Source organism: Amphiura filiformis, chromosome 13, assembly GCF_039555335.1.
Source record: "Amphiura filiformis chromosome 13, Afil_fr2py, whole genome shotgun sequence".
Classification (NCBI taxonomy): domain Eukaryota; kingdom Metazoa; phylum Echinodermata; class Ophiuroidea; order Amphilepidida; family Amphiuridae; genus Amphiura; species Amphiura filiformis.
Window position 1 is genome coordinate 44904240 of NC_092640.1, and position 60948 is coordinate 44965187.

The 60948-nt window shown below is 37.7% G+C and overlaps 3 protein-coding genes across 3 annotated transcripts; all 3 read right to left on the reverse strand.

Annotated features, from left to right (window-relative positions):
• Positions 1–3603: 3603 nt before the first annotated feature.
• Positions 3604–7584, reverse strand: LOC140167701 (uncharacterized). Its single transcript, XM_072190998.1, has 6 exons — positions 7554–7584; positions 7186–7305; positions 6500–6745; positions 5374–5517; positions 4494–4729; positions 3604–3712 (listed from the first exon to the last, which is right to left on the reverse strand). Exons 1-5 carry the CDS (start codon positions 7582–7584, stop codon positions 4599–4601), a joined length of 672 nt encoding a protein of 223 aa, XP_072047099.1. The 3' UTR covers positions 3604–3712; positions 4494–4598.
• A 2333-nt stretch (positions 7585–9917) lies between these two features.
• Positions 9918–60622, reverse strand: LOC140167703 (mucin-like protein). Its single transcript, XM_072190999.1, has 27 exons — positions 60454–60622; positions 49982–50050; positions 49510–49551; positions 46910–47218; positions 45772–46092; positions 44237–44338; positions 43252–43418; positions 42271–42438; positions 41368–41562; positions 40559–40775; positions 39649–39861; positions 38392–38655; positions 37770–37880; positions 35593–35798; positions 33075–33162; positions 32490–32714; positions 31311–31421; positions 30471–30734; positions 29542–29727; positions 20366–20467; positions 19853–20019; positions 18733–18913; positions 17072–17197; positions 15134–15256; positions 14174–14296; positions 10760–10975; positions 9918–10069 (listed from the first exon to the last, which is right to left on the reverse strand). Exons 2-27 carry the CDS (start codon positions 50046–50048, stop codon positions 9918–9920), a joined length of 4446 nt encoding a protein of 1481 aa, XP_072047100.1. The 5' UTR covers positions 50049–50050; positions 60454–60622.
• Positions 52643–53482, reverse strand: LOC140167704 (uncharacterized). Its single transcript, XM_072191000.1, has one exon. It carries the CDS (start codon positions 53480–53482, stop codon positions 52643–52645), a length of 840 nt encoding a protein of 279 aa, XP_072047101.1.
• Positions 60623–60948: the final 326 nt, after the last annotated feature.

Here is a 60948-nt window from a genome sequence, read left to right on the forward strand (position 1 = left end):
ATAGCATACTTGACTCTAAAGTTATAAAGTTTTTTGATGCCTATTTTCTTATGTATTTTATTGTTTTTTACTCCATATTTTTACCTTTATCTCAGTTTCAAATTTGCCGCCTTTGGCCCCCATGGACCAATCGTGTCACATTTGATATTATTTCAATATCATTTTAAATGAAGACATGGGCTCAAGCTAACTATAATTATAAACATTTTTGCGTACAGTTATAGAGATATACACACAATGGCCTGGTAATTGTGATAATTACAAGTGTCATTATTTTAAACACATAATGCCTTGACAAGTTTGACTGCTTCCCTGTCTATAGTAGTTTGTCTGACAGGTACATCTATATTCACCAATCCGGTTCTCACATTTCTCATAGCTTGATGTGGAACATGGAATACTTGTGTGATAACTAACCTTGACAAGTTTGACTGCTTCCCTGTCTATAGGAGTTTGTCTGACAGGTACATCTATATTCACCAATCCGGTTCTCACACTTCTCATAGCTTGCTATGGAACATGGAATACTTGTGTGATAACTAACCTTGACAAGTTTGACTGCTTCCCTGTCTATAGTAGTTTGTCTGACAGGTACATCTATATTCACCAATCCGGTTCTCACACTTCTCATAGCTTGATGTTGAACATGGAATACTTGTGTGATAACCTTGACAAGTTTGACTGCTTCCCTGTCTATAGTAGTTTGTCTGACAGGTACATCTATATTCACCAATCCGGTTCTCACACTTCTCATAGCTTGATGTGGAACATGGAATACTTGTGTGATAACCTTGACAAGTTTGTCTGCTTCCCTGTCTATAGTAGTTTGTCTGACAGGTACATCTATATTCACCAATCCGGTTCTCACACTTCTCATAGCTTGATGTTGAACATGGAATACTTGTGTGATAACCTTGACAAGTTTGACTGCTTCCCTGTCTATAGTAGTTTGTCTGACAGGTACATCTATATTCACCAATCCGGTTCTCACACTTCTCATAGCTTGATGTTGAACATGGAATACTTGTGTGATAACTAACCTTGACAAGTTTGACTGCTTACCTGTCTATAGTAGTTTGTCTGACAGGTACATCTATATTCACCAATCCGGTTCTCACACTTCTCATAGCTTGATGTGGAACATGGAATACTTGTGTGATAACTAACTTTGACAAGTTTGTCTGCTTCCCTGTCTATAGTAGTTTGTCTGACATGTACATCTATATTCACCAATCCGGTTCTCACACTTCTCATAGTTTGATGTGGAACATGGAATACTTGTGTGATAACTAACCTTGACAACTTTGACTGCTTCCCTGTCTATAGTAGTTTGTCTGACAGGTACATCTATATTCACCAATCCGGTTCTCACACTTCTCATAGCTTGCTGTGGAACATGGAATACTTGTGTGATAACTAACCTTGACAAGTTTGACTGCTTCCCTGTCTATAGGAGTTTGTCTGACAGGTACATCTATATTCACCAATCCGGTCCTCACACTTCTCATAGCTTGATGTGGAACATGGAATACTTGTGTGATAACTAACCTTGACAACTTTGACTGCTTCCCTGTCTATAGTAGTTTGTCTGACAGGTACATCTATATTCACCAATCCGGTTCTCACACTTCTCATAGCTTGATGTGGAACATGGAATACTTGTGTGATAACTAACCTTGACAAGTTTGACTGCTTCCCTGTCTATAGTAGTTTGTCTGACAGGTACATCTATATTCACCAATCCGGTTCTCACACTTCTCATAGCTTGCTGTGGAACATGGAATACTTGTGTGATAACTAACCTTGACAAGTTTGACTGCTTCCCTGTCTATAGTAGTTTGTCTGACAGGTACATCTATATTCACCAATCCGGTTCTCACACTTCTCATAGCTTGCTGTGGAACATGGAATACTTGTGTGATAACTAACCTTGACAAGTTTGTCTGCTTCCCTGTCTATAGTAGTTTGTCTGACAGGTACATCTATATTCACCAATCCGGTTCTCACACTTCTCATAGCTTGCTGTGGAACATGGAATACCTGTGTGATAACTAACCTTGACAAGTTTGACTGCTTCCCTGTCTATAGTAGTTTGTCTGACAGGTACATCTATATTCACCAATCCGGTTCTCACACTTCTCATAGTTTGATGTGGAACATGGCATACTTGTGTGCTAACTAACCTTGACAAGTTTGACTGCTTCCCTGTCTATAGTAGTTTGTCTGACAGGTACATCTATATTCACCAATATGGTCCTCACACTTCTCATAGCTTGCTGTGGAACATGGAATACTTGTGTGATAACTAACCTTGACAAGTTTGACTGCTTCCCTGTCTATAGGAGTTTGTCTGACAGGTACATCTATATTCACCAATCTGGTTCTCACACTTCTCATAGCTTGATGTGGAACATGGAATACTTGTGTGATAACTAACCTTGACAAGTTTGACTGCTTCCCTGTCTATAGTAGTTTGTCTGACAGGTACATCTATATTCACCAATCCGGTTCTCACACTTCTCATAGCTTGATGTGGAACATGGAATACTTGTGTGATAACTAACCTTGACAAGTTTGACTGCTTCCCTGTCTATAGTAGTTTGTCTGACAGGTACATCTATATTCACCAATCCGGTTCTCACACTTCTCATAGTTTGATGTGGAACATGGAATACTTGTGTGCTAACTAACCTTGACAAGTTTGACTGCTTCCCTGTCTATAGTAGTTTGTCTGACAGGTACATCTATATTCACCAACCTGGTTCTCACACTTCTCATAGCTTGCTGTGGAACATGGAATACTTGTGTGATAACTAACCTTGACAAGTTTGACTGCTTCCCTGTCTATAGTAGTTTGTCTGACAGGTACATCTATATTCACCAATATGGTCCTCACACTTCTCATAGCTTGCTGTGGAACATGGAATACTTGTGTGATAACTAACCTTGACAAGTTTGACTGCTTCCCTGTCTATAGTAGTTTGTCTGACAGGTACATCTATATTCACCAATCCGGTTCTCACACTTCTCATAGCTTGATGTGGAACATGGAATACTTGTGTGATAACTAACCTTGACAAGTTTGTCTGCTTCCCTGTCTATAGGAGTTTGTCTGACAGGTACATCTATATTCACCAATCCGGTTCTCACACTTCTCATAGCTTGCTGTGGAACATGGAATACTTGTGTGATAACTAACCTTGACAAGTTTGTCTGCTTCCCTGTCTATAGTAGTTTGTCTGACAGGTACATCTATATTCACCAATTCGGTTCTCACACTTCTCATAGCTTGATGTGGAACATGGAATACTTGTGTGATAACTAACCTTGACAACTTTGACTGCTTCCCTGTCTATAGTAGTTTGTCTGACATGTACATCTATATTCACCAATCCGGTTCTCACACTTCTCATAGCTTGATGTGGAACATGGAATACTTGTGTGATAACTAACCTTGACAAGTTTGTCTGCTTCCCTGTCTATAGGAGTTTGTCTGACAGGTACATCTATATTCACCAATCCGGTTCTCACACTTCTCATAGCTTGATGTGGAACATGGAATACTTGTGTGATAACTAACCTTGACAACTTTGACTGCTTCCCCGTCTATAGTAGTTTGTCTGACAGGTACATCTATATTCACCAATCCGGTCCTCACACTTCTCATAGCTTGATGTGGAACATGGAATACTTGTTGCACATTCGTTGATATCTGAAAGATAAAGGGAATCAGCGAGTTAATGGAAAATCACTTGTCAAAATTGGGCTATTCCAATTTACACTCCATACAAAAAACATGACCCTAATCTTCCACACAGGGGGTGTAGATTTGAAATGGAGTCACATATTAAGGTAACACTCCCTGTGTGGAAGATTAAGGTCATGTCTTCCACAGGGGGTATGGATTTCAACTGGAATATCCCAATGTTGATAACATGAATACCTCTAAGTGATTTTAACACAGACGTTGTTATAGATGTAGCTATTACAATGATATCAACACCACAATTTAGACACCAAATCTGGCCACTTTTGAAGACATTTGCAAATTTCAGGCCGCAGGAGTAATCTCTGGCTTTTACTATATGCTGACATGAACCTTCATGCAGTTTTTTACCTATTACAAAATTTACATACCTGCACAGATGACCCCATCCCCTTCCAAACCACTGTTACATTCATAGGTGAACACTCCATCAGTGTTAGTACATGTACCCGGGTACATGTAGCATCCACATGGCAGTTATCAAACTCTATTACATACATGATAGACGACCCCATCCCCTTCAAAACCTCTGTTGCATTCACCTGTGAACCCTCCATCAGTGTTTATTAGCACATGCCACATTCACATGGCAGTTATCAAACTCTATTACATACCTGTACAGGCAACACCATCCCCTTCAAAACCACTGTTGCATTCACATGTGAACCCTCCATCAGTGTTAGTACATGCAGCATTCATATGGCAGTTATCAAACTCTATTACATACCTGTACAGGTGACTCCATCCCCTTCAAAACCACTGTTGCATTCACATGTGAACCCTCCATCAGTGTTAGTACATACAGCATTCACATGACAGTTATCAAACTCTATTACATACCTGTACAGGTGACTCCATCCCCTTCAAAACCACTGTTGCATTCACATGTGAACCCTCCATCAGTGTTAGTACATGCAGCATTCACATGACAGTTATCATACTCTTCCTTGCATTCATCAACATCTGAAGCACAAATAGATTGCATTGAATTGTAAAGGAATCCTAATAAAATACGGACCATATTTAATTCCCATTCCACTTGAGCGGGAGTATGCAATAGAAGTTACACACAAAAAAATGTGCCTCCTGGGGTGGACCAAAATGTAAAAACAACAAAATTGAAAATTTCACAAATTGTCAAATTTTAGGCAATTTTCAAATTATTTTCCCCCTAAAATTCAATATCCCTACAACCTAAAAAGAAATTCTAGTTTCGCCAGTGGTAACAAAAATGTTGAGGCAGTTACTAAATTAATTGACAAAACAAACCTTTTCACATCTGGCCTTCCTAAATTCAACACCATAAATAATGCAGACTACACAGAAGTCTAAGACAACAACCTATACAGAGCCGGCCTAACATTTGCATACAAACATAGCATACTATATTTTTAGAACCTCTTTATCTGGGTACTTGAAAAAGGGAAATAATTCTAAGTGAACATTAATTTACATTTGTCTAAAATCTAGTTTCTGACACTATTAATTTCTCAAAAAGTTAACTTAAAATGAAATTTTTACATATATGTACCAACCCCATTTCAGTCCTACTAATAGACAATATAACTGAATACTTATACAAGTTTGAAACTTTCTATACCACTTACCAAGACATGTGAATTCCTCATTGACAACCAGTGACTGCTCAAAGCCTATGTCACAAGCACATCTGTATGACCCAGCAATGTTGATACAGCGCGAGTTTGCTGGACAGTCATCAGGGTTGTTGAAGCTTGTACATTCATTGATATCTGGATACAGAGAAAAACAGCATTTGTATTACATCTTTCTTTGAGACTTACCAGAAGTTGCTTGCAGGGCAAAACAAACTTGCTTGCAAGGAAACAAACTTGCTTGCAGGGAAAAACAACCTTTGTTTACATTTTTAGCACATACACAGCTTAAACACAGAAGTGGGGTTCCAATTGGCTGACAGAGTCACATTGTCACTGGTAGCTACTGGTCATGAAAAGCTATAAAACATCAAGACCTCATAAGCTAACCAATTCTCATAGCATCACACTAGCATGACACAAGTTCTTTTACATGCTAAACAGGGCATGCATTAATCAGAGCAAGAGAGTACAGTTCTCCTCTGGAAGCTAGCATTTGGGAAAATCAGATTGATTTTAAAAAGTTCTGTTTGAATTACAAGCTGATCCAGATTGCTACCTTTTTATATTCATTATGTTGACTGTTGAGAATTATACACACATTTAATGGTTTGTTTGTTTGTTTTATTTCTTCTTTTGCCTGTGTTACTCATTCAGTGGATGTTTCAAGGTATCCTCTGTTCTTCAATGAGGCCCATGGTACTCTGCGTTAGGCTACGCTGGCTGTATTTTCACTTTATACTATTTTGCTGACATTTCCAGTATTTTCCACCTGAAAATACAGATATACCGTAAACGTTCGCCTAATGGCCCTATGGACTCCCTTGACATAACTGGAATTGGAGACACAAACTAAAAGTGCCCTCCCATAAAAATCCCACCAGCCAATAAGGGCACATACCCTTAGTTCTTGTTGGGATTTTTAGAGGAGGGAGGTCTCTATTTGTACATGAAATTGACTCCAAGGCAAAGGAGCCCAGGTGCGCCATTAGGCGAACGTTTACGGTATCCTAGTAATTGCCAAGGATTGAATAGCAACTGTAATATAGTAACAATATTCTACAATCTCTGAATAAGCTACTGTAAGTTTCATGAAGATCATTCATTTGTTCTCAACTACCTTCACACGTTGCACCATCTCCAACATAGCCCTGGTTACATTCACACAGATAGGATCCATATGTATCAATACATGTAGCTTGTTGCTCATCACAGCCAGCATTATAGCATTCATCGATGTCAACACAGATGTTGTACCCATCTCCTTGGTAACCAGTATTACAGACACATTGATATGATCCAGGGAAGTCAGTACATTCTGCATTTTCTGCACATGGATTCGGATTGGTAGTACACTCATTAATATCTGAGGATAGTGTGAAACAAAACGATTTACAATTTTGATAACTGCAGCTACAGGTATTATTTTAACTAAAGCAATGTTGTTCTCACCTTACATATCATATCGCAAGTTGTTTGATACAGAACAGGTAAAGACACCCCCAAATGAGCTAATCCATTTAAAATCCACACTACCTCTGTGGAAGAGTTTGGAAATATTTTCCACAGGAGGAGTATTTTTCAAATGTAATTAGTCAGGGTTAATCATTTTGAAACCCATACTCCCCCCGTAGTATGGCTTTACCTATATCTTCCAAAACCGGTTTATGCTGTGGTATATCTATCAACACTATCCAGAAACTGTGGATGTCCATGGTTTCTGTGCATCGCCTGTTACACACAATTTTCTTATGTATGTGTTCAAACACCCACACAAACACCCCCATACACTATTTGATTTCTTACTTGTACAGATGGTCCCATCTCCTGTGTAGCCTGTATCACAATTACATGTATATGATCCATCTGTGTTGGTACATGACGCTGCTGTATGGCAATCATTTGACAGGCTGCATTCATCAATATCTGATGGTTAAAAAAAGCAACCAACATTTGTATTATTATTTCTTATTACAAGTTTTCTGATTATTACCTACAATCCCAGTCAAAAGTAGTTGGAACCCTTGTGTAAAGTAGAACTGTTTAAAATAAAAAAGATTGCTGTCTCTGATGTGTAGCTTGAACCCTTACCTACAACTACAACCCTCCCCCTTAAACATCAGTCAAACATCAGAATGGGACTTGATGTACCCATGATATCAAAGTGTTCCAACAATTTTGTCCGGGATTGTAGTTCATAGCCATCCTCACAGCTACAGCTATATCCTAGTTCCTCATTGGTGCACGTCTGTCTGTCTGGGTGTCTAAACACCCATATACTCACCTATACAAGTTCTCTCATCATTATCTAGTTCATAGCCTTCTTCACAGCTACAGATATACCCAGGTTCATCATTGGTGCATGTCCCATCGCAAACATTGTTATCATCAGCTGCACACTCATCAATATCTTAAAAACAAAAAGATTTTCTTGGTATTATGACCACCACTTAATATTAATGGTAAATGCAAGGTGAAAACACAACACACCCATAATAAAACCAAAACTATGCATTCACTTGAAAAGTAAACATATCGTAAAATATGGGTGATCGAAAGGGCTCTGTTATCTGTTAAGTTTTTTGCTATTTGTACCAAAACATGTAAGGCTACCTGAATTAAATGTTTGTCACAAAACTGCCTCAAACATTTACATGTGCATTACATTTGTTGGATTGCAGGAAGTTTGATTTTTATTCTCTTTTTTTAAAAATTTAACAAGAAAATACACCAACATCGCCAAGTAAAAAAAACTTAACTTGCAAGTTTCGGCATTTTGTGTAACTCAGTGTGACCATAGTAAAACATCCATGTGTAATTTAATGTAAAGACAAAGATAGTCTAAACTCCTTAACTCTTTGCTATATGTATCATGGTAACCAAACAGACCAATACAGTGATACTCAAAGTAAATATTGTTAGTGATGATGCAGACAGTGGGGAGAAAGGGTGGTTTCTTCACAAATATTTTGGGACAAAACCCACGTCTAAACATGAACTAAGTCTATGACAATACTGCTGAATTTGACATGTTTCTGAATCTCATTATAGTGAAATTGAACATTGACAATGATTTGAAAAAAATGGGGGAAAAGTGCATGAAGTTTTGAATTTTGATAATCTCCGAGACAACCTAATCAATTTAAGTCGCTTGCTTAAGGTGTAGGTGGAAGTGTGTGTGTGTTTTGAAAATAACAGGCATGCTACAAATCACACTTCTGGAAATGTTAATGCAGGCTACCAAATGTGCTATTAAATTGCACTCGGTATTAGATGTATAGGAATTGAGGTGTGGTATATATAAATCGCACTCAGACAGCTGATTTAAGGTCTGCGATGGAGTGTTATCACACTCACACACCTTAAAACTCAATCCCTGATCCCCAAATAAGAATGTTAATGTTTTATTTTTAACTGTGGCACACACTTGCAAATATGCTAAGTTACCTTATGTTGTGTGTCATAATGTGCAGGATGAGAATTGTGATTTTTTTTTCCTAAGTGTTCGGATACTTTCTGGGCTCAGTATATATGAAGTGTATGTCAATGGTTTGGCGATTGATTTTGGGAATGTGTATCTACGTTACACAATTGAGTAACACAATACAGGTTCAACTTTAATGCTGTTTGACATTGATAATATGTGTACAAGAGAGTTGGGGTGTGCTAGTCTGTGTATTCATGAGTGCTGGGGTGCATGCATGTGTGCATCTTACCATTATATGATGTTCCATCATCATTGAGTTGTGCTCCTTGATTGCATACACACTCTGAGTTCTGCTCCTTGATTGCATACACACACATCAGCAGTATGTGGGGGGGGTGTGGGGTGTGTGTGTGGAGGGGGGCATGTATGCATCTTACCATTACATGATGTTCCATCATCACTGAGTTCTGCTCCTTGATTGCATACACACTCATCAGTAGTATATGGGGGGTGTGAAGGGGGGCACGTATGCATCTTACCATTACATGATGTTCCATCATCACTGAGTTCTGCTCCTTGATTGCATACACACTCATCAGCAGTAGGTGGGGTGTGTGTGGAGGGGGCATGTATGCATCTTACCATTACATGATGTTCCATCATCACTGAGTTCTGCTCCTTGATTGCATACACACACATCAGTAGTACCATCACTACTGCGTACACATTGGCCATATGGTCCACAGATAATGGTATCATCAACACAATCTCTACCTGCTTGAACTGCATAAGAAATAAAATAGAAGTCCTTGTTATCATCTTTGTCATCATCTTTTAGAAACATGCACTTATTCCATATGCAGATAAGTTATTTTGAAGGCCTTGAACAAAATAAAGTAGTTGCTGTAAGGGGCTGTACAATAATATTGAGCCATGTGGAGAGTAATTATCATCATCAGCCTCATTATTATCATTCTTATACACATAATGACATATTGAAAGAGTTACTCACCCAATTCACCCAGCGATTGAATATTTTTTGGCAAAAAAATTCAAATTGGCTAATTTCTCTGACACAAATGCCACTACAAAACAAACCTAAGCCTAAGGTTCATTTGCTGCCTGATATATGGCACTTACCATCACATGTTAAACTATCATCGTTTAGTTCAAATCCATCATTGCAGCCACACTCATATCCATACTCTGTATTCATACAAACTTGTTCACAGTCATCAGTTTGAATTTCACATTCATTGATATCTGAAACAAAAAACCACAGATAAAAGTCACAACTTATACTAAGTATATAGCCTGGGTTTTTGGTGATATTAATTTGTTTCAAGTTGATTTACTGGATGTATATATGGTTGTAGTTTTAAAATGAGCTGTTGGGAACTGCGTATCCACAACAAAAGGTTGTGTAGCTTTTAATCCTAGACGGATCTTTATCAAAGGCAATGTATTCTGCGAATTTCCTGAATATTTGACTTCTCTTCTGTTCCCTCCTTTCCGTTATTTCCCTGCAAACTATAACCTGCACAAGTTGCTCCATTTCCCATAAACCCATCTTGACAACTACACTTATAGCTGCCCTCTGTATTAGTACAGTCATCTACAAAATGTCACTTTAATCCCTTTCCTCTTATTTCATTTTAATACTAACCTGTACATGTTGCTCCATCACCAATAAACAAATCTTGACAACTACACTTATAGCTGCCCTCTGTATTGGTACAATCATCTGCAAAATGTCACTTTCATCCCTTTCCTCTTAATTCATTTTCATACTAACCTGTACATGTTTCTCCATCCCCCATAAACCCATCTTGACAACTACACTTGTAGCTGCCCTCTGTATTAGTACAGTCAGCTACAAAATGGCATTTTCATCCCTTCACTCTTATTTCATTTTAATACTAACCTATGCAACTTTTTCCATTTCCCATCCACCCTTCTTGACAACTACACTTATATAGCTGCCCTCTGTATTGGTACAATCAGCATAATAGTCACATCCTGCTGCTCCTGAATCACACTCATTGACATCATAGCAATCAGTTCCATCCCCTTCCCAGCCTGCATTGCAGTTACAATCATAGGAGGCATATAGATTCTCACAAGTAGCCATTTTATGACAGTCATTTGCTCCTAGACATTCATCGATATCTGTGTGCAGGAACAATTTATCTGATACATTACTACCAATTTCGACAAAAAAATACATTTTAAAAGGGGCACTCAGAGATTGGTAGTTTTTATGTTAAAATAACAGATCCCAGAGCATGGTAAATTTTGTCCCCATGGACAATAAATGGCTGAAGGCAGATGAATTCAGGGACCATGCATAACAAGTAACGTAACTGCAATAACCTCTATTGAATTCAAATTTTCTTTTAAGGTTCATTTATTAATTCTGATTATTGTGTTTTTAGAAATGATCGTAGTTGTAAGCGTGGGGGTGGTGTTTGCCTTATTATTCACAAGTCGCTAGACCCATCTCCTTGCCCTCAACTTAGCACTACCTCTTGTGAGATCCTATGGGTGAAATGCAGATCTAAAAATTCAAACCTTATGGTTGGTATTTATTACCGCCCTCCTTATCGCCATACAAATACTCTTCCCCAACTGAGTATCAGTCTATCCATGTGTAACCAACTGTGTCCTCCAGGAACCAAAATGGTTCTTATGGGGATTTCAATGTTAATTTATTGGACAAATCCCATTATTTGTTTGACGAGCTTGCCGACTTGAAGGCTAGTTACAACCTTGATCAACTTGTCTGTCAACCAACATGGCTTGGACATGGTAAACCTTCCATTCTTGATCATATTTATTGTAATGATGATACTCAAATTAGTGAGCTTCAATATCTGCCTCCTATTGGGTCCTGCCACCATGTCATATTACATTTTAGTGCTAACTTCAAGCCAAACAGCTCCAAACCTATTCCCCGGTCAGTATGGAAATATTCTGATGCGGACTGGGAGAAAGCTAACTCATTGTTGTCTTCATTTCAGTTAGACCATAACTTAGACATTGAAGTGCCTGGATATGTTTTCATGACTTTTTTATGCAAACTATGACTGAGTGTATCCCCAGAAAACTATTCGCTGTAAAGCCAAAATCCACCTTGGCTAACTGGTGACCTCCGTAGTTAATTAGAAAGAAACATCAATTGTTCAAGAAATGGAAATCCACAAAGCGGAAGATATCTATTTAAAGTACAAGTACCTTAGAAATAGAGTGTCTAACCTGCTTAAGCGAGCTAAACATTCCTATCTTGCTTCCCTTGCTGATGGCGATTCTCCCAGTAAGCGCTTTTGGGGATATGTGAAGTCCTTATCTGGTCGCCCATCCATTCCTGATACCATGCAATACAATGACGTTATTGCTGATAATCCCCAAGACATTACCAATCTTTTCAGTCAATTTTTTGCTGAATGTTTTAATCCCGACGACGTCGATATTTCTCAAACTCCATCCAGTATTTACCATCCTCCTGGGAATCTTTCCAGTGTAGTTTGTACAGTTGAGGACGTGTTTGATCTCATCCTTCTCCGAAATCGCCCTCTGCTGCTGGTATTGATGGTATTTCGGTGCCATGCTTAAAGGTACCGCCATCACCGACTCCCCAATTCTGACCTATATTTTCAATCTTTCCTTGTCTTCTGGCAGGGTCCCCTCTGCTTGGAAAATTTGCCGTGTCATTCCTATTTTCAAATCTGGGGACAAAAAGTCCATTACAAACTACCGTCCCATCTCTCTCCAGCCCATCATTTCCAAGATTTTAGAGAAAGTTATTCATAAACATATTCTCTCCCACCTTCAAGAATTCAATCTGCTCACTGAGAGGCAATTTGGATTCCTTCCAAATTCATCTACCACAGATGCCCTTCTTACAGCCATCTGAGACTGGCACAATGCCATTGAAGCCCGCAAAGATGTCGTGGTTGCACTTTTCGATCTGGCGAAAGCCTTCGATAAAGTGCCACACAGACTTTTGCTTCAAAAACTTAGTGCTTTTGGCATATCTGGTCAACTGCTGTCATGGGTTAATTCTTACCTTACAGACAGGTACCAGTGTGTTGCCGCCCATGGGTGTTCCTCTCGTCTTGTTCCCGTTGTTTCTGGGGTTCCCCAGGGTCTGTCCTGGGGCCCCTTCTTTTCTTGCTTTTTATCAACAACATATCTCTCATCCCATTTTCTGCAGGTAGCAAATTAGTTCTATATGCGGATGACACAACTTTGTACAAGCCAATCAACAACCACCAGGACTTAGCCGACTTTCAAGAGGACATCACCAAAATCTCCGCTTTGGTTTTCTTGCAATCTACTTCAAGCCAATGCTAAGAAAACCAAAACCATGATTATCTCCACCAAAATCAACCCCTACCCGGACCTTCTTTTAAAACTTAACAACCAACCCATTGATAGAGTGACAGACATCACCTTCCTTGGCATTCACATTTCTAGTAAATTAAATTGGAACACTCACATTGATGTCCTTTGTAAGAAGGCTCGTCGGATGATTGGCATGATACATAGGAACTTCCACCTTGCTCCTCAACATCTTCGTCGCACCTTGTACATTTCTCTGGTCCGTCCAGCTCTTGAGTACAGCAGCTCAACCTGGCACCCACTCACCAAAACCCAAACCAACCGCCTGGAATCTGTTCAGAGGTTTGCCTGCCGGGTCATATTACATTCTTGGGACCTGGATCATGACAGCCTTCTTTCCCAAACTAACCTCCCCTCTCTTGAGGCCCGTCGCGACTCCTTTACGGTGCGCCATGTGTTCAAAATTCTTGCTGGCCTTTCATCTGCTCCTAATGTATTCACTCCTCATTCGCGTTCCAACTCAAGATGTAACCATTCCCGAGCTCTTTACCCACCTTTCAGCCGCCTCACACTTTGTCAAAGAAGTTTCTTCCACCTTGGTCCTATGTTATGGAATGCGCTGCCAGAAAATGTTGTCTGTTGTCCCACCTTGTCCGCTTTCAGGGCTGCAGTTAAAACCCTCCAATAGTTGTCTTTTTTATCTTGTTTTTGCTTTTCAGTTTATTTTTGTTCGCTTTGTATGTAGGGCTTCCCTTTAATTTAGTGCTCTTTGAGCACTATTGGGTATTGCCTGTGCTTTTTGCCAAATGTTATAAATAAATTTAAAAGAATTGATGTCATGATTTTGGGGTTTATTAATGATTGATTTAGGTAGACCTTTTTTGGATGCATTATTAGATCTTTCTTTCACACACAAATGGAAAGCATGATAATAGTTGAATCATGTGCTTTGTCCAAAGCATATACATGCATATCAATATGTACCTGCAAGATGATAAATGGAGGAATAATTGAATTGAACCCTACCTTCACAGTCAACATCGATGTCATAGGTACCACTAGGACACTGACAATAGTAGGACCCAGGAATGTTTACACATTCTGTTGTTATGTATGCACAATTTTCTTGGTCTAAACACTCGTTAATGTCTGAAAAACAAAAGCAACATTTCATTAGTTGCATCAGTGGAAGCCCCATTTTTCTGTAAGGTTGAGGTGAATTATAGGGAAGGACAAGTGAACATGGAGGGAAAAAATATGAAAATTTACCTAAAATTGTCCCTCAAAGCATTTATTTTTTGTGAAATGGTTTATGAACAACTCAGTATAGTATGCAGAGGCTGCATGTTTAGCATACACATTAAGGCTGTTGTCGACAAGGTGGTTGTTGACAATTTTGTCAACAAAGCAATTTTCCCAATTGTCGACAAGCATATATTATTTATCAACAAGGACTAGTCATTAAAAATATTAGAAATAAGCTTCAGATCAGCATTATTTACCATGAAATAACTTCTATATAAATATAAAAAAGTAATAATTGAGCATACGATGAGAATGATATGGTGGATTAATAGGCTTCATTTTGTAGTGTTACCGATTTGAATATGTGTAATTGATGGTAATATTTTGATATAAATAAACAACGCATAAGTCTCTGAACTTAATATTTGGACTTTATCGATGTATTGCTTTGTCGACAACTTGCCGACGTTGGATCTTAATCTTGAGTTCCACTCAACAATAGCCCTAATACACATATTGTTTCATGTTTGTAGCATGTTTTCTTCTTGAGATATGATGATCTTAGGCAATATATTATGGGAATTTCCAGAAATTCCTGGATATTTTGAAAAAGTTAACTATTTCTAAACCAAAACAAAAATGCAATTGTTAAAAATAATTAGTTAATTTACTCTTCATATACTTATGCTTATTTCATTTAAATATTGGTGACCAATATTTTCACTATTTTCCATGACTTACCCACACAAAAACCATCCAGTATTTCATATCCATCATTACATGGGCATTCATAGGATCCCTCTGTATTGATACAGACAGCGTTGTCATCATCACTGCAGGCTCCGTCAAGACACTCATCAATATCTAAAGAAATATGAAACAAATCTGAATTAATTCTATGTGGGGTGAACATGTTCCTATATGCACATGGGAAGAAACTGTTATTGGAAAGGGTTGGTTCCTTGGAGGAGGGTGTGAGAAAGATCTGTCTGCAAATGACATACTATGGGTTCTTACATGTAGTTCAATAAACTGAGGAGATGATGTTGATGACCGTAGTTGTCGACGTACCGGTTGTGGCTGAAGCAAATCAGATGTAACAAGGAGGCAGTTTGTGGTGAGCTTTGTAGGTCAGAAGGAGGACTTTGGAAATAATGCATTGTATAGTTTGTTCAGCTAATAATCGACGGGCCTTATAACATCGCGGATTAATATCAATATATTTTATTTCAGAGAAATGTCATGTGACAACTCGCCAGAAGTATCACAAATTATTATTTAGGTCCTATACTTTGTCTTTACTTGATTTAACACACACATTATAGACCAGGCAGGTCAACAATATCACTCTTAATGTGAGTCTACTTTTGGGCGTAGTGGTAAAAGCCTAACAATTCCTGGCAATTACGAGCTGATCAAACTATAGTGGTTGTAGCATCTCCTCTCATTGTTATGACCCACGCACAATTCCCCTGCAGTGCCCATAGTGATCAAGGTTGTCTATCCATGGCCATCAAGCTCACAGGGTTCTCTATGGGTACTGCATTTCCCCCCCCCCCTGCATTCTGATAGGATATTCAAGTTGAAATCCATCCACCCCCTATGGAAGACATGACCTGAATCTCCCACACAGGGGTGTACATTTCAAATAGAGTCACCCATTCATAACTTGAAATTTGCACTGCCTGTGTGGTACGATTAAGGCCATGTCTGTATGGATTGCAACTGGAACAGCCCAATTAGACCTTATCCCATAATCCTGTCATAAAGCGTGTATCTAAAAAATGGCTCAATGTATAGAACTTGGACCAGGTGACTTTCGTCATGCCCTATCTAGTATGGTTACTGTCACTTTAAAACAAAGGCTCTAAATCATACAGAAAAACACCCTGACTTGGCCGACATCATGCTACACACCACCAATGAAAAAAATAATTTCAATGTTCCTTTTCTTCTAGTCAAATGTTTTTTTTGAGATACACCCTGTATTCAGTGGCATAGCCAAGGGGGATAGCGGCCCCCTGTGAGAAGTGTTGCTTCCTCTTGCCCCCTCCCTCCCTGTGGGATGATGGATGCCCTGATATTTAAGATTCTTCAGTCTTTTTTGTACTGCTTAGCCAATTTGTGACCATTTTTATCACAGTTTGCACCCTCTGCCAAAGTCCTGACTACACCACTGCCTGTATTTTATAAGGTTCTCTCCTCCATGTGTTGTAGCTGCATTCATTTGCACTCCACAACAGTGCCTTGCTTGAGATCAATTTGGTGGATGGTAAGTTATGCATTATCAATCTCAATATTTTATTTATCTATCAAGACCATTTTAAGTTTCCCTTGAAACACTTAACCTTCTATCCCAGTCAAAATAAAATAAAACAAACTTCAAGAGTTTTAACCTAAAAATTACACATATGTGACATGATCTGGTCCATGGGGGCCAAAGGCGGCAAATTTGAAATTGAGATATAGGTAAAAATATGGACTAAAAAACAATAAAATACATAGGAAAATACACATCACAAAACCTCATAACTTAAGAACCAAGCATGCTAGACCTTTGCTGTTTTCAGTATATGATAGCCTAATGTTTGTAGAAGGTAATAATTAATATAGTAACTCAATTTTCAAAAATGCCTCCTTTGGCCCCCGTGGAGCAGATCGTATCACTATGATACATACCAAAACAAGCCTTGTTGTCAATATGCAGCTGATATCCTTCACTGCATGAGCACTCATAGCTGCCTAGTGTATTAGTACATATTTGGTCACAGTCATTGGCAATCTCATCAGCACACTCGTTAAAATCTATTCAAAATAACAAACATACAAATTGATGATTATTATAGACTTAATTTGACAACATGCATGATTTTTTTGGGAGGGAAAACACTCAAAACTTAACTCGAGAATTGCAAGACCTATGAAAATATAAATGTGATTATTGGCTTCCTTAAGGGCTGGGGTATGAACGTATGAGCGTTTATTGCGTTTCGACAGTATTTTTTGTAGGACATGAGAGCACCTCAGACCTGTCGAATTGCATTCTGAATACTGAAGCATGTCTTTCTGATATCAAATAATTTTCATTTTTGAAAATCACAATATAATACAAATTTTATGACAAATTATAAAAATTTGATATTTTTCACATTTTGATATATAACAGTCCTCGGTAAATTATATAAATCTAATGATATATTCTTAAAGTGTATGTAGCAGGGAGGAAAAGCCGACGGTCAATTGAAAATTTTGACCTTTCATATTGAAGATATGGATTTTTTCCCCAAAAAGACCTATTTTTTTTGGTGTTTTGGGAAAAAAAATCCATATCTTCAATACGAAAGGTCAACATTTTCAATTGATCATCGGCTTTTCATCCCACCTACATACACTTTAAGTGTAAATCATCAGATTTATAAAGTTTACTTCAAGTACTGTTAAATATCAAAAATATCAATTTTAATGATTTGCCATAAAATGTGTATTAAATTGCGAATTTCAAAAATGAAAATTATTTGATATCAGAATGCAATTCTTCGTATTCAGAATGCAATTCGATATGTCTGATGTGTTCTGATGTCCCAAAATAAATACTGTCCAAACGTCCATACCCCAGCCCTTAACTCATACTTATAAGATAAATGCATTAATAATAAAAAGTAAAGTGCAGTTTTCTAGTTAAATGGCCAAACAGAAAAAAAATGGTCCCAGTCATCTGACTTGCTTTGAAGGTATGAGTGAAATTTCATAGCCGTGGAGTGGCTGCTTCCTGGCTTGATTTGCAATCACCGTTTTTTAAGGATGTGTACAGATGGAGCAAGTTGTTGTTTGCTGTATCAAGCCCAAGTAGACATATTATAAATCCTTTTCCATCAATCTAACATTCTGCTGCACTGCTCCTGACTTGGGACGGGCGGTGGTGGGTTGAGCGCTTTGTCCCCGGGAACCCTCCCTCTCCAGTGCAGCAACTGTTGACATCAGGGAATCACATTACAGTAGTGCCTACTCCCTTCTTGCAGACCAGGAACTGTTGGTATAAGGTGTTGAAACCAACATGCCAAGACATCACCCCTTAGTATACCAAGCAAACCCTTTGTCATGGATCTGCAGGGCAGGACTTGCACTGCTGGAACATCTTGATGTGTGCAAGTTCCATTAGAGGTTAGGCTGGTCACAGGATCCTGGTCCTATGTAGGGAAGTAAAGCTTGATCATTTATTCAACCTCAGGTAAGTTGAGTGGTAGCTTTGGATGATGTTATCTTTCTCGGTTCTTGTTACTTGTTACTGCCCTTCTTTCCCATACCAAGTTAACACCACAGTCAAAGAAGTTTCTACTTACCAAAACACTTAAATCCATCACCCATAAGACCGGAAGGACAACCTCCACATTTTGGCTTCACTTCAGGAGGTGGTAGGTCTATACATTGGACTCCTGGATAACAAGGGTTTTCTGTACAGCTGTCTAACTCAACAGAGCAATCATTGCCAAACCAACCAGGGGTGCAGATACAAGACACCACCTGAAAATAAATTGTTTTTAAAGTAGAAAGGAAATTGTATAACTATCAAGATCAATGATAAGTGTAAGTCACCCATAGCAACACAAAACGCATTCAAACGGAGTTCATTATTTTGTTCACGCCCACTAACATTAGATATAGCAATGTTTGCATATTCAAATCCTTTTGTTAGTTTGTATGTATCTTGTATGTGATGTGGCATTCCATTCACATTGTCCACCATTCATAAATGACCACAGCTTCCACTTGTGTTTGTATGTATGTTGTATATTTGTTTGTTTGTTTGTTTGTTTGAGGTTATTTGTTTCACTTACAAAGAATGCAGCATTATCTGATGTGAAATTCCATTCACATTCTCCATCAGTCTCACATGAACACAGCTTCAATATGTTTGTTTGTATGTATATTGTATATTTGATTTTACTTAACTATGATTACAAACAAGGGAAGAGGCTTACGCATCATACACTGGGACATAGAAACAGTCACAAATTGCAAACTAGTGCACAAGATCAAATTAATGATACTTAATTGTTATTCTTAATATATCAATATACAGAGGAAAGAAGAATCACACATCGCACACTACCACAATTAAACATGAAATTACAAATGGAAACATAACATGCATAGGTAGATAAACCAGAGAAAAAACTCTGGACATACCTGCCTGTGCGGGGAATTGAACCTTAGACCTCTCGCTTATGTGGCAAGCGCTGTAACCAATGAGCTACACAGACTGTCCCTGATAAACAGGACTCAAGTCTGGTACTTATAGATATGAACAATCAGGGTAAACAGTACAAACAACACATTACATACCAGTGTATGCGAGATCAATTAATGATGCTTACCCGCCAGCCTAATATAATCATACAAACAAGGGAAGATGCTTACGCATTATACACTTTGACATATAACTGTTTGTTGTTAACTTACTGAGAATGCAGCATTATCTGATGTGGAATTCCACTCACATTCTCCACCATTCACACATGAACACAGCTTCAATTTGAACGTGATGGATGTTTTAGATCTGCCATCGCTAACTAGGATCTTAAGCTTGACTTTGTCTGTAGATGTTGGAGTCAGTGCAAGTTCACCAGCTGAAATTTGGAAGAGAAAAAAGTTGTTAAAATTCTGGATATTTGACACTTGACCTGTTTAGGGGCTGCTTCAAAACTCGACCACTGATTCTAAAATGTGAATATTGGCATCATGGCATAGCCAATTGGCTCCCAAGATTAGGAATGGCAACGACGTGTGTGGCAATTCTCTAAAGATTTGGAGTATCAGAATGTGATGTGTGTGCAAATCCTCTGGCAGTGATTAGTAATGACCTAATCTCCCAGGCCTAATCTTCAAGCTTGTTGTTGAGTGATCAATATAATAAGCAAAATATTTTCTACAAAAAATCTATGTCTTTTTAAGCTAAGGGAGTAAAAAACTTACTGTCACTAATAGTAGCTCCTAGACCATCATAAGGAAGAGAGTACATAATCTCATCTCCATTAGGATCACTAGCATCTATCTGGTATGTATAGCTGGTATCCACTACTTGAGAAAACAGACTTACTGTCACTAATAGTAGCTCCTAGACCATCATAAGGAAGAGAGTACATAATCTCATCTCCATTAGGATCACCAGCATCTATCTGATATGTATAGCTGGTATCCACTACTTGAGAAAACATACTTACTGTCACTAATAGTAGCTCCTAGACCATCATAAGGAAGAGAGTACATAATCTCATCTCCATTAGGATCACCAGCATCTATCTGATATGTATAGCTGGTATCCACTACTTGAGAAAACAGACTTACTGTCACTAATAGTAGATCCTAGACCATCATAAGGAAGAGAGTACATAATCTCATCTCCATTAGAATCACCAGCATCTATCTGATATGTATAGCTGGTATCCACTACTTGAGAAAACAGACTTACTATCACTAATAGTAGCTCCTAGGCCATCATAAGGAAGAGAGTACATAATGTCATCTCCATTAGGAACACCAGCATCTATCTGATATGTATAGCTGGTATCCACGACTTGAAAAAACATACTTACTATCACTAATAGTAGCTCCTAGACCATCATAAGGAAGAGAGTACATAATCTCATCTCCATTAGAATCACCAGCATCTATCTGATATGTATAGCTGGTATCCACTACTTGAGAAAACAGACTTACTATCACTAATAGTAGCTCCTAGGCCATCATAAGGAAGAGAGTACATAATGTCATCTCCATTAGGAACACCAGCATCTATCTGATATGTATAGCTGGTATCCACGACTTGAAAAAACATACTTACTATCACTAATAGTAGCTCCTAGACCATCATAAGGAAGAGAGTACATAATCTCATCTCCATTAGGATCACCAGCATCTATCTGATATGTATAGCTGGTATCCACTACTTGAGAAAACAGACTTACTGTCACTAATAGTAGATCCTAGACCATCATAAGGAAGAGAGTACATAATCTCATCTCCATTAGAATCACCAGCATCTATCTGATATGTATAGCTGGTATCCACTACTTGAGAAAACAGACTTACTATCACTAATAGTAGCTCCTAGGCCATCATAAGGAAGAGAGTACATAATCTCATCTCCATTAGGATCACCAGCATCTATCTGGTATGTATAGCTGGTATCCACTACTTGAGAAAACAGACTTACTATCACTAATAGTAGCTCCTAGGCCATCATAAGGAAGAGAGTACATAATCTCATCTCCATTAGGATCACCAGCATCTATCTGATATGTATAGCTGGTATCCACTACTTGAGAAAACAGACTTACTATCACTAATAGTAGCTCCTAGGCCATCATAAGGAAGAGAGTACATAATCACATCTCCATTAGGATCATCAGCATCTATCTGATATGTATAGCTGGTATCCACTACTTGAGAAAACAGACTTACTATCACTAATAGTAGCTCCTAGACCATCATAAGGAAGAGAGTACATAATCTCATCTCCATTAGAATCACCAGCATCTATCTGATATGTATAGCTGGCATCCACTACTTGAGAAAACAGACTTACTGTCACTAATAGTAGCTCCTAGCCCATCATAAGGAAGAGAGTACATAATCTCATCTCCATTAGGATCACCAGCATCTATCTGATATGTATAGCTGGTATCCACTACTTGAGAAAACATACTTACTGTCACTAATAGTAGCTCCTAGACCATCATAAGGAAGAGAGTACATAATCTCATCTCCATTAGGATCACCAGCATCTATCTGATATGTATAGCTGGTATCCACTACTTGAGAAAACAGACTTACTGTCACTAATAGTAGATCCTAGACCATCATAAGGAAGAGAGTACATAATCTCATCTCCATTAGAATCACCAGCATCTATCTGATATGTATAGCTGGTATCCACTACTTGAGAAAACAGACTTACTATCACTAATAGTAGCTCCTAGGCCATCATAAGGAAGAGAGTACATAATGTCATCTCCATTAGGAACACCAGCATCTATCTGATATGTATAGCTGGTATCCACGACTTGAAAAAACATACTTACTATCACTAATAGTAGCTCCTAGACCATCATAAGGAAGAGAGTACATAATCTCATCTCCATTAGAATCACCAGCATCTATCTGATATGTATAGCTGGTATCCACTACTTGAGAAAACAGACTTACTATCACTAATAGTAGCTCCTAGGCCATCATAAGGAAGAGAGTACATAATGTCATCTCCATTAGGAACACCAGCATCTATCTGATATGTATAGCTGGTATCCACGACTTGAAAAAACATACTTACTATCACTAATAGTAGCTCCTAGACCATCATAAGGAAGAGAGTACATAATCTCATCTCCATTAGGATCACCAGCATCTATCTGATATGTATAGCTGGTATCCACTACTTGAGAAAACAGACTTACTGTCACTAATAGTAGATCCTAGACCATCATAAGGAAGAGAGTACATAATCTCATCTCCATTAGAATCACCAGCATCTATCTGATATGTATAGCTGGTATCCACTACTTGAGAAAACAGACTTACTATCACTAATAGTAGCTCCTAGGCCATCATAAGGAAGAGAGTACATAATCTCATCTCCATTAGGATCACCAGCATCTATCTGGTATGTATAGCTGGTATCCACTACTTGAGAAAACAGACTTACTATCACTAATAGTAGCTCCTAGGCCATCATAAGGAAGAGAGTACATAATCTCATCTCCATTAGGATCACCAGCATCTATCTGATATGTATAGCTGGTATCCACTACTTGAGAAAACAGACTTACTATCACTAATAGTAGCTCCTAGGCCATCATAAGGAAGAGAGTACATAATCACATCTCCATTAGGATCATCAGCATCTATCTGATATGTATAGCTGGTATCCACTACTTGAGAAAACAGACTTACTATCACTAATAGTAGCTCCTAGACCATCATAAGGAAGAGAGTACATAATCTCATCTCCATTAGAATCACCAGCATCTATCTGATATGTATAGCTGGCATCCACTACTTGAGAAAACAGACTTACTGTCACTAATAGTAGCTCCTAGCCCATCATAAGGAAGAGAGTACATAATCTCATCTCCATTAGGATCACCAGCATCTATCTGATATGTATAGCTGGCATCCACTACTTGAGAAAACAGACTTACTGTCACTAATAGTAGCTCCTAGACCATCATAAGGAAGAGAGTACATAATGTCATCTCCATTAGGATCACCAGCATCTATCTGATATGTATAGCTGGTATCCACTACTTGAGAAAACAGACTTACTGTCACTAATAGTAGCTCCTAGCCCATCATAAGGAAGAGAGTACATAATATCATCTCCATTAGGATCACCAGCATCTATCTGGTATGTATAGCTGGTATCCACTACTTGAGAAAACAGACTTACTGTCACTAATAGTAGCTCCTAGCCCATCATAAGGAAGAGAGTACATAATATCATCTCCATTAGGATCACCAGCATCTATCTGGTATGTATAGCTGGTATCCACTACTTGAGAAAACAGACTTACTGTCACTAATAGTAGCTCCTAGCCCATCATAAGGAAGAGAGTACATAATCTCATCTCCATTAGAATCACCAGCATCTATCTGATATGTATAGCTGGTATCCACTACTTGAGAAAACAGACTTACTGTCACTAATAGTAGCTCCTAGCCCATCATAAGGAAGAGAGTACATAATCTCATCTCCATTAGAATCACCAGCATCTATCTGATATGTATAGCTGGTATCCACTACTTGAGAAAACAGACTTACTGTCACTAATAGTAGCTCCTAGCCCATCATAAGGAAGAGAGTACATAATATCATCTCCATTAGGATCATCAGCATCTATCTGATATGTATAGCTGGTATCCACTACTTGAGAAAACAGACTTACTGTCACTAATAGTAGCTCCTAGCCCATCATAAGGAAGAGAGTACATAATCTCATCTCCATTAGAATCACCAGCATCTATCTGATATGTATAGCTGGTATCCACTACTTGAGAAAACAGACTTACTGTCACTAATAGTAGCTCCTAGCCCATCATAAGGAAGAGAGTACATAATCTCATCTCCATTAGAATCACCAGCATCTATCTGATATGTATAGCTGGTATCCACTACTTGAGAAAACAGACTTACTGTCACTAATAGTAGCTCCTAGCCCATCATAAGGAAGAGAGTACATAATATCATCTCCATTAGGATCATCAGCATCTATCTGATATGTATAGCTGGTATCCACTACTTGAGAAAACAGACTTACTGTCACTAATAGTAGCTCCTAGCCCATCATAAGGAAGAGAGTACATAATATCATCTCCATTAGGATCATCAGCATCTATCTGATATGTATAGCTGGTATCCACTACTTGAGAAAACAGACTTACTGTCACTAATAGTAGCTCCTAGCCCATCATAAGGAAGAGAGTACATAATATCATCTCCATTAGGATCATCAGCATCTATCTGATATGTATAGCTGGTATCCACGACTTGAAAAAACAGACTTACTGTCACTAATAGTAGCTCCTAGCCCATCATAAGGAAGAGAGTACATAATATCATCTCCATTAGGATCACCAGCATCTATCTGGTATGTATAGCTGGTATCCACTACTTGAGAAAACAGACTTACTGTCACTAATAGTAGCTCCTAGCCCATCATAAGGAAGAGAGTACATAATCTCATCTCCATTAGAATCATCAGCATCTATCTGATATGTATAGCTGGTATCCACTACTTGAGAAAACAGACTTACTGTCACTAATAGTAGCTCCTAGCCCATCATAAGGAAGAGAGTACATAATCTCATCTCCATTAGAATCATCAGCATCTATCTGATATGTATAGCTGGTATCCACTACTTGAGAAAACAGACTTACTGTCACTAATAGTAGCTCCTAGCCCATCATAAGGAAGAGAGTACATAATCTCATCTCCATTAGGATCATCAGCATCTATCTGATATGTATAGCTAGTATCCACTACTTGAGAAAACAGACTTACTGTCACTAATAGTAGCTCCTAGACCATCATAAGGAAGAGAGTACATAATCTCATCTCCATTAGGATCATCAGCATCTATCTGATATGTATAGCTAGTATCCACTACTTGAGAAAACAGACTTACTGTCACTAATAGTAGCTCCTAGACCATCATAAGGAAGAGAGTACATAATCTCATCTCCATTAGGATCACCAGCATCTATCTGATATGTATAGCTGGTATCCACTACTTGAGAAAACAGACTTACTGTCACTAATAGTAGCTCCTAGACCATCATAAGGAAGAGAGTACATAATCTCATCTCCATTAGAATCATCAGCATCTATCTGATATGTATAGCTGGTATCCACTACTTGAGAAAACAGACTTACTGTCACTAATAGTAGCTCCTAGCCCATCATAAGGAAGAGAGTACATAATCTCATCTCCATTAGAATCATCAGCATCTATCTGATATGTATAGCTGGTATCCACTACTTGAGAAAACAGACTTACTGTCACTAATAGTAGCTCCTAGCCCATCATAAGGAAGAGAGTACATAATCTCATCTCCATTAGGATCATCAGCATCTATCTGATATGTATAGCTAGTATCCACTACTTGAGAAAACAGACTTACTGTCACTAATAGTAGCTCCTAGACCATCATAAGGAAGAGAGTACATAATCTCATCTCCATTAGGATCATCAGCATCTATCTGATATGTATAGCTAGTATCCACTACTTGAGAAAACAGACTTACTGTCACTAATAGTAGCTCTTAGACCATCATAAGGAAGAGAGTACATAATATCATCTCCATTAGGATCACCAGCATCTATCTGGTATGTATAGCTGGTATCCACTACTTGAGAAAACAGACTTACTGTCACTAATAGTAGCTCCTAGACCATCATAAGGAAGAGAGTACATAATCTCATCTCCATTAGGATCATCAGCATCTATCTGGTATGTATAGCTGGTATCCACTACTTGAGAAAACAGACTTACTGTCACTAATAGTAGCTCCTAGACCATCATAAGGAAGAGAGTACATAATATCATCTCCATTAGAATCACCAGCATCTATCTGATATGTATAGCTGGTATCCACTACTTGAGAAAACAGACTTACTGTCACTAATAGTAGCTCCTAGACCATCATAAGGAAGAGAGTACATAATATCATCTCCATTAGAATCACCAGCATCTATCTGATATGTATAGCTGGTATCCACTACTTGAGAAAACAGACTTACTATCACTAATAGTAGCTCCTAGACCATCATAAGGAAGAGAGTACATAATATCATCTCCATTAGGATCACCAGCATCTATCTGATATGTATAGCTGGTATCCACTACTTGAGAAAACAGACTTACTATCACTAATAGTAGCTCCTAGACCATCATAAGGAAGAGAGTACATAATATCATCTCCATTAGGATCACCAGCATCTATCTGATATGTATAGCTGGTATCCACTACTTGAGAAAACAGACTTACTATCACTAATAGTAGCTCCTAGACCATCATAAGGAAGAGAGTACATAATCTCATCTCCATTAGGATCATCAGCATCTATCTGGTATGTATAGCTGGTATCCACTACTTGAGAAAACAGACTTACTGTCACTAATAGTAGCTCCTAGACCATCATAAGGAAGAGAGTACATAAACTCATCTCCATTAGAATCACCAGCATCTATCTGATATGTATAGCTGGTATCCACTACTTGAGAAAACAGACTTACTGTCACTAATAGTAGCTCCTAGACCATCATAAGGAAGAGAGTACATAATATCATCTCCATTAGAATCACCAGCATCTATCTGATATGTATAGCTGGTATCCACTACTTGAGAAAACAGACTTACTGTCACTAATAGTAGCTCCTAGACCATCATAAGGAAGAGAGTACATAATCTCATCTCCATTAGGATCATCAGCATCTATCTGATATGTATAGCTAGTATCCACTACTTGAGAAAACAGACTTACTGTCACTAATAGTAGCTCCTAGACCATCATAAGGAAGAGAGTACATAATATCATCTCCATTAGAATCACCAGCATCTATCTGATATGTATAGCTGGTATCCACTACTTGAGAAAACAGACTTACTGTCACTAATAGTAGCTCCTAGACCATCATAAGGAAGAGAGTACATAATATCATCTCCATTAGAATCACCAGCATCTATCTGATATGTATAGCTGGTATCCACTACTTGAGAAAACAGACTTACTATCACTAATAGTAGCTCCTAGACCATCATAAGGAAGAGAGTACATAATATCATCTCCATTAGGATCACCAGCATCTATCTGATATGTATAGCTGGTATCCACTACTTGAGAAAACAGACTTACTATCACTAATAGTAGCTCCTAGACCATCATAAGGAAGAGAGTACATAATATCATCTCCATTAGGATCACCAGCATCTATCTGATATGTATAGCTGGTATCCACTACTTGAGAAAACAGACTTACTATCACTAATAGTAGCTCCTAGACCATCATAAGGAAGAGAGTACATAATCTCATCTCCATTAGGATCACCAGCATCTATCTGATATGTATAGCTGGTATCCACTACTTGAGAAAACAGACTTACTATCACTAATAGTAGCTCCTAGACCATCATAAGGAAGAGAGTACATAAACTCATCTCCATTAGGATCACCAGCATCTATCTGATATGTATAGCTGGTATCCACTACTTGAGAAAACAGACTTACTGTCACTAATAGTAGCTCCTAGCCCATCATAAGGAAGAGAGTACATAATCTCATCTCCATTAGGATCACCAGCATCTATCTGATATGTATAGCTGGTATCCACTACTTGAGAAAACAGACTTACTATCACTAATAGTAGCTCCTAGACCATCATAAGGAAGAGAGTACATAAACTCATCTCCATTAGGATCACCAGCATCTATCTGGTATGTATAGCTGGTATCCACTACTTGAGAAAACAGACTTACTATCACTAATAGTAGCTCCTAGACCATCATAAGGAAGAGAGTACATAAACTCATCTCCATTAGGATCACCAGCATCTATCTGATATGTATAGCTGGTATCCACTACTTGAGAAAGCAGACTTACTGTCACTAATAGTAGCTCCTAGACCATCATAAGGAAGAGAGTACATAATATCATCTCCATTAGGATCACCAGCATCTATCTGGTATGTATAGCTGGTATCCACTACTTGAGAAAACAGACTTACTGTCACTAATAGTAGCTCCTAGACCATCATAAGGAAGAGAGTACATAATCTCATCTCCATTAGGATCATCAGCATCTATCTGGTATGTATAGCTGGTATCCACTACTTGAGAAAGCAGACTTACTGTCACTAATAGTAGCTCCTAGACCATCATAAGGAAGAGAGTACATAAACTCATCTCCATTAGGATCACCAGCATCTATCTGATATGTATAGCTGGTATCCACTACTTGAGAAAACAGACTTACTATCACTAATAGTAGCTCCTAGACCATCATAAGGAAGAGAGTACATAATCTCATCTCCATTAGGATCACCAGCATCTATCTGGTATGTATAGCTGGTATCCACTACTTGAGAAAACAGACTTACTATCACTAATAGTAGCTCCTAGACCATCATAAGGAAGAGAGTACATAATATCATCTCCATTAGGATCACCAGCATCTATCTGATATGTATAGCTGGTATCCACTACTTGAGAAAACAGACTTACTATCACTAATAGTAGCTCCTAGACCATCATAAGGAAGAGAGTACATAAACTCATCTCCATTAGGATCACCAGCATCTATCTGGTATGTATAGCTGGTATCCACTACTTGAGAAAACAGACTTACTATCACTAATAGTAGCTCCTAGACCATCATAAGGAAGAGAGTACATAATCTCATCTCCATTAGGATCATCAGCATCTATCTGATATGTATAGCTAGTATCCACTACTTGAGAAAACAGACTTACTGTCACTAATAGTAGCTCCTAGACCATCATAAGGAAGAGAGTACATAATATCATCTCCATTAGGATCACCAGCATCTATCTGATATGTATAGCTGGTATCCACTACTTGAGAAAACAGACTTACTATCACTAATAGTAGCTCCTAGACCATCATAAGGAAGAGAGTACATAAACTCATCTCCATTAGGATCACCAGCATCTATCTGATATGTATAGCTGGTATCCATAATAAGATAAAGGAGGCCATTATCTTGCAGGGAATCTGTGTTGCTGGTCTCAGTAATGGCACTGATGTTTGGTGGGAAGTTGTCTGAAAGAAGCAAATGAAAAATCATGTTACTTATTGCCAATACAACATGTAATGGGCTATTCCAGTTGAAATCCATACATCCCTTATGGAAGACATGACCTTAATCTTCCACACAGGGAGTGTGAATTTCAAATGGGGTTACCTGAATGGGTGACTCCATTTAAAATCTACACCCATTGTGTGGGAGATTAAGGTCACGTCTTTCATAGGGGGAATAAGGATTTTAACTGGAATGGCTTAATGCATGGGAACTATACTTTGTTTCACCTTGAGTTTAGTAGCGACACCGGTGCTTTTACATTGTTGTGCGGTAAGTGGGTTCACCAGAAAAATATGCACTGACATCACTACCAAACTCCAGATGAAAGAAAGTATCATAGTATTCTTTGTCTTCCATACAGCAGTAATGTATGGTTGAAATAAGACAGAGAAAAAGAAAGATGCATGAAATATCAGCATACTATGTTTTATCTGACTTGAAAGGAGGAAGACATTCTACTATTAATAGCAATCAAATATATACGGCCATGAGACTCTGGTTAAAACTATGGGCCTGAGGTGAGATCAATAGTACTTTTTTCTTGAGGTGCACAGCCTCCAAGGAAAAAAGTACTATTGATCATCTCATTTGCATTATCTCTCTCACTCGTTCTCTGTGCCAAATGAAGTGTATATTACTTCTTTTCTGTAGGTGGAAGACCATTGTTTTTATTTTACAAAATATACTACCAAAGTTTACTCACTTAAATTGTCCACCATTTCTTGAAACATTTGATCTGTCGTTGCTGTATTGGCTCCTATCTCTGTGCTGTTAGTTGCTAGAGAATCAAACAAGCACTCCTGATTCTCCATCCCACAGACGTCATACACTTCTTGTAAAAACCAAGTGCCATCATATTGCTCAAGAAGTTCATCAAGGAATTTGGGGACAAAGTTCACATTGTTGTATGTGTTCCAGTCATCTTCTTGTGAGTATCCGAATAAGGACGTTTCGGGCGTGGTTCTCCCTGCAGTAGGCAAAAAATATTTATGAAACCAATTGTTAAGGGCTGGGGTATGAATGTTTGGACAGTATTTTTTCTGGGACATGAGAGCACATCAGACATATTCAATTGCATTCTGAATATGAAGAATGTCCTTCTGATATAAACTAATTTTGATTTTTTTAAATTTGCGATATATAATACAAATTTTATAGCAAATTGATATTTAACAGGCAAAAATATGGAGTAAAAAACAATAAAATACATAAGAAAACAGACATCAAAAAACTTCATAACTTTAGAACCAAGTATGCTAGACCTTTGGTGTTTTCAGTACATTATAGCCTATTATTATGTTTGTATAAGGTAATAATTCTAGTAACTCAATTTTCAAAATGCCTCCTTTGGCCTCCATGGACCAGATCATGTCACATATTAGTGTTTCTATACTGTCTAATGCCCTAACTGAGGGTTTTGGCCCTTAATTTCCTGTATGGATACAGCCAATTCAATGGAGTCATCAACTCAACAATATTTGGGGCATATATATGATTATCCCATTATCACTCCTTGCTAAGTCTTGTTTTTTTTTTAACTTACACGACTTTCCATAATTAAATAGTTCTCTTTCAGTAGGTGTGTCGCCAGCTGGTTCTAGCATAGTTCCATCAGGAAACATAAAGTCATCTGTGTCACTTCCACTGTATACACCTTATCAATATAAACACAAAAGATATTAAAAATTATAACTAATGCGATTGATTGTATAGTCCAGTTATAAGTAATTAACTTAAATTCACTAAATTTGAAAGATGTGTTTCTTCTATTTCTTAAGGTGGTTTTAAATGCAAACAGAAGAAGATAATAATTTTTAAAAATTTTCGGCAGCGTTTTCAGCACCCTACCTCCTCTGATTTTAGCTCTCCAGGGACCAATAAATTTCAGACCTGGATACTGCCCTCATACGGTTGAAATTGCACATGTCCAAATAAATTCGGAAATGGTGTCAAATCGTTAAAGAACATCACAAATGACCTCTGCTGATTTTCCTGTAAAAAGTTTGTAAGTAATATGGAATCAGTGGCCAAAAAACAAAAATTTCACTTGACCCCGGAGAATTCCACTGGGATTTTTTATGGGAAAATCAGTGGAGGTGCGCAGGAACATGACTCAACATGTGAGTATACTTTTATTGGGACAAATGAAGTGATTTGCGAAAAACAACTTTCAATGTGATTGGTCAGAAGCCAACAGCGACTGCTTGGTTACCATGGCAATGGTTTTATTACCTTCATAACATGGCCAACATATCCCTACATATGTACAAACTCACTTGAGATTGTATCATGAAAGGTTTTGGAGATATTTGCAAAAATGTTGGAATTCATGATTTCCCGAAACACCACCTTAAGTCACTGACAGACTCGCCAAACTCCTGTGTATCTCATAAGCACCTGTGACCTTTATGGCCCAAATGACGATACCAAACATATCTTTCATAAAGACACTGCCATTTTATACAGGCTGTATCAAAAGTATTAATACCCGTACCCATCCAATTTGATGTCTAGTGAAGCTGCTTTTTTCGAATGCAACATTGCACACTCATCAAATGACCAAAAGGAATAGTTTAATGACCTTTCATAACATTAATCTACCAATTAGGTGCATCTTATGTTGCATTTTGATGTGTCAGTCTTGCCCATAATCAAAGGAAATGACTGGGTAACCATAATGTTGATACAGTCTGTAAGCCCTGTGCAAATCAAAATATCTTACCCATAAGTCCTCTGGTGAATTTCATCTCCCTAATCTCTGGTGGGACTTCCACGATGATATCCAGCATGGCCAACTTAACAGCGGCCGATACAGCAAAGTCTACATTTGTTAAATTATCGCCGGGCAACGTGGTTGACCAGTGGGCAGCGATGCGGCCATTACTGGTGTGAGTAGGAGGTGTGTAATCTATAGTGACACTTCTGTCCGCATCATTTAGGTACGGGTCTGAAATGTGCATTATGGGAAATATATGATAATTGTGTCAGAAATGAACTAAGAGATGGTGTTACTGAAGTTATACAAATAAGGGATTTTTTATGGTTTTCAGTATTTCTGAAAAAAGGAGTTTTTCTCACAAAATTACATTTAAACTGAATAAGAATGAGAATAAAAGATAGGGTTTTGTCTTTTGCCTATCCAATATCGTGTCATAATGGATAGGTTGGCCAATATTTTTATATATCAAAATGTGTGCCGGCATCCACTACTCAAAATATTGACCAGCCCATCTATTATATGACACGATATTGGATAGGCAAGACAAAATCCTATCTTTTATTCTCTAAATCAAGTAGCTTTACTTACCACCTTCCTTGAGCATAGTCATATCAACTTCTGTGCCATTCACAACTGTTATAAACTCTGTACGTTCTTCATCCAATATGAATTCAACCTAATCAAGAAACAAGAGAATTAAGTTAGAAGTGATATGTTCCAACTAAAGACAAGCCTGACATGTTTTTTATAATCCCTGACCAAATAAAACCCAACCGAAACCGACCCGTATTGGATTGGTCCCTCCCTCCTTCATCCTTCCCTCCCCCTCCTATCCCTCCCTCCCTCACTCATGCTTTAATTCACTCACACATTCACTCCCCTACTTTCCCATTCACTCACTCTCCACCTCCCCAAACCGTAATAGTGGGGAAATGGCCAAAAATGTGCCAAAATTTGGTCTCCCAGACACGGTTGTTTGATGGGATCATTTATTAGTTTTTTCAAACAAAACATCATGTACAACCACATTTTAGGCTTAAACAGCTTAATGTGATATCATCCTAATGTATACAGATGCTTTTGAGTCATTCTCAACTTTAATTTGCCTTCTTTTACAAAATTATTCACTTTTATAGCATTTGTATAGCTTTTTCGGATATAAAATGTATCTATTAATGACAAAATTGGTGGCGCTATTTAGTTACTGGAAATTACTCTTTCAAGCTTTTAATACAAATAATTCCTTTTATTGTTTGATAAAATATGTTTATACTATTTCCTTGTTGCTTGTTTCACATATTCCAGCTGTTTTAATGGCAGTATTAATCACCTACCCCTTGCAAATAAAGAAATATGATTTAGGATAAACAGCGCCATCTATAGTTTGCATTTAGTAAATAACTAGCGGGCCCCCGCTAGATGAGTAAACGGGAGCGGTTAGTAAACGGGAGCGGTTAGTATAACGATGGAAATGGTAATCATGGCAATTGGTATCGCTTTTAACAGCTCAATTATTACGCGATTAGTGATGTGGTAGGCCTATATTATTTTGTTGCCTCTACTTTGCAAACGACTTCCTTGGCATAAATTCTTTTGCGTAATTTTTGTACCAAACACCCTTTGTCTTTCCCTTTTTTCTTTCAGTTTCTCTCTCTCTCTTTCCTGTGTTCCATTTCTCTCTTTCTTTTTCTTGCTTGTTCACTTTCTTTCTCTCTCTTCTTTCTTTCTTTCTGTCTATTTTTTCTTTGTCTTTCCCTTTCTTTCTTTTCGTTTTCCCGTTGTTTCTCTTTCTTTCTTTCCTTCTTTCTTTCCCTCTTTCTTTCCCTCTTTCCTTCCCTCTTCCCTTCCCTCCTTCCTTCCTTTTTCCTTCCTTCCTTCCTTCTTCTTTCTTTACATAGGCATAAATCCCAAGGTGAGTAATAAATTCCTCAATATTTGATAAGGGGCATGGTCTACTGAATCACCTCCATGTTGACGCATGTGGGTTTCTTTCTTTCTTTCTTTCTTTCTTTTATATTTGTTTCTGTTTCATCAAGTAGGCCTATAGCAACATTGGGTTTCAAGAAAGTTGAGTTAGGCCTACATAGTCGGTGGGGGTGGGGGATAACCCCTCCCCCAATATTTTGATAAGTGCATGGTCCATACAATCACCCCAAAGTTGACACATGTAATGTACGTATAATAGATGTAGGTGTCTGACAAAATTAACCTCATTTTTGGCCAAACTAAAAAAGTGCCAATTTTTGCAATTTGTTCCACTTTTGCACAATATAATTCACCAGTAGGCCTAATTAGCTTGCCATAAATTATTCTGTCGCCACCAAGATGCTGGCTTCACTGTAGGCCTATTTCAAGAAATTGATTTAAACGGACCCCATCCCCCCATGTCAAAAGAAATCTACGCCATTGTTAATGTTGCCAAAAGATGCGGATTCACTATTAATATGCCTACTTCAAGAAATGTTTTCATCCCTATCCCCGGCCCCAATGTCAAAAAAAAATCTACGCCATTGTTGAGATATTATAGCGGTTGCGGTTACCATGCTAATAATGCCCCACCCTCCCTATCGAAATTCAACACAACATGACAAACGAACAAACTCAAATTACTTTCGAATATATGCCTAGGCCTACCTTGAATTTAAAATCTTGGAAAGTCATCACAAAAGAAGTTTCGAAAGTTATCATAAACGAATGCAGTTGATTTATTATATTTGCGGTTACCATGCCGCATAATGCTCACTCTCCATCGAAAGTAAATTTTTCCATAGCCTTCCTGTGGCAGCAGCATTTTTCTTCAGACATGTGTTAATGACGGCGCCCAGAGATTAATATCAAATTCTTCAATTAATCAATATTTCATGAAAATTACCAAACAAACGGGTACATCAGTCTTAACAGCTAATATTTAAGGTACATGTATCAATGGTCAAAGTTATAAAAGAAAGAATATAAGAAGCATAAACAAATGAAATGTTAACAATATTAATGGCAGCGCCCTGCCTTATCAATGGTGCGGGCCTGGTAATACACAGGGAAGCCGACACTGTCCACACCTTTTTGTATTGCGCTGGTATAGGAGTTGCAAGGGCCTGATAATACCTACCGTAGTAAATCCCAGTTTTGCAGCAAATGCAGTAAACACAGTTCCCCCAGACTCTTGTATAGTCCCATTCACCATAGCAAACCCAGTACGTCCTTGTAACTCATAGCCCATATCTTTTACAATCACCAAGATAAACTCTCCATGACCATTAAAACTATATGTACCTCCATCAAGAAGTACAATATGTGGATCACCGAAGAAAAAACCTGGGGAAAAAGATAATAAAATTATGTCAAATTTAATATATTTTTATTGCCAAATGGATGATTGCTACAACTGTATCAAATGTTTTAGAATGTATGGTTCACAGATTTGAAAGCGTTGTTTCATTTCTCTTCACTTATGGGCGACATCTAAAAAATGAAATAACTTTTAAGTAGCAAAAAAGTTGTTCTACAATATAAGGTGTTCTATAATATTTTTATGGGGGGGGATAACCACATCAGTTCTTGAATGTCAGAGACCACCAGCAATATATAACTCCTAAAACCTAGCTATCAGACGTACCTAATACCATATCAGTACATAATAACCCCTAACATCCACTTGCCCATTTTGAGAACACATTAAAAATCAGCAAAAAAAATCACTGATATATGGGGTTTTGCAAAAAAGCAGTTTTTGGCGGGATGCTTGGGTAGGATGAGCATCCTGCCAAAAACTGCTTTTGTTGAAAAACACCTTATATCAGTGATTATTTTGATGATTTTTTGATGTGTTCTCAAAATTGTGCAAGTGGATGTAAAGGGGTTTTGAAACAAAGCTCTTCATATATTGAGCATCACATTTATGGTGAAATGAATCATTCAAAGCTCAACAGAACCATGCTCATAATTTTATGTTCCAAGCAAAAGAAATCCAATATGTTTGAGCATAAGACTTGAAGACCAGTGTAAGAGATGTCATCAAGAACATACATTGGAAATCTGTTTCATGTGAGAACAGCATACATATATACTGCGCCAAAAAGTATCCTTACACTTGGAAGAAAAATCCCAATTTTAAAACTAAACCATATTTGGGTAAATTTATTTGTATAATAGATGCACTATCTAATCCTGCACATTATGACACCACATTGAATCCAATGTGACTTCAAGAAGAAAAGTTACAAGCATTTTATTAGACAAAGATCCCGTTTTAAAAGTGACAAACTGGCCTATGGGTCACTCCATATGAAATCAAGGAGGCGCCCACCTGACCCCCTCAGATGTGCTTTATATTTTAGTCATATGTTGTACCTGTAAAAATATTAAAAACCTGCAAATTTGAGGCCTGTAGCTCTTATGGATTTTCTGTGGCAGCCATTTAAAGTTGGAGTAGGGGGGTCTAAATTTGGACTAAAAAGTTGCCCTTTAAATAAATTTCATCTTTGAGAATCTGTGCCTTCTTTATAAAAAGAGAGATGTCTGAAACTTCAGTATACACACTAACTGCATGTCCAATTTGAAAAAAAGAAAAAAATAAATTAAAAAAAATATTGCGCTTTGTGTCACGGGGTCATTAAATATGCAAGAAAAAATGTAATGTTTTGTAAACTGGCAAGTTTAGCCCCACTAAATTCACATTTTTTGTCAGATTAATTATTTTTTGTTATCACTGATGCTATATATAGGATAAATACAATGCATATCCAAAAAATTGAGGTCACAACTCATTTACATTTCGAACAGCGCCCTCACAAAGATGAAATTTATTGCAAATTCAACATTTTCAGGAGGCCCAAATAAAGTCGATGTGGTCCACCTTCAAAATTTATAAAACATCACTTTCCAGTTGAAATTCACACACCACCTATGGAAAACATAACATTAATCTTCTACACAGGGAATGGTGCGATGTCGCAATCGCCCTAAGTGATATATAGGCACGGTTTCGCTGGCCAGCGAAGCCCAAGACCCGTGGCAAAGTGTCGCCGACCGAGTGCTTGGCATGCGAGAGGTCTCGGGTTCAAATCCCACCCAGAGCAAACAACTTCTTTCTTTCTTTTCTCTCTTTATTCTTTCCCTTCCCGTCGCCAAAAAGCCCTTAGGCGGTTAGGGTTAAGATCACGTCTTCCACAGGAGGCGTATGAATTTCAGCTGGAATATCCCTATGACTTGATAACAACAGCCATGGACTGTATTTCAACAGAACAGTACAAGCAGACAAGAACAGAATCTTTCTTCAAATCCTACCTGGTTGAATTTGTGTGTATCTATCACATGTAAGCGGTGGTCTGTGTGTCTCATACAAATCACATTTATCAGACTTCTTACAGCAGTAGTAGCGAGCAAGAACATCCTTATCTGTAATAAGATAATAAAAAAAATGACTGTTTAGGAGCAAAATGCCCATTCAGGTTGCTAATTATATTTCAAGACTCTTTCATACACTCCTATATAAAAGCAGCCAATCAGAAAAGTGGTTAGAACAATATGAGTACATTGATTGTGTATAATAGCACCCCATGTCTACACGCAGTGCTTTCGCACACGTTCACGCCGCGTAAGATTGATTCATTTTTGGGGCAGGTTGGTGCATTTATACTTCGTGAAATAAGGAAAATGTTGTAAAAAGTCAATTTTCTGATGTTTGCATTATGATAAATAGCTTTTAATCAATTTTTTTTTTTTTTGAGAGGGGCAGGGGAATTTGCCCACCCCAAATATTTATCTTGGCCCTCCCAGTTTTTGCCCCCCTGAAATCACTTTGCCCCCTATGCCCCCTGGAAAAAAATTCCTGGTGCCGCCACTGGTTATGAATCCTGTCATTACAACTGATCAGAGTATAAATATTTAACCATGCAATTACTCTTACCTAACCAGTCTCTCTTAGTGGCATATGGAGCCCAATAATAAACACCTCCAAAAGCACCATGGTAGAGCTGAGCATTGCTATTGCTCCAAACATCCTCATAGCCTGTAATAAGGGCTCCGTCTGAATCATATGTGCAACGAGCACCTGCATAATAATAGGTCTGTGGATAAAATTGCCAGAAGTCCCTCCACCAGCCCCAGTATAAGCCTGGAGATGGTATCCATGTAGGCCATCTTTGCTGGTAACACTCAACATCATCTTCAGCTGAAACAAGAATCACACAAGGTCAATATATTAATAATAATTCGATAACCTCCAGGGTACACTAGCAGATTCCTATATTGCAGCCGCCTGCACTGTTACACCATCGACAAGGTACCCGACTGCTTCACAAAGAATACCTACATACTGCAGGACCGATCCACCAGCAGTGGTAGTGCACTGGTACTACACTGGCACTCCCCTAATACTGCACTGTACCTGCAAAGTATCTTGGTGATGGTGTACCTTTGCAGGTAGTCACAACCGGAATCTGGTAGTGTACATTATTGATGTAAGCATGTAAACTGCATTAACACTCTGAGAGGGTTTTGTACATGCATTCCATGGTGATTTTGACAACATTTCTGGTGGTCAGTTTTTGACAATATGATGGGGAGGCACCCACCATGTGGTATTTTGTGGAAAGGGGAGATAGAGGGGGTATTATGATTAAAGCACAACACTGGTTTTGACACATTCCATGGAGATTGAGTGCTGAACATGGTAAATGTGCTCCAGTTTTCTGTGATGGGGGCCTTGGCCTACATATTGTACGTCACCTGTATTGTATGTACTCCACTACAAACGAATGTCCCCGTGCATGCAGATTATTATCAGCATATCATGGACAGGAACCTTTAATTTTAAAATGAGAGCCATTTTAAAAAGCATAAACATTTTTGACAAACTCACACAACGTTAATCCTGTATTTCTTCCATGGTGAGGTATGCGCTGGGGATCAGCGATCGCATAGAAGTGGCAAGGACTCCTTCCCTTCTATGTGCTGACAATCAATGGGTCAACCATCTTGTTTTTAAGATCGTTGATCAGCCAATCAGCATGACTGTTTATCGCCTGTGTGTTTATAGGCTCGTATACACTATACGCACAACTGAGACCATGGAAGAAATAAAAAATTAATGTTACATACAACAGATTGCTAAGTGGCCCTTCCAGCTATGCTGGTGGCCCACAATAAAACATTTATTTCTTACCAGGTTCATTAAAATCACCCAGAGTTAGCGAGATTCTTTCACATGGTGTATAACGGCTATCACTTTGAGCTTGTGCAACTGAACATGGACATGGTTGAATCCAATCAGAGAAGTTAGCTGTCCAAGATGGCTGATCATTGGCCCATTCCTCACAGTACTTGCTGGGGTTGACATCTTTAGGATCATTGTCATCTAACCGGAATAACCAGTAACCTTGAATTGAACATGAGAAATTGATACCAAATTACTTTAAGTACAATATATACAGAGATGTTAGCTGTCCAAGATGGCTGATCATAGGCCCATTCCTCACAGTACTTGCTGGGGTTGACAACATCTTTAGGATCATTGTCATCTAACCGGAATAACCAGTAACCTTGAATTGAACATGAAAGATTGATACCAAGTTTATTATTTCAGGCTCACTATACAGGGCAACATAGTCAGTGGAATATCAGGGGCCAGTTTTCAAGGCCTCTGGTTTTCAAGGGAGGAAAAAATCAAACATGTCCCCATTGTAGCCAGCTTTCTTGGTCGGGGAAAAATACAAATTTCGGGGCAAAGACAAAAACAAATAAATTCCCGGGTGCATAAATGGACTTTATTAGAAAAATATGACATTACACTATTTTGGCCCATGATTAAGGTGAATTTTGTGGAAATCGGTCTTATTTCCCCTTTTTTGTTCCTTTAATTTACTTCCTGATTTTCTCTTTAATTCTTATCAGAAGTGACACTTTTCTCTCAAAATTTTTGTCAAGGGAAGCACTCTACCTCCCCTGCCCCGCCGCCTCATACCCAGGGTTGTGGGTATGATTCCCATGCCGGCACATTCCCTTCTTTTTTTTTTTTTTGATTACAACACTTTGGATTGGTTAACTGTTTACTCTTTCTATAAAATTTTATATACCTTTTCTTCCCATGTTGCCCATTTCCTTATCAGGTTTGTATTTATCAACCAATTCATTATGCAAATTCTTAGGTTCCATGGAATCAAATGGGTCATTATATCCAATAACAACATTTTCCCCTTCAAGTGCTTGCCATTTCATAGCGCCGTCTTTGTAGATTAAAAACACAAAGCTGCGTAGACCGTCTGTGGCTAGTACAGTTTGATAAGTATTGGTCTAGAAGAGAACCAGACACAAGATTAACACAAAATATTTCTCTTAGATCTAATACTTTAAAACAGATTTATAACTCCTTTGATATATCTAAAACAATTTTTGAAAGGAAAAGTATATTGAGAATATTCCTTTTCTCTCTGCTGACTTTCTTTGTCAATGTATCTTGTTTTCTCAGACATTTAATTTTTAATAATATTTGGATATAAAGTCCCATTCAGTGATCCAAGTGTAAAAAAATAAAAATTGTGTATAAATTGCTTAAAAGTGAAGGATAAGTCATTCAAATATTGTCATTTTGTTTTTTGGATGATTTTTACGACCGCCAGGATGAGCAAATCACTGAATGGGCCTTAAGACTGAATAGGTGTGTGATTAATTGAGCAATTGTAGATCAATCAATCCACTAATTAAGTAATAAATTGCTTGATTGATTGATCAATTTGATTGAATGTATTGATTTATTGATCAAATTGTTTGATTATCATATTGATTTATTGATCAATTTGTGTAATTAACATATTGATTTAGTGATCAATTTATCAACCGATTGATTGATTAATTGATTGATTGATTGATTGATTGACATGCTTACATTTTCAGTGCCATTATCAGCTGATGTTACTTCAGGCATATCTTCCCATGTCACCACCAAGGCCCATGTAGCTTCAAAATCAGCATATAATCCATCTTCAGCAGCTTGGATGCGACTGTTAATTTCTGAAAATACTTCTTCACAATTGCCATACCAACTCCACCACCAAAACTGACACCAGAAAGAGTAGTAATACTGAAATAAGACAAAAAAGTCAATGGGAACAAAGAGTATATCAATTCATATGGCATATCTTGAACCAATGGGAATACACACAATGGGAATACACACAAGAATATAAACTAAGATGTCCTAGTCTAAAATTGGAGTATACAGGTCTAACACTACTAAATGCCAGTCCCATAGAGTTGTATACAAACCTGGCATTAAAACACACCAGGCTCTTAGCGACAGCTATGATGGTTGAAATCACCCCCTTGCCTGATCCAGCTGACTGGCAAAATCTTGGAAAATCACTTGTTGTTACCATACAAAGCATTCTCATATTCATGCTATAAACATTAGACAGAGAGAGACGCTTGTAATTTCTTCCTCAAGTCAAGAAAGTAGTTCGTGAAAAGTCCATCATATACAGGAACAAAGTTTTGGAAAGCTAATGAATCTGCTATCAAATATTCTTCTTCAGTGAAGCAGTTTCGCAAAGCTTTATACAAATAACATCATTTGTATCATTATTAAATCTTTATTATTTATTCTGCATTTTTCTTTGTATCATGTAAAAGTGAAAAGATAATCAATTTTAAGTGTAAGTTTGGGCATGTGTAAACAAATATGTCAAAAGTTTTAAAAAAAATCAGAATAAAATAAGGTAACATTTGACCTCTGTGATTCACCAAATATGAATGTTAATTAAATTTATTTGTATTACAACCTATAACTCACATTGAAATAGACATTTCCTAGGCCCTTTTCAAAATCTGTTTTTGTCCAGAATGGTGCTACGACAGCCTCTGTATCATTGGAACTCAAGTCACTTCCAAACGGATACGGATAGATACGTCTCCACCAGGAGTAATCTTTCTGGAACACTATCAGGCCATCAGCTGTAAACTGAATATGTCAACAGGACAAAGCAAGATTAGTAAGAATCAGGAGGATTAGGATAAACCCTCAGCATTTGGTAATCATGTAAAATCAGTTTTTTTTGGCGATTTTAGCCATTAAGCCCTCCGCATAACTCTGAAAGAGGGGCTGAGCCCCCTGCAGGAAAAGATCCTGGACACGCCGGTAAGATGCAAATAAATAACGAAAATGCAAGATGCAAAGTTTATTTGTTCTTTTTTCAATATTTTTGTTGTTGTTGGTAAAACATGCCCTAAATCAAACCAATTTAAGGTCAAGTTAGTTGTCAGTAGTTCTGATATGAAAATAAAACATTCTTTTCAGCTAGAAAATTCTTCATTGTTGTAAAGTACCTCTAAATAATCTAATTTGGTAGCCTCCCACCCAATAATGTAAGTGACAAATCCCCCATAAGATTTCTTGGCAGCCTCCCTCTTTATGACATATCATCAACTTCTCTGCTTCCCCAGACATCAGAATTAAACTATAGTATGTTTTGTCTTAACTCTCAAGTTGAGAGTAATGCCATGTTGGATTTCGCAGGTGGCAGATTCGAATCAGTGTTTACGCAGTTGCGTCACCAGTATACGGACAAGTCGGCAATGCCCCGCGGGAATATGTTAGCATGCGCCATTTGAATCTCCACTGTGAAATCCAACATGGCATTACTCTCAACTTGAGACAAGATGATAGACTATAGTGCATTGAAGATCCATGAGCACTTGAATACAGATGCTTGAGTAAGGAGGTAAGATGGAAAACCTTCATAAAACATGAAAATGTTATGCAAACTATACTTACATATAGGTAACTGAAGAAATCTCTCCCAAATGGGAAACCAGATGGTGTCCAAATAGGATAGGACACAAATTCTTCACGGTAATACCTAGCATACCAATCACTGTAGTATCTCAGATTATAGGTGTATGTTCCAGGCTCATTATATGGTAGAAATAGAGTGGAGTTATCTGTGAAATTCAACAGAATTAATCTGAATGAATGAATGAATGAATGAATGAATGAATGAATGATTGACTGACTGATTGATTGATTGATTGATATGTTGATTGATTGATATGTTGATTGATTGATTTTCAGAACAGTTCATCTGTGTTTATAAAATTGATCCACAAAAAATTATTCCTATACATTTACATAATTTTCAGATGGCACTCCGTCTTTCATCAGTGAGAGTAAGACTCTGAACTATTTCTTTATTATTTCCAATCCTTCTTTGCATGCTCATAACTTTTGACGATGAAGTCACAGGAACAAAATGTAAACAGTTCTAAAAAGAACTCATCAGATCACATGATTCGAGTCTAATCCCTGGGTCACATGAGCAGTCAACCAACGTCCCCGATAACAGCTGAAGAAGAGTTTCACAGATGTGACTCAAAAATGTTTGTGAGCAGAAACTTGGATTGGTGATTTAGTTTAACCCCATGAGAACTAACTGCCTATTGGTCGAAAAGAAGTTTTCCTTATCAATTGGACCAAGCAGCAACATTGTTAGAATAATTTCACCACACAAAAAAATTGGGGTGAATAATTTGCAAAGCTCCATTCTGATTGGTGATTAAAATGTAGATATCATGTAATTGACCAATCAGAGAGAATGTTAGATCGACAGGTAGTGTTCGGGGGTTAACTTACCTGAAATCAGTTCTAAAGAGTTCTTAATGTTTTTGTCTACAAAACTCAAAAATTAAAAATGGCAATATGTGAAAGGTTTTCACAGCTAGATCACATCATATATTTGTGCAAAAGAATGGACTATTTCTACCTGTTATAGGCTCCTCTGTAGTAAGCTCCTCTGTGGTGTATTCCTCTGTGGTTGATTCTTGTGTGGTTGATTCGTCTGTGGTTGATTCTTGTGTGGTTGGCACTTATGGGGAATAATAAAGATGATACAGACCATTTTGGTGACAATTCAGTACAGTTCAACCTTGGGGTATATAGGTCTATGATGGGACCAAGCACTGCAGTTAAGTGAAAACTCCAGATAAGAGAATAATGTGTTATCCTGCATCGGATTTATAAAGTGTTAAAATTGTGACATCTGTAAGGGGTCTATAACACCAAAAATATTGTGTGATGCAGACAATAAAGATATGACCTACAAAATATACACTGTATTCAACCTAATAAGCTCTAATAAAACATGCTTTTTCATCAGATTCGCCGGCACAAATAATAAATATAACAGGTGGAAAAGGTGATCTCATCTGGGAATCAAACCTAGGACCTCAGGTTTATGAGACCTGTGTCTCAACCACTCGGCCATTAGGCTGGTTGAAATTTGAACAACCAGCTGCTGTAACCAAGTGCTTAAGGCACTCAAGTAGAGATGTGTCACTAGAATTTGAAAGTGGACCCATACATATACTAATTTTCCAAGAAAAAGGACCCATCACTATACCAAAAGTCCAAAGTTTGGGCTGAATTTAATGGAAATTATAAATTTTGGACACATTTCTATAATTTTGGCTACAGTGAGGAAAAATTTGGCTATTTTTCAGGGAAAAAAAAATTGAAAATAGACCCATCCATATACCATAATTGGCCTAGAAATAGAGGGCACTGATATACCAAAAGGCCAAAAATGTGACCCATGTTTGCGGCAAATCCCGTATATGGTCATGTACCAAGTACTATACCCCCACCCGAGCCTGAGTCTAGCGCCTTACCGACTGGGCTAACTTGATTGCTTTTGATTTGGAAGCCATTCATTTTTTTTAATCAATCTGGCCCCAAAGTAAAAGTCAATATCGGCAAGGAATTAAGGTTGGTTTTATATCTTAACCCTGGAATTATAGAAACTTTTGGGCCTCATATAACTGCTAAAATTGTGCAAAATTGAGCATTTTTCAACCATTTTTGGCAAACATTTCTCAAAGTTAGTCAAAATTTAAAAAGAATTAAAAAATTTTTCCAAGATATTTATAAAAATATAGGTTGTTAAAAAGTAATAAAAATAACTTACTGAAGAATTTTTATGTTATGTTAACAGAAAAAATTTGGGTAAAAAAAAATCAAAACTTAAAAAAAAAAGAATTTTCTCCAAAACTGAGCATTTTTGCTCAAATTTGACCTCGCAGATGATTTCAACAAGTCTTTGCCATTCTGTATATATACTTTTATATACTATACATTGTAGATTAACAATTTAGTAGTTATCCAAGAGTTTCCATAATTCCCAGGTTAAGAACAACCTTAGTAAAGTAGATATTGCACTGTTCTTTAGGAGCGCACTGCTGTTGCTGTCATCTATAGCTATCTATTGGCTCTAACTTTATGTTGAATCTGTGTCAAACTTACCATAATTACAAATGACCCCTGCATCTTCCTTATGAGCACAGTTGCTAGTTCCAAATCCATCATTAGTGCAGCTATCCAATCTGCTCTCTGTTCCTAAACAGCTGACTTCATCCAGCAATAATTCACCTGTTCCCTCTCCAAAGCCGGCATCAGTTACAGCTTCTGCACCGCTGGATGGAAGCCCAAGTTGACGACAAACCACTGCCGCATCATCTGCATCCCATGAGTCATCACACACTGTACCCCAAGCATTATTGTAATATATTTCTACTCTTCCTTCGTTTGTATTGTTGCCACCAACAAGACGTACCTGGCCAGGTTCTGATAAGACATATAGATAAGAAACAGTGTATCTTTTATGAATATACTTACACTAAGACTTCATGAACCGCATGTACAAAACTAGTTATATAAGACCATTTCACTAAACTTGCGAAGCTTTGTAAACTTACTTACAAATGGTTAGGGACCCTTCCAACAATGGGTGGGTGGACTTTTTAAGTAGGGTCATTCAGTTTGGACCCTAAAATATCACCAAAAGCTTGAAAAATGTGGAAAAATTGAATTTTTCAAAACGTTATCAAAATATTTTTTGACCAAAAAATGGCTGATTTTATATGATTTTAACAAAATTTAAAAATAAATTCCCCCAAAATGCAAAATCAGGGTGTTTTTTGCATTCCTCATTGATTAATATGTGGAGCAGTCATACACCTCAAGTATGGTAGCGACGTATTATTGCATCGTGTGTTCAAAGTTAATTAATTGCACAGAACATGCCCTACAGTCGAACACATGCATACAAGTGCAGTTTGTTGGCACATTTACAGCGCAACCATGAAAAAGCATTGATGACACAACCAAACTTGAGGTGAACCAAAGAATAGGCAAACAATTTTGTACAAAATATCTCTGCACGTGGCTTCAACCCCATGAAAACTACCTGCCAATTGGCCAAAATAAATACTATTTTGAACCAATCAAGAAGGGTATTAATAAGATCATCTGTAAATGCAAGTTTGTCCATAAACAGTTTGAAGCCTATTTATAATTGCCAATTGAAATGAGCATTTCAAGTTATCAACCAATCAGAAATGCTGTTAGATGACCAGTAGTGTCCAGGGGGTTAACTACGTACCATAGTTGCAAATGACACCCGCATCTTCCTTATGGGCACAGTCACTCACTCCCCATCCCTCATGGCTGCATTCATCTAAACTGTTTTCTGTTCCTAAGCAGCTTACTTCATCAAGCAATATTGTGCCACTTCCTGCACCAAAGCCACCCTTCTCAACAGCATCTGCATAACTGGATGGAAGCCCAAGTTGACGACAAACTACCATTGCATCATCTGCATCCCAGGAGTCATCACACACTGTACCCCAAGCTCCATTGTAAAATACTTCCACTCTGCCTTCATTTATATCAGCGCCATCAACAAGACGAACTTGAACAAATCATAAAATATCAAAGGAAAGAAGTACAAATTTAGCCATGCTTCATTGGGATTGATTGCTAGTAATTTAATCACATCAAAATCCAATGTAAAATTGGCAAAGATGTATCCTATTATAATAATTTTATAACTAGAACTGCACAGTTCATCATCAAAGTCGCATCATGAACAAAGGTTTTGTCAAACAAATATATGCAAATAAGGTCATTAATATTCATAAATGTGGAAATAATGTGACACAAACTATACAGCACAAGTGGTGATCATTTATCTGTTACATTTCAGGCAAAATATGCAAATAAGCTCATTCATACATGTATTTATAAATATGCAAATAATATGATACAAGACCAGAGCATATGAGGGTACTATACTTGAGCACCCTACCAAGTTAAATGTTAATCTGTTATTTCAGGCAAAATATGTAAATAGGCTCATTAATATTCATAAATATGCAAATAAAATGACATAACACTATACAGCCTATGAGGCATTTAAACTGCAGCAACAGAGTGGACTAATGATTTTGCTTCTGCTCGATTCAGACAGTTGACAAACCATCTATGCCATAACATAAGTCCCACCCACACAGCACATTATTGTGGTGGCCAAAAAGTACCTTTTACTTTTAGTTGAAGGTAATAGGCCTGCAACTCTTCTTTGTACCCAGTAATGTAGCCAAAGGGGGTAGCTCCCCCTCCCACCTCCTCATGGGCTATTGTTCACTCTAGTAGCAATTAATTTTAAAAAGTTGACTCCTATGGACTCTGATGCAACTTTTGACACTGTTAAAATGTTATCTTTTTGTACATAATGGACCATTGTGACTGAACACAATGACGTGTGGTGCTATAATTTGGTCCACAGGTGTACAACAAAGGCTACCCATACTTTTTACACATTTGCATTTCGTCAAATACTTTTCGATTTATTTAGGGGGACTTAAGTTGTGGACCCTATATATTGTGTATTGAAGGGGAACTTTGTGATCCACAGCCTCATCCACCTAACTTAACTCCAAAAAAGTTGAGATTTTTATATTTACAGAAACTAGCTAGGACTTTATAATGTTTGTGTGGAAAAAATTTCTTGCAGATATTGTTGTTTGACAAAGAGCTTCATCTTTTATTCTGTGGTTTTGATATTTTGTGGTAACTCGTCGGCTGTATTCCATAGTGGCGTATAGTGATTTTTGGTCATTTTTTTGAAAATTGGCACATATGTTTTTAATGATGTTCTCTCTCATTTTTTCTAAGTCTCATCAGTCATAATTAGCTAATTAATTAGTAATTAATTAATTAAATGTATGATAGTTACAAAGTGACATTTTTTGTATTCCATAGTGGCGTATCGACCATACGCCACTTTTTATACACATTTTATAATTATGAAATATCGGCAAAAATGAAAAACATCGTATGTCATAGTGGCGTGACGCGTGATCGGACCTATACGCCACTATGGAATACGAACGACGAAAAGTAACGCCATAGGGATTACACGGCGACTGAGGTGGCGTCACGGTTAACGTTAGGTTAGGGTATTGCGTTTTGTTCGCTTTCCATAGTGACGATAGTTTTATTTTCAGTTTGCCAGCAATAGTATGTATTTATTTCTTTTGAAAAATATATAACAATAAAATCTATTTAGTTTACTACAGAAATTTCACATCATTTACAAAAAATAATGAATGTCTGAGCTACACAACTCGATTTTAAATTGGCATTTCTTCAAACCCTATTTTCCCGAAAAGTTGTTTATTCGCGGCGCCCCACTATACGCCACTATGGAATACGGACGACGAATTATGAGTTTTGTATGTATGAGCACTCATGAGTGTAATTTCCCTTGTGGATTTAATAAAGTTTTACTTGACTTGACTTGACTTGATTTGATACAGTCCAATTTGTACTTTCGGGCTGTCAATAGCCCAAACTTACAAGTTTATGGGGTGCTGTAATACAAGTCATTATGCATAACTTGCAGCTCAATGTCCGAATCGAATGAAATCTTTAAAAAAAGTTTTTTTCATGAATATCTATAGAACCATACCTAAGAAGAGGGTGCTAAAATCATGAGATATCCCTTTAATATTAGATCATTGCAAATCGCCAGTGAAGTGTTACATGTAATCCGATTATCACTATAATATGTCCTGAATCATGATCGAAATGATCGCAACACAAAGTCTATGACATGTACTATCAATTCCGAATGGGGCATGATCCAGTTACCAGGGAGTTATGTAACCACTTCGCTGGCGAATTACAATATATGCTTACCATCCCCATCTGAAGCAGTTGATATTGTAGTTTGGCAAAGACCTGTAATAAGAAGAAAAGTGCATGCCATATAAATATAAATTATACAGTTTTGGATTACAATATAAAGGCAGGCTCACATGAATAGGGGTGAACGGCAAGCCAGGTTAAGCTGTGAATTGCAGTTTTGAATTTACCGTCAATCATCGTGTGTTGCCGTTAGTTGTCGCTGATGATTGACGAATCCGCTAGCGACCGCAGACGACCGAAATTATCCATCGCGTCGCGTCAGACGGCAAATTTTCAACATGTTGAAATTTTGTGACGGCAAAAGAAGTAGTTGTGATTCCGTTAAGATTTCGATGGAGACCGCAACCTGAACGGAATGAAGTATTATTGATCTCTTCTTATCTGTCAATTGATAATAATACCTGTACAAAAATAAAGGTTACTCTAAACAAATGTGGAACATAATGGTTGGAGTATATCTTACCTTTATTGGAGTTCCATATCAGCAGAAGCAGTATCAAAGAAAACATCCTCATAACCAGTGTCTCCATATCTAAAAGAAGGAAAGGAAAGGACTTTATACCAATGATTACAATCATGAAATAAATAGTAGTGGAGTAGCCAGGATATTTTTTGGAAGGAGCGAGGCAACTTTCAAGGGGTGGGGGGAAGACAACTTTCTTAAAACCAGGGGAAAATTTTTACAAAAATGGAATACTTACAAACCAAGTATATCATGGCAGCAAGCATCCCACAGGGGGGGGACAAGATGACTCACCAGGGGAGGGGATAACTGCCCCTTGGCTATGGCACTAATTAACATATCTATGAATAAAACGATAAATGTAAAACTAGTGACTTAAGGCTAAACAAAAAGGTTTTTCTCTCAAACCCGAATGCACAGTGAAAGGTCATTCTAGCACATAGGGCACATTGCTGTTTTTTTTCTTGTTTTACAAGTTTTTTACTTGTTTTGTTTTATTTATCAGGAAAGTGGTGAAAAACAAGGAAAAAGTAGGCTAAAAACAGTAAGAAAAAAATTCCCACATTTTGCTTCTATCTTAATATCCTGCTAAAAGGAAGAGCATAGCACAGTTATTTTGCAACATGTTTGACAAACTTTATTTTTGCTTAATGCTCCTCACTTTATCCATGTACCATCCTCTTTCGAAGAGTAGCACTAATGAGATAATCAATTATGCAAAAGCATTTGAAATTGGTTATTGATTAGGAATGCAGGGATGATTTTTACTAAACATTGTTCAGTGGGGAACTTAATTGTTACCATGCATTTGGAAGTAACAATATGTGACCTGCTACCACGAAATCAGCGTAAAGTCGCCGCGACTTTATGCTCATTTTGTTGAGTTGGTAGTTTCAAGATATTTGGTCTAAGTTGATGTTCTTTGTTTACCGCCACCTGTACAAGCCAGTAGTATTATCCTTCGTGAATGGCCCATTGTACCCCCATTCACAAATGACATACAGACATACATGTACATGTACTTATTGGCTTTAACAGGTGAGTGAACACCAACACAGTAGCCAGGGCGTTTTGAGTGACTAACACCTTGTGACTTTGTGCTGATTTTGTGGTAGCAGGTCACATATTTGCATGAACATATATCTTTGGAGAAAACTGACGAGTCATCAAAATTTTAAGAACTGACACATTTTGACAAATCAGGAAACAAGGAAGTCACTGAAAAATCTTCTTTTTTTCTCAGTAATTTGTTAACCTACTTTATAATTTGCAAGTATTTTACTGCTAATCATAGAGACTGAATGAATTGTTGGTCTACCTTTTACACACTTGAATCACCAGAAAATCAACTTTGCTATAATAGACAGGTTTGGCAGAAAAAATATAATAATCTCACATGCCATAGTTCAATAACTCCCAAGCAACAACCACTCCTTAAAACTTGACCTCAAGTTGTGGAGAATGAGATATTGTTCCCAACACTATCTAAGGTCAATCACATGAATGTACAAATATATTGGGGTTACAGAACTGTGTCATGATGGATGAGCATGTTAGAAATCCTAGTGAAATGTCAAAAACACAGGGTTGCCAAACCTGTGATTTGGTAGCCCAATTAGGCGACTTTTGAAGATTTTCCCAAAATTTTGACAATTTCCTGTCCCATAGAAACCAATGGTTAAGAAAAAATTGGGCAACATTGGCTCCTGCGACTTTCGATAGTTTCCTGCCCCATAGAAACCAATGGTAAAGAGAAAAATTGGGTGACTTTTCGATTATTTGACCCGCAATTTGAGCTGACATTTTTTGGCAACCCTGCAAAGACATTAGCACACAGAGGAACAACACATAATATTCACCTATTGTTAACAATAATTTTGTCTATAATACTGCCAAGTGTGATCATAGACTGTAAAAAGATGGTGTGATAGTACTTGTGTTGATATTTACACGCTTGAATTGCCAAGATGTATTTGTGAATTATGACAAAAAATATCAATACAATGATTACCTATTGATCACCCCATTGGGTCAGGACTAAAGCTACACTTTAGAGATAAAAATATTTATTTTCGTATTTTACATGGATAAACATTGGCATGATCAACAGCAATTAAATATCATACCCTAATTTTTTTCATCAGGTTCGCTATCGCAAATAATAAAGGAGACAAATAGAAAATGTGATCCCATCTGGGAATCGAACCCAGGACCCCAGGTTTACGCAATCTGTGCCTTAACCACTTAGGGGCAAGGCTGCAGACAAACATATAACACTAGATTTCGCGGTTCTCAGGTCGGGCGCTTCTCGTGATAGGCATATTTCTAATTACCCAAACCTGTTACCCATATACCTACCCTGACTTTTTAAACTACTATGAAATGCAGTAGACAAAAATATGAATCAAATACTGGACTCACCAACGATTTTTTCAGTAACGTTGCGACCCGTTCACCGGGTCTTCATCAGACTGCGCAGAGACTTGACTGATGGTTTGGTCACGTGATGGTAATCGGCGAGGAAGTAGTTTCACGGTGGGGTCCCAGGCGTGTGATAGCAGGAAACGGAGGCCCCCTTCTTGTTGAGTGCTGGCTGCTCAGCTCTTTCCCGGATGGATTCTTTCACTCCCCTCTCAAACCACCTCTCCTCCTTGTCGAAGATTATGATGTCGTCGGCATTGAATTGGTGGCCAGAGAGTTTTGAATGGGTGAAGACTGCGGAGTCCTGGTTTTCGTTGGAACTTCCTCTCCGGTGTTGATTGAAGGAGCTTTAATAGACTGTTTTGTCTCTCCTACATAAGACTGGGCACAGCTAGTTTCAGAGCATGTGAGTCCATAAACTAGGTTAGACTGTTTGTCTTTTGGAATTTTGTCTTTTACGTGCACCAGTTTGCTCCGTAAATTATTAGAGGGCTTGTAGGAGGTAGCAATGCCGAATGCCTTGAAAGTGTTTTTGATTCTCTCTGAAAGGCCTGTGGAGTAAGGTATAGTAACTCTGGCTTTGCTAGCAATGACATCTCCCGTGTTATTTTGTTGTGGGGTGTCTTTGGTTGTGGCGGCTTTCTCGAAAGCCCAGTCTGGGTAGCCACACTGTTGAAGGGCACTGCGGACGTGATCTTTTTCTTTCTGAACGTCACTTTCTTCAGAAATAATGGTATCCGCGCGATGATATAAGGTACGGATCACCCCTAATTTGTGCACAAGGGGGTGATGTGACCCAAACTGAAGGTATTGGTCAGTATGGGTCGGTTTCCTGTAAACAGTAGTACTAAGGGTGTTATCAGGGTTAACTTGAACAAGACAGTCTAGGAAAGCAAGCCGATTGTCTTTACTACTTTCCTGAGTAAACTTAATGTTGGAGTCAACTTGATTGATATACTTGAAAAAGTTGTCTTGTTCGTTCTGATCGATAACAACGAATGTATCGTCCACGTATCTGAGCCAGAGTCTTGGAGGTTTGCCTGGAAAGTTCTTCAGGACATATTGCTCAAATTCTTCCATACGTATGTCAATACCAATTGGTGAAAGGGGGGATCCCATGACACAGCCATGGATCTGCTTGTAGTATTGCCCTTTGTACGAGAAATACGCGTATTCAGACAAATATCAACCAACTCAGACAATTGTTCAACATTCAGATTTGTGCGCTCACTGAGGTTTGGGTCATTTATAAGCGAATTGGTAACTGCTTTGAGAACATCATCCTACTTCCTCGCCGATTACCATCACGTGACCAAACCATCAGTCAAGTCTCTGCGCAGTCTGATGAAGACCCGTGAACGGGTCGCAACGTTACTGAAAAAATCGTTGGTGAGTCCAGTATTTGATTCATATTTTTGTCTATTTTATACTACTGGATGACTCAAAACATTCATAATCTTGTACTATGAAATGCGTCTCTCAATGATCAAGACCCAACTTAATCAACTCTGTTTGTTTTATAGGTGTGATGCTTACTTCGGTAGTTTGGTAGGCCTACCCATAATCTGGAAACCCATCATTCACCTCTTCCAAGCCCTGCCCTGTTACCACATTTAGAGAAACCGAAATTAGTATCTGGACGTGGATATAGGCCGTTACTAAAGTAATGAAATCAATCGCGAGAAACGTGAATGCAAAAACGGTTATAGGCCTTACCACAACGGATAATTTTAATGTTAACCATTCTGGAGGATTCCGGAAATAGTCATGTTCTGCTGAAATAGGCCTATATGCATGTGTTTGGTGTGTGCACGTGTTCGGTATTGAAATATGTGTTGAAAATAGGCCTATAATTATTGGTCCGATAAGATTTACCTGTTAGTCACACTGTAATGCTTTTCCGATGCACGCACTGTGCTCCGCGCACACTCCTGTTGATACTCCGCGATAGCGCACCACGAGCACGTGACAGTGCACTACGTGAATGCCAACCGCGCGGACACGATAGCCCGCGGACGGACGGACATGCCGTTATTAGTATTAAGATATACGCCAAGTGGTCAAGGCATACGTGTTGTAAACCTGAGGTCCTGGGTTCGATTCCCATACGGGATCACTTTTTGTCTCCTGTATTATTTGCAACGACAAACCTGGTGACAAAATGTGTGTATTATATAATTTCCCATTTCATTTTATCAAACTAATATTTCCTCAATGCTTGTTGCTTGTGAAATGGTGGAAATACGATTAAGAATTTAGGCCTTTTAAGGAGCATCATCCAGTGGTGTAACTAGACTTTTGCGATTGAGTAGAATGAGAGGACGAATGGGCTCCAAAATACAGATCCTCCATTGAAGCATGCACATCTGGTCAACTCATCAGCACAGATTTTCAAAACATACCCTAAACAGAATTTGCCCTTTTTGAGAAAAAAAAAACATTCCTGAACAGAAATTTAGTACAGTTTCCAAACACATTTTACCCCCTAGACAGAATTGTTCCTGAAAGATCCTAGTAATAAGCAGGATTTTATCTGAAAGATCCCACACTTACAGGTTTCTGATGCAATAAACCCTGATAGTTCGTAATTTTCTAATATTTATGTTTAGGTGATGACGAGCAGAGAGAACATGCCAGGGAAACACATTTTTTGAAATAGCAGGATCATTAAAATAACCCCTAAATGCACCAACTAGAAGTTAAACACAACCCTTTTTCTTGAAAATAGGTACTTTTGGCCCTCTAAACAGGATTTGTGTTCTTTCATGTTTTTCTGGTCACCCCCTTCTTTTGGTAGTTCATTGTCTCATACAACCAAAAGACTTTTCAGTGATTTCACTGGCATTGCAATTTGAATTTAGGCTGCAAATTTTAGGCTGCCCTGATTTTTGTATTGGCTAGCCTGGACACGTGGATGAAGTCACACTCGAATATATGAAAGTACCTGTGCCTACCAGAGTACAACACTTGGGTCTATCGGTTGCGATTTTGTCGATAAAAGGGGGTCATTCAGTGTGAGATCCAAGAAAATGGGGGTAATTGTGTGTGGAACTGCTCAAAATTGGGTGTCATTGATGATAAAAAATTGCTTTCTGGGCAAAAATGTCGCAAAAATTGTCATTTTGAAGCTAAAACTGCTACAAAAATGTAAAAATGGGTCATTGTTGCAGATTTGGTATAAAATTTCTAAAAAAAAGGGGGGTCACTGAGTGTACACTGTAAGTTGATGAAAGAAGGGGTGGAAAGGGGGTGTATTGACAGGCACATGACGTGTACCAGTATGCGAGATTATTATGCCCAACCATTTTTAAAATCAAGGTATTTTGTGGTTTTGCCCTATTCTTTTCGACAGATTCAATCTTTTGGACTAATCATCCAAATCAACCAAGGTCGGCTGACACAGTAGAAAATGTTCAGAGTCAAGAATGGGCTATTCCATTTGAATTCCATACTCTCCCGGTGGAAACTTTTGCTTAAGTCTTTCACAGAGGGAGTATGGGTTTCAAATAGAATAGACAATTGGGTAACTTCTATTTCAAATACTCCCAGTTCTACAGTTTTTGATATATACGTAAAGCCATGTACGGGGAGTAGCCCTGGCCAATTCCATTTGAAAAACACAATCCCATTGTGGAAGATTTTTCTTAAGTCTTCCACAGGGGCATGGCAGACTAACGGAATAGCCCAAATTCACTAGGAAAGCAAGTCAAGTATAACAAACATTCTTGTATCTCTCTCTATGTATAGCCTACAAATGTATACCCTATTGTCAATTTTACCAGACACTTCCCCATTTGAGACACAGTCAATGAAATTGCCTTTTAAGGCAATGTTTTCCAACTATGCAAATTAAAAAAATTACAACTATTTGCCAGGACTATTTGACACACCAAGTATATGATACAATGACAAAACATGCTGGCATCAAACATATTTTGGAAGTATTCAACACACCCATCCAACAAACACAAAATGTTTTCAAAAACAATCGCAAAAGGTTAGAAAAAGTTGTCAGAAAATATTTTTAATGTCGGGTTGTATAAAAGGTATATAAAATTTGTTCAAAAAAATTGGAAAACTTGCTACAAAACATTCTAAAATCATGTTGCCAAATAATTTACAAAAATGTTTGCAAATAAATATTTTACAACATTTTTACATGTTTTTGTTGTGTTCTTTCATACAAAACATTTTGAAACATTTTTATGATATCCTTTATACAACCCAACATTTTTAAAAGAGGATTTCGTGATCCTCACATCCTCTTTTTATGACATTTGTCAGTAGATATTCACAAAAAAAGCATATATTTCCAAAATTTCAGTTGATTCCAATTTTGCGTTTGCGAGTTACGCATGATTATGTGTATCCACAGAACGAAATCCAAATTTGATGATATTTTAGCTAAACAAATTAATCTGCAAGAAATTTTTGGTACATAAACATTATGTATAGAGGTTTCCAGTGGTATAAAAATCTCAACTTTTTTTGAAAAAAGTGGGGGAATGAGGTTGTGGATCACGAAATGCTCTTTTAATGTTATTAAAAATGTTTTAACCATAACCACAAAAACATTTTAAAATGTTTCAAAAACATTATTGTGACAGTGGCATAACTAGGGGGATTGGCAGAGGGGGGGGGGGGGGTAACGTGGGGGTAGGGCGCCTATTTTGTTTCTTGCCCCAAGCACTACCAACCTTAGTTATGTCACTGTATTGTGATAAATATTTGGAAATAGATGTGAATCCTGATATTTGTCACCAGGTCGATAACCCGAAAAAGTGGGAGCTAAAAGGTGAGACTGGTCTAGACCATAGAGCTGTATAAAAGCTCTGTCTAGACACACATATATTTTGTGTAAAGTACATCATTTGTCTGCTTGACTGTGTGCGATGTATGTATCATATGATTTTGGATAAAATTTAGATTTTTAACGCGGCTGTGTACTCTAGCCATTGTTTCTTTCTCAAAATTGAGTTTTTATGATATGTTTGTACCTTGTTATGTTTTTTATAAATACAAGGAATGAAAATCCAGATTTGTAAACTCCAACTGCAATATTTTAAGGATTTTATTTCACTATTCCACTCGTGTTTGAAATTGAAAAGGAAAGAAAATCTTTGTTGTACCAGCAAGGTACACGCGCAAGAACAACTCATCGCGTTAAGTGTCGCGCAATTTGTTAACGCACAAATACGCAACGCATACGCAACGCTTATTTGCATGCACGGCGCATCTTATGGAAACACCACGGAAGCACTGATTTCACAAAAACCTAGTGGTCAAATGGCTCCGCTTTTAGCTGATAAAATGTGGGTTTTTTCAAGTTCTTTCCCCGATTTAAATATCAAGTTATGAATGGATTTCGCTCAAACTTCTCAAGGGGCTGTGGATTTACCCGATGTTCACGTAATATAAGTTACAAAAACGAAAACTGTCGATTCTCCTGTGAGATTCGATGAAAGTGCAAAATGTGACCACTTTAAACTTCAACGGCCATTATTTCAATGTTCATTTTCTCGGTAAAATGACGATTTAGGTACACGATAACTCAATAAATACAGCATCTATAGGTAAGCAAATATGATCATCGTAAAAAGCATGATCGACTCAAGAAACGGTTTTCTCATTTTTTATATTTTGGTCTATTTCCGATTTTGGGCATCATTTTGTGCAAATAGGCGTTTTGAATTTTAAAAGTTCATTTTGATGCCTTATATGGTCAATATCTCAAAAAATAAGGCCAATATCAAAAAAATAAAAAAACGTTTTTGGAATGGAGCCTCAAGATTGAGCTAAAACAAAATAAAATATTTTGGAAAGAGTGTTTTTTGTTATGATGTACCTAACAAATATTGCCAAAACTCACTTTTTTGTGATTTTCTTCAAAATTGTTGTTTTTACCCCAAATCTGTATTTATATTAAGATTTATTGATGTCTTGCCTTCATAAAATGTATACTTTTATATGTTTTATGCTAATAATTACAAAGTTATTGCACTTTTACTACATGCATGTCTGAGAGTACACAGCCACCTTAAGTCACACAAGGAAAGATATTTGGGACAAAATCTTCAAATTAGGTAAGTACTGATATGAGGATGGTGCAACAGAACAACTTTGCTTTTAGTATTTGGTGCATAAGCATCAAGGCATCTTCAGGATTGGTTAAAAGGACTTTTCTGAACAGTCATGTAGCTATTGATTATTGCATGACAAGAATGTTTGATTGGGCATGGTATGGCACTAGCAGTAGACATTGCTAGCAATAATTATACACTTTCCAAGTAGGTTATCTTACATTTTTTATGCAATATTAAAAAGCATGAGAAACATTTTTTGTGTTACTTTGCTGGGCAGTAAATGATAGGATATCTAGACAAAACATGATGGCCTAAACAAAACAGATATTGTTGTTTAAAAGGGCATTTCATGATCCATACAGCCTCATTCACTTTTACTCAAAAAAAGTTGAGATTTTTATACCAGGAAGCCTCTGGCTACATAATGTTTATGTACCAAAAATTACTTGCAGATTAATTTGTTTAGCACAAATATCAAATTTGAATTTCGTTCTGGTATACCAGAACAAAATTACAACAGTGGCCTATATGGAGCAGTGTTATACACATAATCATGCAAAATCGGAACTGAAATTTTGGAAATAAGCTTTTTTCGTTAATATCTACTGAAAAATGTCATAAAAAGTGGATGCTAGGTTCACGAAATCCTCCTTTTATTAACTACTACCATATTCATTCTATTTACCGCCCAGAGCGCTTAACGAAATCATTTTGGGTGGGCGCTTATTTTTTTATATTGTTTAGGCCAACAAGATGTAAAAAGTCCCAAAATATTTATCTATCATTTATCATCAGTGTGTCATATGTTTCAGACCATGATTCAGATTTGTATTGGCAGTTAATAAATTAATATCAGTTTGCCTGTTGTAACGTCACTGGGTGGGTGCAGGGCGCTTATATGGGCATGGGCGGTTAATGGAATGAATATGGTAATACTATTAACCGTAGCTTGTGCATTTTGACAGATTATGAGCTGATCAACTAGACCTTTTTCCCAGACGTCACCAATCAATTGATATTGGGTCCAGCATTCAAGTCATCCACACCCAACTGCAAATACTGCGCTGGCAGTGGCAAAACTAGGGTTGGTAGTGCCCGAGGCAAGAAACATAATTGGCACCCCTACCCCACCCGAAAATATCTTAGAGGCGGGGTGTGGGAATGGCAGGTTCAATATTTTTTAAGTGAGGCCGATTTGACACCCCCTAGTGGTAGCGCCCGGGTCATGTTTCCCCCTAGTTACGCCACTGTGTGCTGGCGCGTGCAATCAAATTTGCGTTCTGCACTAGATTGCCAGCTCCCAGTACGAGTTAACTGAGTTTTTCTGATTATTCACCCCATGTCACTTCCCCAAAAAAATTCCTGATGCTGCCACTGAATATAATAGGCTGTAATGTAAAAATACAGGGGATATAAAGATCAAGCTGAAGTGTAAAAAGGCAAACATTGAAAGTACCATTACTGCAAATTCAGTCATTTAGTACATTACACTAAAATAAACCCCAGGGGTGCAATTTTGTTGAACTTTGAAAGAATCAAAATTAATTCTTACAAACTCATCTAGTGAGAATCAACAGGAAGAAATAACTTACTGCATGTGGAAACAGTGGCGGCAACAGGGCACCCCCACCTAAAAACCCAAAATTGCCATGTTTTGCTGCAGTTTTGCCCAAAATTTGTTGATTTTGCCCCTCCCTGAAATTCACTTTACACCCATTCCCCCCCCCCCACCCCGAAAAATCCTGACCTCGCCATTATTTTGAAAAGGCTCGATTTTAGGAGAATCAAGTTTTGTTTCATTCTCTCAAACTAAGTTTAGGAGAATTTTTGTGAAAATCCATTCTCTGCCGACTCTTGCCAAATTTGCAGCCCTGAACCTTGATGAAAATATCTTGATGAAATACCTTGATGAAAAGCTAAAAATTTATTTCATCAATCAATACAATATGAAAAACAAGATTTACTTACCATATCCTTAGTAGTTGATATAGTTGCTATGAGATCACTTCATGGGATCCTGAAGACTATGAAGACTAGCTAGCCTTAGATATAAAGTCCAATCCGGGAATCGGATTCAAGTTCAAATAAAGTCCAAAACCAGCCAATCTGCAGACATACCTGCTTCCTGATAGCAGTTTTCATCTGCAAATGAAGATAGGTGCAACACGGAACATTACGTAAAATATTTTGGCACACATGCCCGTTTAGGTAGCATGATAGGACTCTATAGTTGAGTGATTTTTAATACAAAATGATTGGTGAAAAGATATGAGTGCCTGGAGGCATATGTGTATGAATCCAAACTATAAATAGATATTCATATTATACCATTGTATACAGGCCATCTGAAAACCTGAGTAGGATTGGTGTAAAATTGATAAAAAAATGGCAGTATCAGTACAGTTGAATGTCCAATTTTAATTCAACTAATACTCTGATGGATTTCCATTTAAAATCCACACT

Coding starts and splice junctions, on each gene's coding strand:
- LOC140167701 (XM_072190998.1), bottom strand. CDS start 7,584: ATGGCTATGAACTACAATCCCGGACAAAATT. Junction 7,306..7,553: donor CTACAATCCCGGACAAAATT/GTTGGAACACTT, acceptor TTTAACCATCAG/ATATTGATGAATGCAGCCTG. Junction 6,746..7,185: donor AGATGGGACCATCTGTACAA/GTAAGAAATCAA, acceptor CACTATCCTCAG/ATATTAATGAGTGTACTACC.
- LOC140167703 (XM_072190999.1), bottom strand. CDS start 50,048: ATGGAGACACTGGTTATGAGGATGTTTTCTTTGATACTGCTTCTGCTG. Junction 42,439..43,251: donor ATTTCTTCAGTTACCTATAT/GTAAGTATAGTT, acceptor TGACATATTCAG/TTTACAGCTGATGGCCTGAT. Junction 30,735..31,310: donor ATTTAATTATGGAAAGTCGT/GTAAGTTAAAAA, acceptor TGCCTACTGCAG/GGAGAACCACGCCCGAAACG.
- LOC140167704 (XM_072191000.1), bottom strand. CDS start 53,482: ATGGAAGAATTTGAGCAATATGTCCTGAAGAACTTTCCAGGCAAACCT.